This window comes from Peromyscus leucopus, chromosome 20 (assembly GCF_004664715.2).
Source record: "Peromyscus leucopus breed LL Stock chromosome 20, UCI_PerLeu_2.1, whole genome shotgun sequence".
NCBI lineage: Eukaryota > Metazoa > Chordata > Mammalia > Rodentia > Cricetidae > Peromyscus > Peromyscus leucopus.
Genome location: NC_051080.1, coordinates 35,699,871 through 35,759,231, shown reverse-complemented (window position 1 = coordinate 35,759,231; position 59,361 = coordinate 35,699,871). Strand labels below are relative to the sequence as shown.

Sequence of the window (59,361 nt, the reverse complement as noted above, 5' to 3'; positions counted from 1 at the left end):
GTGTCGCCTAGGTGCCTTTAAGTCCAGTCAGGTGGACAACCCAATTCTCGTCAACCTGATACTCAAAGGCTTCACTTTAATACACAACACTTCACCTCTGGCCCCAAAGTCTCAGATTTATCTCTTATCACAAAAGACATTTAGTCCATCTCTAGAAGTCCAAACAGTTCTAACACTGTTCGAAAGCCCAAAGTCCAAAAACTCTCCTGAGACTCAAGACAACCTTAGCCATGAACTCTTAGAACAACTAAAAAGCAAGTTGCTTCCAGTATACAGTGGTAAACATTCCCATCCCCACAGGGAAGCATGGGATCAGATGCAAACAAGCCTGAAATCCATCAGAGAAAATACCGACCCAGAAGCTTCCTGCCAGGTGTCTGGCATCCCCTGGGCTCTAACATCCTCCAGTAGCCCCACCCACTCCAATTCTGCGGCCTGAAGCTTCTCTCAGCCTACAGCGCTGGTTAACTCAAGCCTCACTTTCATAGCTTCAAGTGATAATGGCCTCTTAGGGCCAAACTTACTACACATTGCCTAGCTTGGCAGTTTCCTGGAACCTCCATGACCTGGAGACTTGCAGTTTGTGCTTGAAAAACTAGCACCTTGTGAGATGGATACGCTGCCTAGTTCTGTTGACAGCTTGATGCATGGCCTGGGCCCCTTGGCCACAGGCGTATTGTGTTCTGTGTGCCCTGGGGGGTGGACCTAGAAACCCCTCCCTAGTGGTGGTGTTTGAGCAGGGAATCCCTCCAGTAGTCTCAGCTAGACCGCTTTCAAGACTGCATTTTCTTTTTCTTTTTTTTTTTTTGAGACAGAGTCTCTGTGTAGCCCTGGTTGTCCTGAAACTCCCTCTGTAGACCAGGTTGGCCTCGAACTCAGAAATCTGCCTGTCTCTGTCTCCTGAGTGTTGGGACTGAAAGTGTGGGCCGCCACCACCTGGTTCAAGACTGCATTTTCCCAAGGTGAGTCTCCTTTAGAGGCTGCAGTCTCGCTCCCAAGGGATCTTTCCTCTTGTCTCAGGCACAGTACTGTCTCTCTGTCATGGCACTAATTTCTTGAACCATTCATTATAACTGTTTCCTTTCTACCCAGCTTCTTCTCTGCAACCTTCTGCTCTTACTCACTTGAGATCTAAGAACGGTGAGCCACAACCATGCCACAGTTTGGATGGTGTGCAGCCTTGATAATTCTGAACAAACTACTCCATCGCTTTCAAGTACAGCCTCATACACCTTTTCAGGACATGTGGCTAGGTTCTTGGCTAGAAGAGAACACGCACGGCCTTTAGCCCAGTTCCTGATGGAGTCCACATCCCACTCTGAAACCTTGTGAGTGAGCACGGTATTTACTAATCACCTTTCTCTCTGTATTCTGGTCTTCAAAGGACCAGAATGGCCCGTTAAGAGCTGCTTAGAGCATCTGAGCTTTTCTAGTCAGCAGCTCCGGGCTCTTCCACATTCCTCCCATAAACCAGCTCAGGTCCATGAACCACATGCACAGGCTTCTCACAACGGTAGCCCCACTTCCAACAGCAGTTTCCTGTGCTAACTCTAGTTGCTGTGAGTACAGAGTAAGGAACAAAGGGAGAGGAAGGGTGATGTTTGAGGGGAAACGGCCCGTCCTGGTGAGGAAGACATGGCGGTAGGTGTGAGGCAGCTGGCTATACACTGTGTTGGCCGTCATCAGACAGAGGTGAATGCTGGGCCCCGCTTTTCCTTTCTCCTTCGTGAGTCTGGGTCCCCAACCTGTGGAATGATGTTGCCCACATTCAGGGTTGGTTTTCCTTTAGTGAAACCTCAGCATAGACAGACATCGAGATCCTCCAAGGTGTGTCTTCTTCCCAGGACCCACATGGTGGCTCACGGCTGCCTGTAACTCCAGTTCCAGAGAGTCAAGTATCTTTTTCCCACCTCCATGGGTACCAGGCATACACATCACACACACACACATGCAAGCAAAATGCTTACAAACTTAAACTTTTTTTTGAGACAAAGTTTCTCCGTGTAGTCCTGGAACTCCCTCTGTAGGCCTTGAACTCACAGATCCCCCTGCCTCTGCCTCTCAAGTACTGGGATTAAAGGGATGTGCCACCACTGCCCAGTACTTAAGTCATTTTAAAAAAGCAAAATTACTGCAATGAGAAATTAATGTTTACTGTATTCAAACTCAATAGAATATTAGCTGGACTCCAGCCTTCCATTACTTTTGAAAATGACAATGTAGGCTGGGCTTTTCTTCCTCTGAATTTCCAAGTATTCCTAGGGGTGAGTCAGCCCAGTGGCTCCTGAGGGCCAAGCAGTATCTTTTCTTTCTCCCCTGAACAGTATGTAAACAAAAGTATAGAGGAGTTCTTATTTCCCTCACATGCTGGGCCTTCATGTCTTTTAAACCACTCTCCTGTTGGGGCTTCCAAGATGTTATTATTGTTTTTTTCTTTTTAATGTGCATGTGTATCTGTCAGAGGCCAGAACGGAGTGTCAGATCCGGTGCAGCTGGAGTTACAGGTGTTTTGAGCTGTCCAAGAAGAGCATTCTTAACTGGGCTCTCTCCAGCTGTAGTTTCCTTGTGTTTTTGAGACAAGGTCCTGCACTTTGCATGAAGGTTGAAGCTCTAAATCACTGCAGTGTCCTGAGGAATGCTGGTGTCATGTGCGGCGTGTGAAATGCATTATCCATGGGAGATGGAGAAGCAAATGGATTGTGGATTCATAGTATCTGTTCTGATAAACTGCAGAACAAGGACAGGGAGTCAGGAATGAGTCATCCTTCAAAGAAATTGCAGTCTTGACAGATTTTTAAGGAGTACATAATGCTCTATCATCTAAAAGTTAAGGCGGGGGTTGGCAAGATGGCCTGAGGGTAGGGACCTCATCCACTGCCCTCCTGTTCCTATCCTCTCCGGAGGGGGCTACCGCCTTCTGGGCAAATGTCTATCTCTAGTTCAAAGCAAAGATCAGCTGTTCGCCCTGGTCTGAGTCCACATCACATTTCTTCTTTCTTTATGGTGCTGGTACCCGAGGCACAGGAGGCTCCTGATCTACCTGAGCCCCCTTCCCAGCCCAGCCCAGCCCTCAGCGTCACATACCTGCTATTTCCTAAGAGCAGTGCAGGCACCTGGCTATGTGTCTACATGGCCCTGTGGGTCACGTGTGTGGCGGCCAGAGACCTTCAAGTGTTTACTCCTCCAGCAACATCCACTTAGTTTTTGAGACAGGCTCTCTCACTAGCCATAGTCTATACGGTTGGCCAGTGAGTCCCAGGATCCACCAGTCTCCACCTCCCCTGACATTTTCATGTGGGTTCTGGGGCTCAAACTCTGGCCCTTGTGCTTATAAAGTAAGCATTTTACCAACTGCACTAACTCCCCTGCCCCGACACTGGCTTTTCAAAGGACTGAAACAAACCGACACCCAAGGTCTCAGAGTTGCTAGAAGCTCAGGCGTCAAAGCGCATCTGTGCTGAGAACACAGAAGGGGAGGCATCATTTCTTGCGGGGGTGGGAGGGGGTGTGGGTACTTCAGGGAGGCAGGCTCAGGCAGGACTCCCCACTGCAGACTGGGGCGCGGACAATCCCACTCACATTTTATTAAGTTCAAGGACTGGTTACAACAGGGGTGGAGGTGGCGGGGAGGTCCCGCCCTGCCCCCACCCTCACTGGCACACGACAGATAAATAAATAAATAAACAAACAAATAAATAGCTGGGGACGGGCAGCTGGAGAGGGTACAGCCAACACTGACTTCAAGGGTGGCAACCATCAATACTGGACGGTACTACGGTGGGGGCCTCTCCATTCTACCCAGGGCCAGGGGGGCCCACTGGTCAGTCCCTGGAGGCGGCTGACGTTGAACTTGGTGCTTTTGAGATGAGGTCTCACTCTGCAACGCAGGTCGCCAAACTCAGAGTAATCCTCCTGCCTCGGCCTCCCAAGTGCTGTAAGTACAGGCAAATGTCCTATGTACCCTGCCCTGCTAAAACCTGGACCCTTGGCTAACCCAGTCAGGCTGGGATTGTCAAAAAGCCACTGTGCCTTGGACTTGTAGCTTGTTCAATTTGGGAAGTAAGAGGCCAGTGGATCGTTACTGTCCTCATGGACACCCAGAGGTCAAGGTCACCTAGCCTTAGACTGGCGCTCTGGGGCTCCAGGATATGCAAGGTGTTCTTTAAGCTCCTCCTTGGTCCACTAAGGGCCCCCTGTAAGACTCTATCATACCAGTCACTACGGTCAGTTTGCCTTGCATAGGCCTGTTAAGGCCAGGAATGGCTGAAGCCCCCTAGACTTCTGATTGGTCAACAGGGACCCAAAAACAGAGCACTAGAGGGCCCAGGGAAGGGGAGGAGCTTAAGTACTCAGGATGGAGAAAATTCTCATTTGGCTTCAGGGCCCCTCTAGAGTTCAAAAGGGGAGCTGACAGGACAGGAAGGCCGGCTACCTGGTGGTGTCAGGCCAGGGTGAACCTTCAAGACATAGGGGGACAGCTTCTGAAGAGCAGAGTGTCCAGTCACTGCCGGGAGGGGTATGAGGGCCCACAAGCCTTCCTGGATCCCAGCTTCCCTTCACCGGGGTTCAGACACCACCCGTGCCAGGGAGCTCCTGGTGCTGGACGTGACTCACGGCTTGCAGCCTCCGTCTACGGGGTCAGGGAACGGGGGAGGTGGGCTCAGTCCTCCAGCCCCTCCATCAAGTCCGCAATGCTCTCCACATAGTAGTGAGGCACGAGGTCGTGCTGACCAGCCGCCAGGTAAGCCTGGGCTTCTTCGAGGCGGGAGACCCCTGTGAGTGTGAGTACGGTGGTCATGCCACAGCGGTGGCCGAAGAGGATGTCGGTCTCCAGACGGTCACCCACCATCAGGGTGCGGGTGGGGTCCACGCTGAAGTCTTCGGTGATGCACTGGAACATGTAGGGGCTGGGTTTGCCCACCACCAGGGCCTGGCGTCCTGAGGCTGTCTCCACTGCGGCAGCCAGGCTTCCAGTGCCTGTGGGGAGGGAACACTTGGTCAGCAGGAGGGTGGCGGCTGGGCCCCGGCCTAAAGGTCGCCAGGCACCTGAATGCAGAACCCATCACCACTGCTCTGGGCACACTGAGTGTGCAGTTTCTCCATCTAACAGGAAGGCAGCAACCGTGGTCCCTCCTGTGTGTGTGAACAGGCCTCTGCCTGTCCTGCCTGGCAGCTGTGTGTTTGGGGCAAGCCTTGCAGCCTCTCTGACCTTCTCTGAACTGTGGTAAGATGGGGATCAAGTAACACTTCCCCTGAAGGGATGCCGTGGGCCTCACGGGGAGGCACTCTGCAAACGGAAGAGCAGTTAGGCAGTGGTGGTTCCTGCTCTTAGGAAGCCACGCTCCTGGCATGGAAAGTTGGCATATGCCGCCTGGAATGCACCAACACACAGAAAGGTCCGCACCTCTGACCCAGTCAGCCTTGCAGGGAAAAACGATCCCCTAGAGAAAATTCCAGCTGGAGACAAAAAGCAGCACGCTCCAAGATGTCTGGGACCACAGTGACCATGGGAAGTCACCAGAGCTGGGGAGGGAGCCCAGGAGCCCGACAACGGGAGGTCTGTTTAGAAAAGGGTAGTCCTGCCCCCGAGCCAGCACCATTCTGCTGGCACAGTGAGCCTGCTATTCCTGCCCACAGGCATGTCCTTGTGCCAGAACATCCTGCCTTTACACCAACATCCATAACTAACGAAGAGGAGCACCACCATTTACTCAGTGTACTCCTGAAAGCCCATTTCACGGACGAGAAAGTTGCCTAGAGAGCTGGGGGGGGGGGGTGGTGGCACACACCTTTAATCCCAGCATGCGGGAGGCAGAGGCAGGTGGATTTCTGAGTTTGAGGCCAGTCTGGTCTACAAAGTGAGTTCCAGGATAGCCAGGGCTACACAGAGAAACCCTGTCTCAAATCCTAACCCCCCCCCAAAAAAAGGGGCGGGGGGAACCCACCAGGGCTGAGATTCCTCAGTGTGGTGGTCCGAACAACTTAAGAGATGTGGCTGGAGGATGAGCATCACTGAGGGCAGGCTTTGAAGTCTCCCACCGTCTCCAGTATACGTGTTCAGCTTCCTGCTTGCAGTTCAAGATGTGAGCTTTCAACTTGCTGTCCTGGTCACCAAGCCTGTCTGTCACCTCTGTTCTGCCACCACTGACTACTTTTATCTCTGGAACTACAAACCCAAGTAAACCCTTTCTGCTCTAGGTTGCCTTGGCCATGGTGTCTTACAGCAACAGAAAAGGAATTAACAGACTTGCATTAGGAGGCAGGAGGCTCCGAGAGAGGCTACACTGGGCTACATACACAGTCTCAAAAACAAGGGCTGGAGAGATGGCTCAGAGGTTAAGAGCACCGACTGCTCTTCCAGAGGTCCTGAGTTCAATTCCCAGCAACCACATGGTGGCTCACAACCATCTGTAATGGGATCTGGTGCCCTCTTCTGGCCTGCAGGCATACGTGCAGACAGAACACTGTATTCTGATAATAAATAAATCTTAAAAAACAACAACAAAGGCCGGGCGTTGGTGGCGCACGCCTTTAATCCCAGCACTCGGGAGGCAGAGGCAGGCGGATCTCTGTGAGTTCGAGGCCAGCCTGGGCTACCAAGTGAGCTCCAGGAAAGGCGCAAAGCTACACAGAGAAACCCTGTCTCGAAAAACCAAAAAAAAAAAAAAACAACAAAATCAGAGTCAATTATTTACAATAAAGTATGTTCTGAAAGCCTGCCACCTCCACTGTGTTCCTGAGGTGATTGTGGCAATCTGCACACCAGCCAAAAGGGAGAGTTTCTACCAGATGTCAGTCTGGGGACATCAATCAAAGCCCTCCTCCCTGTGATGAAATATTTCTTACTTTACCTCAGTGTGACCCCAAACCCGCAGGGCCCCCTCTCTCCACGCTCATAGCTGCATCACTGTACTCCACCAGCCCCAGAGAGTGGGTAGGGACATCGACAACCACAGCCCGAGCCCTTAAGATAAGGAGGAGTTGCCCAGCCACCAGATCAGGGCACAGATAGAGGAGAGTGCTGAGGAGGGAACCCAGGATCAGGCACCCCCTTTACGCCTGCTCCACCACCACCCCAGCCCTGTTTGCCCACAAGAGGGAAGAACCAACCATGTCCCTGGTTAGAGGTTCCTTCTAGGTCAGGAGACTCCACCGAGTCACCCTCCAATGTTTTTGTTCTCAGTGCAAGAATGGGCCCAAGCTGGCCATGGCAGCACAAACTTACATTCCCAGCACTCAGGAGACTGAGGCAAGAAGATCAGGAGTTCAAAGCCAGTATGGGCAACGTTAAGATCCAGTCTTGTTCAGGGTGGTGGTTCATACCTTTAATCCCAGCAACTGGCAGGCAGGCCAAGGCTGAGACCCTGTCTCAAAAACACCGAAGTAAACAAAAAGATTGTTCCCAGCTCTGAGTCTGTTCTTTTCCCAGCGCCCAGGACAGAGCGGGTTCCTGCTGGCCCCCATATCTCCTGTCAGTCATTCGGCTAAGCTTTCCTGAGGCTCCCAACAGTCACCATGATGGCTGGGCAAGCAGCCCAGTAGGGGAAGCCCGTGGCTGTAACACCTAACCCCGGGCTGCTGTGTGTGTGTGTGTGTGTGTGTGTGTGTGTGTGTGTCTGTGTGTGAGGGCATATTCCTGTACTCGTGGCCAATCCTACTTGCCAGCTCAAGCAAACACGCGATTTGATAGGCCTGTGAGGAGGGAGGGAACTGGGGCGTGGTTTCACATTATTTCAGAATCCGATGCATAATGGGGACATAGGTTAATTTTCGTGTGTTTGCCTAAGATCCTCCTGCTCCTGGGTTACTAGCACACCACCAGCAGGGTTTTTTGTTTGTTTGTTTGTTTTGTTTTTTGAGACAGGGTTTCTCTGTGTAGCTCTGGCTGTCCTGGAACTCGCTCTGTAGCCCAGGCTGGCCTGGCCTCGAACTCACAGAGATCCGCCTGCCTCTGCCTCCTGAGTGCTGGGATTAAAGGCGTGCGTCTCGGGGCTCACCGTGTGTGTGTGTGTGTGTGTGTGTGTGTGTGTGTGTGTGTGTGTGTGTGTGTAGTTTGGCAGCCACATCACTCACAAGTGCGGCTTGAGTCTGTGTTTGTTAGTGCTCTGTCTCCCCCTCCAGGCAGTAGAAGTCACCAGCAGGATGGGTGAATACAGCTAGGTGGGTATGGAGACAGAAATCAGGAGGGGTCCTGCAGAGGCCTGGGGTTAGGTCCGATCTCTCCCAAGCTCCTCACACCACTTTCTGGGACCCTGGGGAGGCCTTCTTCGTCCCACAGCCTCACCCCAAGCTCTGAGGGAAACCTGACTTAAGAGCAGCATGATGGGGCAGGGGATGCTGCAGCTGTGACCTCTCCCTTAAGACTTACGGGGAGAAGGCTCATGTAATGGGCGGCAAGTAGGCCTCAGGCAGAGCCAGGAGCCAGGAAAGGCCTAGACCATAGCTTCCTTTTCGGCTGCACCATCCTAACAGTATGCCATTCTCTCCCTGTTCACTGTCAGCCTGCCCTGCAGCCTGCCTCCTCCAGGAAGGCTCCCAGATCCTCTCTACACACACACCGGCCTTACTGCTGCCCCCATCACAAAGCTGTGACTACCTCACTTCCTGCGACACCACCCTGCAGAGCCCCACTCCCTCCCAGGATTTGGTTCTAAGGATGATTTGGGCCAAGGGCCAGCAGAGTGGAGTGGCAGAGATACAGCTGTGCCACATCCTGGGGTACCCAATCTGTCCTTATCCACTCACCACTGACAGTTGCCACTGCCTCCACCTGACTCACTCCGACCCACACTGCTCCTGCCTAGGCGCAGGACTGAGAACCCCGGCCCCCCAACAACAGCCAGGAGTGCCCTTGGATGGATGGATGGATGGATGGGGGGAGGGGTGTTTCCAGGGCCAAGTTCAGGTTCCCCGACTCTCTGCTCAATGTCTGTTCTCTGGCAGCTCACTTCCCCCGAGCCTCGATTTCTCTAACTGAGACATGGGCTAACAACACTCTTATTTTAGGAGTGAAATCTGGAAAGGAAGTAAAAACAGCATTAGGAGGCTTCCGAAAGCTATCACAAGGCTGGCGGGCTGGCTACATGAACCTCCAGGCAGGCGCCTTGGGATGACTGGCATGGTGAGGGAGCCCCACTCACACCCAGGCAGGGATGCTCCGAGATTATGTAACTGCACAGGGTTAACCAAGTGAGGCCAGAACTGCAACTGAGGTCAAGCTCCACGACCCTCCAGCCTCCACCTCGGCCTCCATCCTGCTTTGCACGTGCGGATCCAGCTCTCCCCTGGGATCATCCTTCCAGGCGGCTTCTACAAACCCACCTGCAGAGCGGGTGGGGCCAATGACAAAAAAAGCCCAGGAGGCCCCGTTCCAGACCCGGACCCCACCTGCAATTCCCTAAGCCACAGTGAGCCGCGGCTGGCTCGTCTGTCAAACGGGTCCTCGGCCACCACCTCTCACGGGCGGCAGTTTGCAGGAATTCACGAGACGCGCGTCGGGACCCCTGCACGTGTCCCCGCGCCCAGTCCCACGCTCACCGGGGGTCCGGCTTCCGTCGCTGAGCGGGTGCCAGGGGTCGCGATCGGTGGCTACGAGCAGGCAGTCGGGGTCGCGCAGGTGCGCGCACGCCTCGCTCAGCCGGGCGAAGGAGAAGTGCTCGTCGTAGCCCACGAGCACGGCGCGCACGCGCGAGTCCTCGCCGGGGTCCCCCGCCAGGCGCAGCCCCGCGGCGCGCAGCTCGGCGCGCAGCCCCTCGCCGCCCAGCACGAACACCGCGCCCGGGGCGTCGGGCGGCCCGGGCAGACGCTGGCGGAGCAGGCGCGCGGCACACAACGCAGAGCTGAAGAGCTGCTCGGCGCGCAGCCCCGCGAAGCCCAGGCGGGCGAATCGCAGCGCCAGCTCGGGCCGCGCGCGCCGGCTGTTGTTGCTCACGAACAGCGTGGCCTTGCCCGCCCGCGCCAGCCGCTGCAGCAACTCGGGGCGCCCGGCACGGTGCGCTCGCCGTTCCACAGCACCCCGTCGCAGTCGAACAGGACGCCCTGCGCCTGGCCCAGCACGTCGCGCAGGGCCGCGCCGCGCAGCCGCTCGCAGCGCGCCATGCAGCCGGCTGGCCGCTCGCACGCGCGCGCGCCCTGCTCCCTCCGCGGCCGCGGGCCGGCCCTAGCCAATGGGCGCGCGGGAAGGGCCTGGGGGGCGGGGCCACGACCGCACGCCTCGGCCAATTGCGGCGCGAGTCTGGTCGAGGGCCCGAGCCGATTCCCGGAGGGGCTCGGAGAAAGGGGCGGGACGTGAAGAGCCAGCCGGGGCTGGAGCGAATCGCCGCGTGCTTCGCAGCCAATGAGAAGCGTAGGCCAACTGGTTGCTAGGAGGAAAACAGGCTGAGAGATGTCGTCTTCGGGCCAGAGCTTGTTGCCCTCGGAACCACTGATGCTCCGGTCCTAAGCTGTCCTGGGAAACGTGTGGACGGGGTGCGGCGAGGCCACATGTCCCGTGTCTTCTTAGGATCTGGGCTCTTGGACCACGCCAGGGCTCCTTGAGGTCCTCGGGCTGTGGAGTCCCCTGGGCAACTTGGTTTTCGTTGTTGTTGTATCATTTACATTTAGTAAGGTGTGTGATCCTTAGTGCACGGTTCGATGGCTTTAGATGAATGCTTTTAAAAACACGGATGCAGGGTCAGCGAGATGGTTCAACAGATGACAGCCCCTCTCGGTGGAGAGAACATACTCCTGCAAGCTGTTTACTGATCTCCACACAGGCATCCACACTAGACACACTCAATAAATAAATGCTAAAAAATTCTAATGCCCGGATATAAGAAAGGAGCCCAGAGATCTGATTTTATTGGTTTTTTTGTTTGGTTTTGTGGGGCCTCTCCTGGGCATTATTTTGGTTGCCAGGGCCATTATTTGATTAGCTGCCCTTCTAATCTGGTGAGCCTTTGAATTACCAGAGTAATTCAAAGTGTGGGACCAGGAATGTCATAAATCTGTGGTTCTAAGCAGAGCTGTGGCTGTCCAGAGAAATTGAAGTTGAGACCAGGGGAAAACCATGCCTTTGAGGCCCAACTGGCTTGTGTTCCCTGTGCCTTATGTAAGCAATTTCCTCCGCCCGGAAGGTTCCTACCTTCTCCTTCATCATTTTCACGGGGCCAGTGTTAGGATGGCTTCACCTGTCACTTCCAGGAGACCCCACCTCTAATGAGTCTACTAAATTGGGCTTCCAGGTCCATCCATTGTCATTCCTGCCTGTCCATCATTCCCAGGACACCTGAACAGGGTGTTACCCAGAGTCCTGGGAAGATCCATCCCTGCTCCTGGGAATGGTGTGTGTGTATATGTGTGTGCCCACGGGTGCTTTGCTCTTCAGAACACATAGGGTGGAATTTCCAGACTGTCTCAGAGGAACCCACGAACTTATGACGTTGAGTAAACTGTCCTGGTGGACAGAAGGCGCCCAGGCTTCGGAGCTAACCTCACATATTTCATCTCAGGCCCAGGCTTTGCTGGCTGTGACCTCGGTCCCTGCTGACTGGCCTCGATACCTGCAGGTGGCGCTATTACCTTGATGGGAAACTTTTTTTTTTTTATAACTTGAATGCTGTGTCTTCATGTACACCTGCAGGCCAGAAGAGGGCGCCAGATCTCATTACAGATGGTTGTGAGCCTCCAAGGGGTTGCTGGGAATTGAACTCAGGTCCTCTGGAAGAACAGCCAGTGCTCTGAACTGCCGAGCCAGCCAATGAGAAACTTTTAGACGGGAGCCATATTCAGATCAGCAGCTTTGAGAAAGTGCCAAGCACATGGTTCTTATACCCCAGACCAGGAGAAAGGAAGGAGGCAGAAACTATGTCCCCATCCCTCCTTAGGGCAGCAGATTCTGTCTCTCCAGGGGAGGACACTATCGTTTGGCCAGCCGCTCCAGTTTTGCTAAAAATAATTTATTTATGAGCCTTACAAAAATACATTGGCAAGAGAAAAATAAAAGGGCTGTGGGTATGGGCAAGTCCATCCTTCCTTCTGGTAGCTCCCTTGAGACCCTGCCAGAGAGTGGGGAGTCAGGTGGGAGCCCCCCAAGCTCAAGTGGAAGAGGCAAAGGTCAGAAAGTAGAGGGCTGGCCTGAGCCCTGCTAGCCATGGGGGCCGACCCAGCAGGCACCTAGGCACAGGGCAAGGGCTGTCCCGGGAGGACAAGAAGGGGAGGGAGGGGACACTGAGAACTGGACAGGCAGGAGGGCCTGCTCAATCCGTCTCTGAGGTGAGGCCCCTGGGCCGGGGCTGGGGTGGCAGCATTGGAGGAGTGGCGTGCCCACCTACAGCCTCAGGGCCGCCTCTGTCCTCTGCCCCGACTCCCTGGTCCACCTGCGCAGGCGCGCTGGAAGTGACGGGGCCAGGGGAAGCCGGGCTCGGGGAGGCTGGTAAACGCCGGCTCTGGCGCCGGGCAGGCTGCGGAGGAACGGGGGGTAACGGGGGAGGCACCGTGGGGGCCCGGAGGCTGGTGCCCACCAGACGGCGTGGCAGAGCTTGGGGAGTGCCAGGGCTGCCAGAGCCGGGGGGCAGGGATGGAGCTGGAGGGGACGAGCGTGCCCCGGAGGGCTGGGGAGGCGGCATGGTAGGTCGGGCTGGTGCCGGGCGCTTGGCTGTGGAAGGAAGCGAAACAGAGGCAAGTTAGGGGTTCGTGGGTCTGGGTGCATTCCTCCTGTGTGGTGGGGTGGGGTCACTTTCCACAGGGGGTCCTCATCACAGTGTCTTTTCACTCTGTGGGGTCCTCAACATCTCAGCTTATGATAGCGCCCCTGGACCCCACCCCCGGACTCCACCCCAGTAACAGTCACCTTTCCTGGTTTTATTGGCCTTAGAGGACTTGTCATCTGAGACTACCTTGTCCTTTTTTTTTTTTTTTTTTTTTTTTTTTTTTTGGTTTTTTGAGACAGGGTTTCTCTGTGTAGCTTTGCGCCTTTCCTGGAACTCGCTCTGTAGCCCAGGCTGGCCTCGAACTCACAGAGATCCGCCTGCCTCCCGAGTGCTGGGATTAAAGGCCTGCGCCGCCACCGCCCAGCTACCTTGTCCATTTTTATCTAACTTGGTCCTTACTTGTGCCTCTCCCTAGAACATAAACCCAACATGGCCACTGGTTATCACAGGCAAGCATCTGTTCAGGCACACATCTGTTGACTACATAAATGCCACCGGTCCCGGCTGACACATGGGTCCTGCTTGCCTCTCAGAAGTCCCAGGTCCTCAGGCAAGCTTGGACCTTGTGAGACAGCTGGGGGACTAAGTGGAGCTGAGGTGAAAACTCTCCCTGGCTCTCTGGACTGGGCCGTCTGGAGTGGCTCCTTTGCTTGGGGGGGGGGGCGGGATTTCCTCGCTGGTAAGATGGGGTGAGAGCCCCAATCTCCCACAGCAGCTAGTGCCAGGTCAGGTGACTAGCAGTGCCGTCTTCTAGGTCCCTGTGTGGGTTTGCACAATCCTCCTGCTGCTCTCCTAGCTCTGCATGATGCACCCAGCTCGAAACCCCTTGTCCTCAGGGCCTACGAGTGGAGGCTCCCTAGTGATCCAGTCCCCACATGGATCCTTGGCTCTTACCTGTCCATTCTGGGCCAGGCTGACATAGGAGTGTGCTAGAAGAGTTCAGGAGCCTCCTGGGCTCCTTCCAAGCCTCTCTCTTCCCTCTACCCTTAAACACAGTTTGGGCCCCGTGCTTTGTAGTCCTCGGGCTTCTGGAGGGCTGGAACACCCACCGCGCTCACACTGGCTACCTTTCCTTAGCACTTTTCTGTGTGCCAGAGCCCTGCCCACTCCCTGAGGTCTCAGCTCACGCAGTTCTTCAAGGTCAGGGCAATTATAGTTTCTAATGCACAAAGCAGGGTGTGGAGGCCGGCAGCATCACCTGCCCAAGGGATACGAGCTGGAATCTGGGGCCAGAGTGCCAGGCAGGAAACCCTGAGCATCTCGATCCGTCTATTGCTGGCCTTTGTGGTGAGCTGAAGTCATGGGGGGACTGGGATTTCTGGCTCTCTGGCTCTTCTCTCCCACACCCAGCTTACTTCTCCGAGTCATGTCCTCTGCTGAAGCAGCCATCTCTGTGGGGCTCCTGCTGACCTTGGGAGAAGCTGGTTTGGGCAATTCCGACTCTGTCCTGTCAAGAAGACGGCGATGGTCAGGCCTGGCCATCTCCTGGCGATCTCCCAGAATCCCGCATGACTCCAAACTGTCGGGTGGAAGGACCTGCTCCCCACTGCCTGCAGCTGTGCGGAGACTCTGTCCTCCCTCTCCGTCCCTCGGTAGATACTTCAGGTACTGGTGGGGTTTGTGGCCATTAAGCCTGTCCTAATTAACTTACTGTCAACTCGACACAATCAAGAATCACATGGAAAGAGGGAGTTTCTACTGAGGGACTGCCCGAATCAGACTGGTCTGTGGCCATGTCTGTGGGGAACTGTCTCTTTTTAAAGATTTATTCATTTATTATGTGTACAGTGTTCTGTCTGCATGTGTCCCTGCAGGCCAGAAGAGGGCACCAGGTCTCATTACAGATGGTTGTGAGCCACCATGTGGTTGCTGGGAATTGAACTCAGGACCTCTCTGGAAGAGCAGCTTGTGATCTTAACCACTGAGCCATCTCTCCAGCCCGGGGAACTGTCTTGATTGCTGATTGACGTGGAAGGGCCCAGCTCACAGTGGGCCGTGCAGTCCCTGGACGATGGTTCTGAGTTGTATAAGAGAGCTGGCTGACGGGAGGTGCTGGCGCACGCCTTTAATCCCAGCATTCAGGAGGCAGAGGCAGGCGGGTCTCTAAGTTCCAGGCCAGCTTGGTCTATAGAGAAAGTTCTAGGACAGCCAGGGCTACACAGAGAAACCATGCCTTCCCCCCCACCTCCCCACCCCCGCCAAAAACAAACAAACAAACAAACAAAAAACTAGTCTCCGAAGAGCAGGAAACTTTGCTTTGGGGGCTGGAGAGATGGCTCAGCAGTTAAGAGCACTGATTGTTCTTCCAAAGGTCCTGAGTTCAATTCCCAGCAACCACATGGTGGCTCACAACCATCTGTAATGAGATCTGGTGCCCTCTTCTGGCCTGCAGGTGTATATGCAGGCAGAACACTATATACATCATAAATAAATAAATCTTGTTTGTTTGTTTGTTTTTGAGACAGGGTTTCTCTGTGTAACAGTTCTAGCTGTCCTGGAACTCACTTTGTAGACCAGGCTGGCCTCGAACTCACAGAGATCCGCCTGCCTCTGCCTCTCAAGTGCTGGGATTAAAGGTGTGCGCCACCACTGCCCGGCTAAATAAATAAATCTTAAAAAAAGAAAGAAAGAAAGATGGCTGAGCACCCGTCAGGGCAAGCAAGGCAGTGAGCAGCATTCTCCTGCCTCTGCCTCTGCTCCTGCTCGACATCCCTGACAGACTGCTACCAGGAAGTGAAAGCCAGATAAGTCCTTTCCCTGCCAAGCCGTTCTGGTCACAATGTTTATCATAGCAACAAGGAGCAGCCTAGGACAAAACCCATGACTGAGATGTAATCTAGGGGACAATCCACCGGGACTTAGTGGGAGGTGGAATGCAAGGTGACCTCTCTGCCTTGGCTTTCCAGGTACTTTCTTTTTCCTTTTTGAGACTGTCTCGTGCAGCCCAGGCTGGCCTTGAACTTTCAGTGTAGGGGGAGATGATCCTGAACTTCTGCCTGCACCCCTCCAGGGCGGAGATTACAGGTAAGCACCACCACGCCCATTCTACGCAGTGCTGAAGGCTTGAACCGGGCAAGTACTCTACCAGTTAAGGTGCACCCCCTAGACCTCCCTGTGATCTTTAGGGGACGTTCTGTCAACAGAGGGCAGAGAGAGGATGTGAGCGGCAGTAAAACGCCCACATCAAGCCGGGCGGTGGTGGCACGTGCCTTTAATCCCAGCACTTGGGAGGCAGGCAGAGGCAGACAGATCTCTGAGTTCAAGGCTAGCCTGGTCTACAGAGCCAGTTCCAGAGCCTGGATTCCAGGGAGGCCTCCCTGGCCTACCCAACTGCTGCAGCTCTGCACCCGCCCACATACTGCCCCACCCCGAAGCAGAGCATGCATCCAGCCTGATATCACAGGGATGAAGACGGACATGTCCCTTCTCCCTGCCCCACCCAAGGCAAGGGCTGGGGGTGGCATATGTTTGCCTCCTCTGAGGGAGCCCATGGCCGTGGTGTGGGCCACTGAGGACACCTGCCTGTGCCACAAAACCCTTCTAGATTTACAGAATTGGCTACAGGACAGTTATAAATCCCAATCACCCCTCCCAATTCCCTGAAGTCTCAGGGCGTGAACAACACCTGACACGTAGTAGGTGCTACAGAAATAGCCATGCGATGACGAAGCGAACACGTTTAAGGCTACGAGCGGGCTCCTCCCACCCACTCTAACCAGTGGGACCAGATCTGCAGGACAAATACTGCCTGTACATTCCTAAGTCCTCAGAGACAGCGCCCCAGGCGCATGTCTGTGTGGCCAGGAAGAGGCTATTCATTCATGCTGCTTCGCCCTTACCTTTCTTTCGAAGGTGTCGGGGCGGGAGCTGGGGTGGCAGCTGGCGCAGGCGCAGCAGCAGGTGGCAATTCCTCTGCAGTTCGTTGGCTACTGACCTTCTCCTGGGGGGCCAGGGCTGAGAAGATGCCTGATACACTGAAGTTGATGTCTAGAGGCAGAATGGACAGGTGTCAAGGTCACCACCCCCCCCCAGGCTGGCCTGGAACTCAGAGATCCACCTGCCCCTGCCTCTCGAGTGTTGGGATTAAAGGCGTGCGCCACTGCTGCCCGCCCCAGCTCAAGGTCGTAACTTTTGCCAGCCTGAGCCAGGGCGACTCCCTTTCCCTGAAATGATGGGACGGCCCTTGGCTTTTCCACTCCCACGGGTCAGGCAGGACTATTCCCATTTCACAGATGAAACACTGAGGCCCAGCGTGAAAAAGCAGCTTCTTCTAAGCCACAAGGAGAGTTTGTGGGGGCAACCAGGGACTGAGACTGGGCTGGAGTCCAGGGTGGTAGAGGACTAGAGATGACATGAAAGAAGGACGTCACCTCCAGGGAAGAGGGTGTCTGCATTCTGTATCAGCGCCTCGACCACACCCACCACCTGAATTGAGGACACAGAGGCTGCATCCAGTTGGGCCTGATCCCTGGCACAAAAGAGAAGAATTTTAGTGACCCCCAACATGGTGCGACTCTGCTGGACATGGTTGATAGCACATGTATAGCTCACATACCCCATCTCCCACGCCTTCACCTATGACAGACATCACTAATCAATTCTGGGCTCCTTCTCCACAGTTCTTGGATTGATTGCCCCCACTAAGCAGCTATAATTCAGCACATGGGAAGCCACCTTGCCATCTGTCTGTAGCCTGGAAAGTAATGACGATTCTCACGTATCACTGCACCTTACAGTTTGTAAAGCATTTCCCATCTAATTCCCAGAGCAACTCCCCTTAGAGTGTACATAATCTCTCCAGGGCTCACGTCTGGAAGGTTGGGAGTCAGGCTTAACTCAAACCTCGTGCTTTCCAGCACCCACACCAGATCACCACAGAGGTACCCACCCCATCACTACCCTAATCCCTCAGGCTGCTCTTCACAGCAGCTTCAGGATGAAGAACTGCTCAACCCACTGCAGAGATAGGGAAGTGGGGCCTGGGGAAATCAGAGGCCGGCGACTAGCTGGGGATCGGCTCCTCCTGTGCTCAGTCCCGGCTCTCACCCTTCTTTCTCAGCAGGCCACAGCAGGTTGGGCCCCAGGACAATGGCGATGTTGCTGGGTGTCATCTTGTTCACCTCTTGCTCCTCTGCCAGTAGTGCCAGGAACTTCATCAGGTACCTGGGTGGGTAGGAGAGGGTCATAAATGTGCACCCAGGATGCCCTTAGAGGCCTGAGAACGTCCTACCCTAGGGTTTCCAGAGGGGAACAGATACCGCGCGGCATGGTTAAGTTTTTACTAGCTAAGTTCCCTGATCTATTTTCTGAGTGCCAACTGTATGTGAGAGGAGGACTAAGCTGAGAACCTCCTGGCTGCCACAGGCAGTGAGGACCGTCTCAAGTGCTGACACGGAGCTGAGTGCCCAGGGTCAGGGGTGGCGGGGGTGGGCTCTGCAGCCAGGCAACGTGACCTCACCAGTTCAAGAGAGTTGTTCGTTTGCCTTTTGACACAAGGTCTCATAGACCAGCTTGGCCTTGAACTCTCTACAGCCAAGGATGACCCTTGAGGTTCTGATCTTCACGCCTTCTGTAAGTAACTGCAGGCACGCATCAACACCTCCAGTTCACAGCGAGCTGAGGAGCAAATCCACGGCTTCGTGCACACTAGGTGTGTGAGGTAAGTACTCTACCCACAGCTACATCTCCAGCCTGATTATCTTTGCTTAAGGTGGGTCTCACTCTGTAGCCCAGGCTGGCCTCACACCCGGCCTCCCGTCTCAGCCTCCCTCGTGCTGGCATTATAGGCATGAGCTGGCTACGTTTGTGTGTCCCGGGATACAGTCTAATATAAAAGACAGGACATCTCGGGTGAGGTTCTGTGCTCAGGCGCAACCCAGGGCTGGAGTCAAAAGCAAAGCTTTGTGGGACTGGGTGGGTAGGGGTGGGCCAGGGCTCACCTGAGGTTGTTGAAATTCTCTTGCGGCAGGCGGCTGCAAACATCACCGAGGGCCTCCAGGCGAGCCCCAGACTCCTTCAGGCTGAAAAGGGAGACTCACCGATGAGCCAGCCCCGGGGCCACATTGTTAACGCTTTCACCTCCCCACTCCCCTCGCCCCCCCACCTCCTCACCTGGCTGCCCTCATCCAGTCGTCATAGAGGTCAGAGGTCATCAGGGGCTCTGGCAGTTCCCGGAGATAGGACTTGAGGGCACCTGAAACAAGGCCAGGAGAAGGTGTAAGGCAGCCCCCCAAAACCCCACTTCTTTTTGTTTGTTTGTTTTTTTTTCGAGACAGGTTTTCTCTGTGTAATTTTGGTGCCTGTCCTGGATCTCGCTCTGTAGACCAGGCTGGCCTCGAACTCACAGAGATCCGCCTGCCTCTGCCTCCCGCGGGCTGAGATTAAAGGCATGCGCGGCCACTGCCCGGCTCCAACTCCCACTTCTATATGCCCAAGGACCCAGCTCTCTCCACTTGAAAGGAACCTCCAGCTTGTAGTCTTACTAACATGTCTAAATCTTGATAGTTTCTTTGGGTCACAGGCCCTTTTAACATAATACTTAGCAAGCATGTTCCCACACCCCCAAAAAAATGCACAGACACTTCAGAGGGTTCGTCACAGACCTGCACCCCAAGGTGTCTCCTTGGTAGCATATCAGGCCTAAAGCCAAACTCTGAGAGTGTCCCCCCAGGCAGCTCTGCCCATTCCCATTCTGCCTCCAGCTCCCAGCGGATCAGGTACCTGCCACAGCATGGGGGTCTGAGCAGAACTCCTCTAGGCTGTGGGGATCTGAGGCCATTGTCTGCTTGAGACGCTTCAGCACAGAGGCCCCGGCAGCCAGACGGAAGAGGCCCTGGGGTGCAAGAAGAGACACTCTGTGTGTCACAGAGGGCGGGGCGGGAGCAGGCTGCTGGCCCTCCGTGTCCCCACTGGGCTGGTGGTGGTCAGAGGAGGCATCATGGTGTCTATGGACCCCCTCAACTATCAAGGTCTGGAATTCTGAGCACAGGGCAGGCCTGGGAAATGGCAGGGTGTGTGTGAGGGGGCTGGGAGAACGGGAGGGAACAGAAGTCTCCTTAGGGGTGGAAGGGAAAGGGGGGTCTCATTATGACTAGTGGGGAGCCTGCAATCCGCCCATTGGGTGATTTTTCACCCAGGGGTCCATCTTCAGGAAAGGGCCAGCATGTGACAAGGACTGGACTGAGGACCCCTGGTTCCTCATGTGACTCATTGCCTCTGGCCAGACAGAGCCATGGAGAACCGCCCCCCGCAACCCACACACCCAGGGCCACTGGGAGTAGTAACTGGAGCGGGGACCACTCAGTTACCCGTGGCACAGTGTACCAGGCCCCTGACATGCCATTCAGTGAGTCAGGGTCAGCTCAGCAATGGGAGGTTATGCCTCCCCCTGAGAGGGGAACTGTGTGTGGATACCAGCAGAGGAGCATCATGCCCCCCCCCCCCATGCCTGGGCTCTCACCTCCTCCTGCATGCCCTCTGACAGCAGCATTAGGACACAGGCCTCGATGGGCAGGGCGATGTCACGACCCAGCTCTTGCAGGTGGGTTCTCAGGGACACCCCATAGACCCTGGAGACGGGGGCAGCCGTCATCAAGGGGGAGAGATCTGTGGAAATGAGACCCATCAGCGGCCTGCTTCTTCCTGCCCCAGGCAGTAGGGCCAGGGCAGACAGGCCACCTCCAGGAATCGACCTTCCACCCTGCCTCAGTGGCACACACAACCATCTAGCCTACCTCCTGCATCTGCCCATCTCCGCCGGCCTGCCCCGTCCAGAAGCCAACCTTCCAGACGGTCTCCTGGCTCCTGTCCTGTTCCCTCTCCACAGCAGAGAAAACCCATCCACAAAGCCCCAATCCAGCCCTCTCTCAGCTCCCAGCTCACCCATGGCTCCCTCCTGCCTTTCTGGATAAGGAACAAACGTTTTGGGTTTGTTTCTCCAGGCAGGATGCCCTGGCTGTCCAGGGACTCTCTGAAAACTAGGCCGGCTTTGAACACAGAGAGCCACCGCGCCTGGCTAAGGGGCAAGCGTTTACAGAGCCCTAAGTTCATGAGGCTCAGAGGCGTGAGGCCGGCTCACTCACGTCCCCACCTGTTTGGCTGTGGTTGTCTCTCAGCTCAGCTAGGGCCGTGTCGAGCGAGGTCAGTGACCTGCGATGGTAATCAGCCTGGATCTCCAGGAGCTGTGGGGACAAAGGACATGCCCCGGAGACATGAGGGAAGCAGGGGGGTGGAGGACTCCCTGGGGTCTCCAGAACAGACACCTGCCATCCCTTGGGGGGCCCAGAAGTCCTTCCCTGTGGCATGCCCCCCGAGTTCCAGGTGGCTGGAGCTGGGCCATGGACTCACATGAATGAAGTAGTTGGCGTAGGAGTCCTCCTTGGTGGAGAAGTGGTACAGGTCGGCCAAGTACTCGTCCTTGGGGACAGAGGGGAGAGGGCAGCTGAGGCTGGGGGTCTGGCAGGGAGGCTGACCACTGGAGAGTCAGTAACCTGCCGCAGGGGAGGTCCCAGTCAGCTTTCTCTCTCGGCCAGGGTCTACACTTGGGCCCTGCCCACCCGACCGACCGACCGACTCATATTCTTGAGGCTTTATGGCTTCCAGTTGTTTACACTGGGTTCTCAGATCCTTAGTACATTGTGTTCTCATTCACCATGCACTCACTCTTCCATCCACCCTTCATTCACTCGCTTCATGAACACCATTCATTCATTCATTCGTTCGTTCATTCAGCAACCACTCACCCATTCATTCACCCACCCAGCAAACGCTACTCATTCTCTCAAACCCCCATTTGTCAAACAAATGCTATTCATTCATTCATTCATTCATTCATTCATTCATCCATTCATTCATTCATTCAGCAAACACCATTCATTCACTCACTCAGGAGACACTGAGAGCCCCAGTGGTGACGTCCCAGCCGTTAATGCACGGGACAAGGATGGCAGAGCCTCTGGGTGGCGCTCCACCACGTAGATTCTGACCCCTGACTGCCTGGATTCAAAACCCAGGGCTGCCGTGGCCAGTCTCGGCCCCTGCTCTGAGCTTCAGGTTTCCCCTCTGTAAAAGGGACAGGACACCCGCAGCTGTCACCTGCGTGGAGACCCCACGTGACTTGCCTCACCTTGCACTGCTCCACCTTCTTCTTTAGCTCCTCCTCTTCCTCCTTCAGCGTCTCCACCTTGTTGGCGGTGGTGAGGTGGCTGTGACTGCTTGGGCCGCCACCCAGGCCCTGGCTGCTCCCCGAGTTCTTGGCTGCCTGGCTGAGCCTGGGGAGGGTCCCAAGGTGGGTGGTCACTGGCCCCATTGCATGGCCAGAGCTAAGTGTCCCCTCCATACACGTAATCACACAGGACTCTAGGGTTTATAGAGGCAAAACAGAAACTCCTTGGGCCTCTGCCCAGACTAGGCCAAAGTGCTGTAGGGCTCCCTCTTGTGGTGTTCCTGGTGATCACAGCTACCCAGCTCCAGAATGCAGAAGAAGAGCCCTACAACCATATAAGGATCTTGGGAACTAGTAGTTTTCTAGTTTTGGGGTCACCCGTGGCACAAGGGAGCACATGCACACCCTCACATATATATGTCTTTACCACATGTGTTCCTGAGGACCAGCATGGCCACAAGTACCCAATGGGGCCTGCAGAGCCCTCCTATGGTTTGACCTAGGTGCCCACCTGCTCTTGAGGGTGTTCCAATCAGACACCAGCTTCTGCAGGCTCTTCTTGTGTTTGAGGATGGCAGGCAGCTCCTCCTGAGGGTAGACACAAGGAGGGTTCAGGGGCCTGGGTGGGCGGGACATGGGGAGCAGGAGGCCAGGGGGGCTGGGGCTGGGGCACAGGGTCACCTCGCTCAGCCTGCTGAGCGGCTGCAGGACATCTCTCTCCAGGGTCATCTCAAACTCAGCCAAGATTCGGGCCAGCTGGTTCTGGATGGCACAGCTCATCTCCAAGGCCTTCCTGTGGACAGACAGCACAATGGGCCAAGGGTCCCCTGGCTCCTCACCTCCACCTAGAAATACTTGAAGGTCCCTGCCTCTCCATTCCCTGCTTTCCCGGGTCTTGGTGACCTGGACATTGCTCCCAGCTTGGGCATCCTTTCGAGGTAGACACTCTGGCTGATCTGACCCCCTCCTCGCTTCCTGGCATCCTCTCTAGTGACGAGCCAGGCCCCTGTCCATGCTCACCCCATGCTGGAATCGGGGTCCAGTTCTTTGAAGCTCTCAGCCATCGTGGTGGAAAGAGCCATGAGAGGAAGCTTCTTCTGCAGGGGGGACAGGGTGAGGGAGGGTGAGTTTACCAGCCTCCTCCTCCACCCAACAGATGCCCGGAGCATCTGGCCACACCCACACCCCAGCAGAGGGAGGAGCCAACCAATCAAGTACACAGTCACAGGTAAAAGTGGAAACTGGATGTGCGTGCGTGCGTGCGTGCGTGTCTGCGTCTCATGCACAAGATCTCCCACCTACCCCGGGTTGACTAGGCAAGAAGGGATGATGAATCCCACAAAGACTAGGGGAAGGGCATGCAGAGGGAGGGAGCAGGAAGCTGCCCCAAGGTCACACCATTGCAAAGAGAAGAGAGCTGGCCTTGTAGCTGGGGGTGAGATGGCCCTCACTCCTTTCCCTCCTGCCTGAGGGCATAGGTTGTTAATCAGGTCACCGCCTAGCTCAAGCTCTCCAAGCCAGCCTATTGCCTCACACCCAGGCCCTTCTAGGGAAGGGCAGGCATGCCTGACGCCTTCAGAGCATTGGAGAGGGTGTCAGAGTCCCAGGGAATGGGACTGGAGAGTTGTGAACCCTGTGGGCGGTGGGAACCCAACCCAGGTCTCTGCAAGAACAAATGCCTTTGCTGAGCCAAGGCTCCAGCTCCAGCCACATGAATTTTTAACCATCCCCATACTTCCCCCCAGAGTTATGGAGAACACTACACAGTACATTTTACAATCAGAGGGACCGCAGGGTCACTTTGCCACTTGCTGGCTGTGTGATCGTGGGTTAGTACATTTAGGCCTTGGTTTCCCATTATACACAAGCGACTTGTACAAGAGACTTTTGCCAGGGCTGTTGGGGAGACAAAGCATCAGCGTCTTAGCAACAGTCTGGCGGGAGTCAATAAATGCTGCCTGTTGGGTAACAGGCAGCATCCTCCATCCAGCTCATATGGTGCTCCGCCCACCTAGGACGCCTGGAGGGTGTGCTGATTGGGAGCAAACTTCAGAAGCCGGCTGCTCACCGACCAGAGGGCCTCATTCCCACCCTACCCCTCCCCGCTCAGGACCCTCCTCCTGGGGACCCCCCACTTACCACCCGCTTGTCCATGTCGGCCCCGCTCTGGCCCTGTAGACAGGCCTGCAGCCGCTTGTGAACATTGTGAGCGGCTCGCTTAGCAGGCTCCAAGCGCTGCTCCACCTGGGAGGTACACGTAGGGACTGTGGATTGTCTCCCTCAGAGCAAGAATCACTTTTCTCTTCCCTCCCGGGGCTCCCCTGGCCATCAGGGAATGACTCAACCCGGCCCTCCACTGCTGTCCCCGCCTGTCAGCCTCTCTCTATACGGACAGCCTGCACGGACCTGCCTCCCAGCCCAGCCCAGCCCGCCCAGGCACGTACCTGCAGCAGGTCCTCACCCAAGAACTCGGCAGTCTCTGGGGTGCTGTGGGGGGAGAGGGGGGGCTTCTGCTGAGTCAGTCTGGGTTAGGAAACCCACTGCCTCCCTCTTGCCCTGCATCTGGCACCTGGACCCCCAGTTGCCTCCAGGACCCACCAAGCCTGGGTGGCCTGTCTCCACCGCAGTTGGAGCACATTCCATGGGTTTTAGAGGATGCATGCCTGCTTCCTCCTCCACCCAGGGCTGTGCCCTGGGAGAGGGTGGACCCAGGACACCGGCAGGGCAAGAGTGAGCTACCCAGGGCTCAGTTTTGGGACACAGAGGAAAAGTTTCTCTTCTCCCCAGCCCCCAATTTGTTTGCCTGCCCCGGAAAGAGGAGGCCTCTGCTGGCCCCCAGAACGGGAAGTGTGGAAGCGGGCCTCCGGGGTGGTCAGGCCCACAGGCACACGACACTGGGCTGCAGCTGTGGGCAGGTCCCGGGACTCTGCCCAGGGACACATAGGGACAAGGGTTCAGAGCAACGTGGCCCGGCTTCGTAGGTGCACGCAGGTGTCCATGCTATCTATCGTGGGACTGGATCAAGTTTCTGGATACTCCCTCCCTGGGCCCAAAGAATGGGGAACTCCCAGGCTGGGGAAGAGGAGCCGAGAGAAAAGCTCCGAGAAACTCCCCAAACTTCCGCTCCCCTAGTTCTGGAGCTGGGGACCGAGGAGACCAGGGGGTGCCTCTACCTGAGCGGGCGAAAAGCAGAAGCAGGAGGCCCCTGGGCTGGGGGAGGGGACGGACACCCAGCACAGCGCAGAGCAGGCCCCTCCTCCCCAGGCCAGAACACTGCTAGTCCCTTCCCCCAGGGTCTGGGGGCCCCCGATCAGCTCTGTTCCTCCCCAGCCCTGCAGTTAAGAGATAGTTAACTGTTCCCATTGACCAGAGGGGACAAATGAGGCTCCGGGCAGCATCCGGGCTTAGGGCGCATTCTGCTCCCTGCAGCCTTTCCAACCAGGAATGGAGGTGCCTTCCCCCCGCGCAAAGGCCAGCTGTGCCTGTGCGACCACAGGGGCTTCAGACGCCAGGAAGCGAGGTCAGGGCTCTGGCATGCCAGAGGGCCGCTGCCCTGATGTCCCCGACCTCCGTGACGGGTTCCCCACTCTCCTGCGCCCGCTCAGGTCCTGCGGGGCGACAGCGGGGCTAGAAGAGGGTGACACTCACCGTCCCAGGCTGCCCGTATGGGCCAGCTGCCGCATGCGGTGCAACTGCCTCTTCATCATCTTGGGTCCGGGCTGGGGGGGGGTCGAGGGGTCACCGTGGGGGGTTGAGGCTGGCAGCCCCCGGCCCAGCCTGCTTCCCCGCGCGCTTCGCCCCGGATGGGTGGGCGGCGCTCTGGCTTCCTGGGCCGCCGTGCTCCTCTGGCTGGCGCTGGCGCTGGCGCTCTCCTCCCCCGCTCACGACTCCGCCCCCGGCCCCCAGGTCACTCCTCTCTCCAAGTTTGGAGTCTCGCTCGGTCGCGGCTTCCGGGCCCCGACGACCCCCCGGCCGGTCGCCTGGCGAGTGTCTGTCGGTCTGTCTCTCTACGGTACCGCAGATCGAGTGCGGGATCCTCCTTCCTGCACCCTGCCCGGCTGCGGCGGCGGGTGGCGGGAAGCAGGTAAGCCGCTCCAGCCACCGCTGCCCTGGATATAAACAACCTTTGCTCTCTTAAAGAGGAAAGAAGGCTCCGTGCTTTGAAGGGACAGGCCCGGAGCAGGCTTTTGGGACCTGTGCAGGCCAGTCACCAGGGCATGCTCCTTGGAGACTTCTTCCCCCATACCATTCCCTGGCCATCCCCTCATGCCTGCTGGACCAGTGGCTGGGAACCTGGGCTACCTGGGACCACCAGAGACGACTGTCCTTGGACCGGGTCCTAAAGTTCCTCATTCACTGTGTATAGTGGTTGGATGAGGACACATGTCCTGGACTAGCCCATGCCACAGGGTAAACAAGATACCCGGCCGGGTCTGCTCCTCAGCCTTAGAGTTCCTCCACTTTAAGGGTCCTCAGCTTGGACGGCTTCCTCCATTTGTAAAGCTCTTTCTGATCCCTCCTGGCAAAAAACGGTCCCTGGTCCCTGCCCATCCTTCTTGTTAGGCACTAATATGGATGCTGCTCTGAACCCCCAAACCCAGTAGAAGTTTTCTCTTTAGAACGTGCCGCTGCCGGGCGGTGGTGGCGCACGCCAGCACTCGGGAGGCAGAGCCAGGCGGATCTCTGTGAGTTCGAGGCCAGCCTGGGCTACCAAGTGAGCTCCAGGAAAGGCGCAAAGCTACACAGAGAAACCCTGTCTCAAAAAACCAAAAAAAAAAAAAAAGAACGTGCCGCTGAAGTCCAGCCTGGGAATACAGGAGGTGTTCACAACCGGTAGTCACTGCAGGGCAAGAGAGCCCCGTGGGCAACAGCCAGCTGGCTCCCCGTGCACCCTTCAGGCTTGGGGAGGGCGGGGGGAAGGGAGGCCACAGGAAGCCCTGAGCCCCACATCGGCACCTTTTACTCTTAGTTTCAGTTCAGAGCCATACCACTTGAGCACCTACTGTGTGGGGGTACACAGCCGCGGCGTGCTTCTCAAAGGCGTCCCCTTTGCTCCAGACATCTCTGCAAACCCTACCCTCAACACAGGCCTGGCACCTGGGGGTCACTCACTGGAAGCAGGCAGCCCCGTTACTCATTCATGAAGTCCTTTGAGGCTGGCAGGAGCCCAGAGGGGTCCCAGCAGCTGCTGCTGCAAAGGACCAGAACATCCTGGCTAGGAACAGCCCCCCCCCCATCACCGGAATCCTGGCTCTGTGGGTGGGGATATGAGATGGCAGGCCAGGTTCCTTCCCTCCCTCTCTTTTCCCAATGGGAAGGCTGCTGACCAGTGTTTGGAAAAGAGGTGGTAGAAGACCCCCTGAGAGGGGTCCAGCTTTGGGGTACACTCATGGAGACACCAGAGCGGTGTAGACCTGGCCTCCTGACGTCAGACTTGCGATGCCTTGCTTCTGGTCCTGGCCCTTTTCTTTCCCACCATCTAGGTCCTACCCAGAACATTCTTGCGGTTCAGTTTTCCCTGACTTGGCAATGGGCGCGCTCCGCCGGGTGAGCGAGCGGTTCCCAAGTCAGCGGCTTGGCTCCAGATGTCATCTTCTTGCCTCTAGGGAGGTCTCTGAACTCCATGATGCTTCTGCCTGCAAGTTCAGGGCTTGTCAGGCTATCAGGTTGCTTGGCTGGGCTGGAAGTTCCGGAGGGCAGGTCTGGCTTATACCCTATGCCTCCCAGGCTTGTCCAGGCCTAGTCCTGACTCTAGCCTGGGGAGGAGACAGCTCCCTGGGCTGAAAAGCAGAGTTTTTTGTTGTTGTTGTTTTGTTTTGTTTTCAGAAATGACCAGAGTATATTATCAAGCCACCCAAGCTCTGCCCAGCCCCCAGTCCCCAGCTCTAGCTTTCCCTGAAGCTGGACCCAGGGCCCTTCTGTGTCTGCCCAGATGTGCTGCTGTGTTTCTGGGCTGGGTGACCTTGTAAGGAAGGCCTCTTTTGTCACATTGGTTGAATCATAGAAGGTTGGAAGCCGCAAAGGTTGGATCACAGGCTATTCCTTCAAAGGATGTTGTAATCAGAAAGTTTTGATTAGTAAATGCTGGGATCATGGCTGGGTTGGGCTGTCTTTTGTGGGGCTGGGTGGATATTTTGGTTTTGTACTAGGGATCAAACCCAAGGCTTTGTGCTGCTTGGCAAGTGCTCCACCACTGAGTCCCAGCCTCAGATCTCTCTAAAAAAAATTTAAATTAAATTTTTGTTGTTTTTGTTTTGATTTTGAGACAGGGTTTCTCTGTGTAGTTTTGGAGCCTGTCCTGGAACTCACTCTGTAGACCAGGCTGGCCTCGAACTCACAGAGATCCACCTGCCTCTGCCTCCCAAGTGCTGGGATTAAAGGCGTGAGCCACCAACGCCCAGCATTTTTTTTTTTTGTTTGTTTGTTTGGTTTTTTTGTTTTTCAAGACAGGGTTTCTCTGTATAGCTCTGGTAGCCTGGAACTCCCTCTGTAGACCAGGCTGGCCTCAAAGTCACAGAGATCCACCTGCCTCTACCTCCAAGTACGAGTGCTGGGATTAAAGGCATGCGCTACCACCACCCAGCAAATTAATTTTTTTTTTTTTTTTTTTGGTTTTTCGAGACAGGGTTTCTCTGTGTAGCTTTGCGCCTTTCCTGGAGCTCACTTGGTAGCCCAGGCTGGCCTCGAACTCACAGAGATCCGCCTGGCTCTGCCTCCCGAGTGCTGGGATTAAAGGCGTGCGCCACCAACGCCCGGCGCAAATTAAGTTTTTAAGTTTAATTTCATTTTATGTATATGGGTGTTTTGCCTGCATGTATGTCCATGTATCATGAGTGTGCAGTGCCTGTGGAGGCCAGAAAAGGGTGTTGAGTCCCCTGGAACTGGAATTATAGATCACGGTAAGCTACCATGTGGATGCTGGGAATTGAACCCGGTTCTTTGAGCCAGCTCTCCAGCTCCCTTAATCACATTTTTTTATTCATTGTGTGCATGTGTGCACATGTGTAAACATTACTCTCATGGGGTGTCAGAGGACAGCTTATGGAAGTCTGTTCTTTCCTTCCACCATGTTGGGCCCAGGGGTCGAACTCCAGTCCCCATGCTTGATGGCCGGTACCGCTACCCATTGGGCCACCCCACCATTTTTTTTTTTTTTTTTATTTTGGGAGAAAGTCTCATTAAGTTGCCCAATTGGTCTTGAACTTGCAATGCTCTTGCCTCCTCAGTAGCAGATATTACAGATATATGCTGCTAGGAACCACCCAAAAAAAAACGATGACGGACTTCAGAACTGTACCACAGAAGAGCCTCAGAGTTCTCCCCCTAACCCCTCCTTGGACCGACCCTCCCCCAAACTTCGGGCCTGTTGACGTGGGTGGAGTGTCAGCCAGCCTGGTCTGGTCTAGCTCATGGCTGAGCCCTTTGGAGCTCAGTAGCTCAGCAGTATGGTGTCAGGGCTGATCTGGATGCTGTCAGATGAGTGATTATTTGCATCCCCAAAGAAGAGCCTGGGACTTGGGGGACTGTCTCTTGCCAGCACACTAACTGAATGACCTTGGATAAGACAGCTCACCCCTCAGCCACAAACACCACAAGCTTAATGGGATTACAGGAATTAAGCATGTAGAATTCTCAGAAGAGTGCCTGGTACTACCTGCTGTTCCATCATTATTCAACCACCAAAAGTCAGGAATGACGAGAACCTTGATCACCCCTGCCTCAGTTGCCCGTGAAGTATGTCCAGCTGCCTTAGGACAGTAGAATTGACTGGCATGTCCCTTAGCTCATCCTCCCCTGAGGTTGGTATCTTTGCCTCCATTTGGCAGATGTACAGACCCAGGCCAGACCAGACAGATGTACAGACCAGATGTGCACACTAGCTGGCTATGTAGAAGACAGACCTAAGGCCCAGGAGCCATTGCTGCTGTGCACATGGTATTGCCTGGAAACTCCCTCGAGGCTGGCCTCTGCTCCTGCCCTCACTGTGACCACAGAGGGACTGACCAGCCTTCACACAGATTTGCCTGCCATCCCTGACAGTCTGGCTGGCATCTGCGAGTGAGACTTGAGCGGATGTGGTCAGGGCAGCCAGTGGGCGGCCTGGGGTGGAGGCTGTTGGCTTTATCATACCGCCTGAGACACTTTGCCACATGGCTGGATTGTGGCAATACTAGAAAGCCTCCAAGCAGAGGAGGCTCCTGCCCACGGCAGCCAGCGCAGGTGTGTTTCCTGGGGCTATGGTAACTCCCTTGCCCACCCTCACTTCCACAAGTCGAAAGGCCTTTCCAGGAACCCTGGGGTGGGGCTGAGGCGGAACTCCTCCTGATACTGCCAGCCCTGGGGCAATGTGTGCTCTTGACCCCAGCTGGGAGCAAAGGAGGCCAGGTGTCAGAGCTGGAAGGCAGGCCCGGGTGGCTGCGACAATCTACCCTCTAGACCCCCTCCTCCAGATTGCTGGGACAGTCTCCCACTCACAGGGCGGTTCTGAGGACTCAAAGTCAGGGGGATGGGGGGTTGCAGCCAGCAGGCTCAGCAGCATGCCAAGGTGGGTGGCTCCTCTCTGCTGCCCTGGGGGTAGAGGCCACAGAGGGTGGCCCAGGGTAGCAGAGGCTCTCTATCACTCTTGGATTCTGCTAAAAGATGAGCAGCCTGTGGTTACTAAAGAATTAACTGCTGGGCCTGGCCAGTGTCCCAGAAGTGGAAGTGTGGCTGTGAGGTCTGGGAAGTCCCGCTGCCCTGGTGTGGTGATGGGGTTCATCTTTTCAAAGACAGAGAAGATACTTCCCAGGGTGCCCATGCTAAGACAGATGCACACCTCCAGGGATGTCCCTTGTCCCCCCACTTCCTGAGAGTGCCGTGCTAGGTTCCAGTCTCCTAAGTTCCTGCCGGGTTTTGAGATGGGTCATACCTGCATGGGAGTGCTCCAGAGATTTGTTCATAGACGGACCAGGACGAGGCCAGATGTAGGGGTGGTTATCTGTGCTTCAACCCCAGAAGCATCACCCCTAGCAGGCAGGCAGCAGGTGACAGCTAGATACCTGCCCCTGCCCGGGACCCGTTAGACCTGAAATGCTTAAATGCCTGCTCCCTCTTGGCTACCTCATGATCCCAGATGCTGGATGCTGGTACTGCAGACCAAATCAGAGTTCTCCAGAGAACCACGTTGAACCGGGCCTCACCTCTCCTGGATCCCGTAACCAACTCCCTTTGCTTGTTGTAAGTTAACTTAAAATAAACCCCTTTTGACTACTAGATAAACTATGTGGAATTGCCTCATTAATAGCCACTTTAGCCAGTGGTGGGGTTGGGCGGGGAAACTGAAGGGGTAACTCTTACATGGCAGCCTGGGCTCTCGGGCCTACAGATCCCTCAAAGGGGCCTTACTGGCTCTCTGGGTCCCCACCCTGTGACCCTTTTAAACAAGGAACCTAGAAAGGGAAAGCAAGTCCGTGAGCGACTTTGGAACCAGCACACCAATTCATGGAACTCCCAAATTCATGGTCCCACGACCTCATGACCTCATGCCTCCCCTCACCCATTCAGGGGCCATCTAACAAGATTACACTGGAGTCAAGTCTGAGGCCCCAGGTGGGAACTTTTCAGACCGATCAGGTGCTGGGACGGGACAGGCCATCAGCTCTGTCGGGTGTGAGTCACGCAGTGGAGTCTGGTTGGAGGGGGGCTGAGGGGTACCGGTGCCTACTGCCATCTGCTGTCCAGACCACCTGAGATGCCTTCACCCTGTGCAGTGTGGTCCCACCAGGAGTTCCTCGCCCGGGGGACTCACAGAGCTGTATCATATGCAGGAGGGCTTCACCGGATCTGCAGAAAGGGTTTAGTAGCCATCTGCAGATCAGGAACTGCCAGATGAGACAAAGTGAAAGTGTTTTCTCAGATGTGGGGCTTCCTGGAGCCAGTGACGGTACAGCTGCTCAGGACCGAGGCCGCCCCCCCCCCCCATGCAGGGACTCTCTTCCTGCAGTTTGTGGGGCTCGAAGCCAGCTCCTTCCTGCACCCCACTGGCAGACTTTCCTAGCTGTGTGGCTTTCGCACCTTGCTTAGGCACAGCCCTGTCACACCAGGGCGGTGAGGCTGGCTGGAGAGGGTGTGGGGCAGAGCTCCTGGGGTGGGCTGACGCATCTGCTGCAGGAGCCCCGCTTCCCAGAGCAGCACCTGGGCTGGGAGGAGCCCGTCGGAGAATCTGCAGGGTGCGCAGGAGGAAGTGAGGAGCCAGGCTGTCCTTCAGCTTCTGCAGCAGCGGAACCTCTCAGTGGCCGCCTCATCTCCACTGGGACTGCTGGGTCACCACAGACCAAGGCTTCTTGAGTGACTCAGTAGCAGCCACAGGTCCCCAGGAGGGCCTCTTCTGGTGCAGAACTGGGGTAGCACAGTCCTTAGGCCCCCAATTCCTGGATCTCCCCTGCCTCCCTCAATCTCACAAGAACGGCTGGCTGCTCCAGGAAAAGGTCATTTTATTTCATAAATACTCCCGCTGTCACCCACACAGACCCTACTTTTGACCACAGACGGGTGGGCAGATGTGAGGTGCTCACAGGAGGCCCCAGCAGAAGCTGATGAATGAAGCATGGAACTCTGGGAGTTCCATGGCCCTCCAGGAGGGCATGTCCTCTGGCTTTGCTTTCAAGTTCCCATGGCCCTGCAGGAGGCCTGAGAGCAGAGGGAGGCCTCCAGAGGGACAGGAGCTGAGTGGAGCTCCTTCAGCTCTGTGACCACAGGGCCATTCCAAAAGCAAAGCAAAGAGCCAAACCACACACCAAGTGCAAACAGCTAGGGCGTGGGCATTACCCCAGTCACTGGGTCCCACAGAGGAGGCCCGGGCTGGTCCCAGCTCCAGCATGGCCTCCAAGTTATGGCTGGGCCTTTCCGTAAGGCATAAAAGACAGGTGGGGAAGACCCCACCTCAGGCTGGGGTCAGAGCTGGGCCTAACAGCCATGCTTCTTCCCTCACTCCCGAGAGTCTTTCCAGGGCACACAGCCCCTCCCTGTTCCAGGCTCCCACTGGTGACGGGGATCCCAGCAGCTATGGCAAACCCAGGCCCAGCCTCCTGCCGGGTTTGGCTCAGCAGGAGAAGAGGCCTAGGGAGAGGGAAGTCACTGGGGGTCACAGGAAGGAGAGAAGCCCAGGCTGAGCAGGACTGGGTCCTGTTGCCCTCCTCTCTCCAGCCCCCCTGTCCTAGAGGCTCCCCCAGGTTTCTGGAGGGGGGAACTGATCCACATCTCCCATCTCGTTGTAGGTCTGGTCGCCCATGGTGAAGATGAGCTTGTAGCGAAGGCGAACCTTCTCCTGGGGCACAAATGGCAGAAACAAGGGTTAGAGCAGGAAAGAGGTCAGCACCATCCCGGGGCACTGCCCTGTCACAGCTGGGCCCTCACCTTCTGGGGGTTAGCAAGGAGCAGGACCTGGGTGATGGCTGAGGGGTGGACGATGGGGTTAAATGCCGGTAGCTCTGTGCCCGAAGGAGGCTGCAGCCTCACCTTCATGACCTGAGGGCAGGAGATGTACGGCTAGCTGGTCAGGCGGCCACCGGTGAGGACCCAGCTCCCTCCCAGGTCTTAGGGATCTCTCCTCTGGCTTCCCACTGCCCCTCCCCCAGCTCCCCAGTGAGGGAGATCCTGTCCCCTGACCATGGCCAGCCAGCTAGCTGCCCATCGAGTCTCAGGGAGGAAGACCCGTCTGGTCTGCCCTGTCACCTTAGGGACAGCCGACTGGAAAACAATGTTGCGGATGGGCTGGGGGGCAGTGCTCAGCATGGAGACCACCACCACCAGCACGTCAGAGCGCCCTGGCAGTGGGTCCCGAGCAAAGTGGAAGAGGACGCGGAAGCCATGCTGGTCATAAACTGTCACCGGCAGGATGCTGCCTGTGGGGAGAAGAGTTGAGGGTGACGAGTGGGTGGAGCCAGGACATACCTACCCGCCTCTCACCCAGGGTCTGGCCTCCACGGCCCGAAGGCGCAGTGGGATCAGATGGTGGAGGCCGGACACCCACCCTAGAGCCAGGTCACAGCCAGGTTCTCTCCCAGGCTGGAGTCAAGGGCTCAGGGTCAGTTCTCCTGGAAAGGAGGATGGGGAAGGGGTGCTGCCCTGGGTCACAGCTCCTGAGAACGTCAGTGCAGCCTGGCTAGTCGTCGTTGGCTCAGGCCGAGTCGGGCAGCGCTACCAACTAACTGCTCAGTGAGAAACGCCCAGGGCCCAGGTCTGGATCTTTCTTTGAGGCTTGGTTTTATAATCTTACAGAACCTTCTAGTTCTGGCCCCTGCCTTCTCTATGAAGGAGGGGGTCAGAGTCCATTGGGGAGGCAGAGCCAGGTGGATCTCTGTGAGTTTGAGGCCAGCCTGGACTACAAAGTGAGTTCCAGGACAGGCTCCAAAGCTACACAGAGAAACCCTGTCTTGAAAAAACAAAAAACAAAAAAAGTCCCCTCGGGTGTGACTCAGAGATCAGAGAGCAGCCTTGCATCACTGTAGGATGGGGAGCCCTTGTGCAGGGTTGCGTTGGGAGTCAGCAGTGGCAGGCCCTGGGGACAAGAGCTGACCTGGCTTGGCCCTCCCACCCCACCTCTCCCACTCACTGGGTTTGATGGACTCCAGGGGCACAGTGATGTTGGCTAAGGAGAGCTCGGTGGGTGCTGGCTGTGGTGGAGGCCCAGGGGGCTCTGGGGACGTGTTGTGGAGGAGGCTGGTGGCTCCTGGACTGGGCGAGCTGCAGCTGCCCTTACTCTGCAGGTCACGGAGAGTGAGCCGGGGGGCTGGCTGCTGCTTCTCCCTTAATGGGAACAGTGCATTAGCAAATCATTTCCGGGTGCTCTTGTCAGGACCCGGGAAGGACTGGGCTCCCAGCTAGCTCTGTGCCTGCAGGTCAGTGGCTCTAGCCTTGGGCATCCTCCCGTGCTGACCCCCCCCAGGGGGCATGTTGGTGGGCACCACCGTGCCCCATTCTCATCAACTGTGTGGTGTGAAGCCCTTGTCACAGTGGGCGAGCCAACATGCTGGGCTCCCAGGAGCTGCAGTGATGGACGATCCCCTGCTGGCTGGTGGGGACGGGGCCCTGGCAATAGCAGCCCTCACCACCGCACTTGCTGGGCTTCCGGGGGCAGTGCCTGTTGCAGGAGGGTCTTCCCCAAGAGGTCCAGGTCGTCCAGGCCGCTGCTGGTTGGTGGGGGTGCCTGTGCTGGGGGTCGGCAGTCCACGCTGGGGGCCTGGGCTGGAGGGGGGACCGAGGGTTCAGCGCCATCTGAGGACTGTGGGCGAAGGAGACGGGGTGAGACTACAGTGCTCTGGTCACACCGGCCCGCGGCCCTCCCCTCCCCGCAGGGGACAGCGGAGACGGCTGAAGCAGAGAGGACAACAGACCACTTGGTCGTGAGGCGGAACACTGGGCCTGGCTGGAGCTGCATGCTCAGGGGACCCCCAAGTCACCTTGAAGGGAAGAAGAGCCCCCTGAGCTTAACCTTGAAGGCATGGCTGTGGTCCTATTGGGGGACCACAGGCTGAGGCCCAGGCACCTCTGTGAGGTTAGAAGAGACTGTGGGGCTCTCCCCGAGGGTGGAATTGCCCTGCTCCGAGAGCCTCGCCCACACCCTGGCCCTCACCTCTCAGGCTCCTGGCCCCAGCCGCCCCACCCCTGGGTCTGTCGTAGGCTGAACCAGCTTCAGCATCTTAACCAGCTTCTTACCTGGAAGCTGTTCCATCCCACACTGTCGGAGCTGGGGCAAGGTGGTGTGGGGTCACTTAGGCCTGTGGAGAAAGCAAGACAGGGTTGGCCAGGTAAGCTAAAAGCTAGCCATGCACTGGCTTGGGGATCCCTGGATTCTTCCCTTTCTCAGAGGCTCACGAATAAAACCCACACTTCTCAGAGGGAACCAGTGGCAGAGCAAAAATAGAAACCATTGTCCCAACAGCCATTCTGCAGCCCACACTTGCTTCCTCTCTTCCCGGCAAGGCCCCACAGAAGCCAACTTATGGGCAGAAGTTGGAACTTTCACCTCTGCCCCTCAGCAGCTAAGAGTGGGAGCTGAGGTCGTGAGGAGGAGAGGAGAGCCTGAGCTCACAGGTCCAGGTGAGCATCTCTGGGCAAGTGCTATCCTGGGTGAACCTGTGTCCATGTGGACCACGGCAAGGTGGATCAGGTAGACTGAAGACTGGCATTAGCCAATAAGGCCAACTGATTGGCGCTGGAGGGCCCTGAGGAGTGGCCCTGGCTGGCAGGAAACCAGCATGAGCCCTGTCTGTCCTGAACACCTCAGCCAAGCTTCCCCTGTATTTGACTTAGAGAAGATGAGAGACCCGTTTTCAGCAGGTGCTCTCCAGCAGGGAGGGAACCAGCAACTGTCAGCTCTCCCTATGGTGGTCCTTTAAGACCCCAGAGGGAGGGGCTCGGTGCTGTTATGGCTTCTAGTGGGGTGACGGTGAGCGCCTCCGGCTCGGCCAGCGAGGCCCCCGGGGTTCTGGACAACGTAGGAGGCTGGCTCCTCAATTTGGGACTCTTTGCCGCTAGAGTTGGGCTGGCCAGGACTTGAGTGACATCGATTGGATGGCACCTCAGCCAGGGGTGTAGCCAGATAATGGAATTCCCGTGTACTCAGACTTCCCAAAGACAGCCTACTGTCTAGGACCACGAGATACTACCCCGGTGGCAGCTGAAGTTGACGCCCTCTCCTTGCCTGAACCTGCACCCCACCCCTCCACCCCAGGGCAGCCCCCAGCTGCAGCTGAGACGTTGCCTCTGCACAGTTGTGTGTGCAGTTCCCAAGGTTCTGCAGAGGGTGATCCTTGCCCTTGTCCTGAGGAGTAGTGATGGTTCTTGAAAAAAATATTTCAAATAAAGCCTGCACACAAAGAAAAAAAAAAAAAAAGACCACAGAGAAGGCTGTGTGTGTGGTGGTGCACGCCTTTAGTTCCAGCACTGGGAGGCAGAGGCGGGTGGATCTCTGAGTTGGAGGCCAGCCTGGTCTACAGAGTGAGTTCCAGGACAGCCAGGGCTGTTACACAGAGTAACCCTGTCTTTAAAAAACAAAAACAAAAGAACCCACCCACCCACCCACCAAGCCTAAGGAAAACAGTGTTCACTGCTTACACTTTCAGTGTTCCTCACTCCAGTGATCTTACTAAAGCCTGTCCTTCCTGTTGGGAGAAGCTGCCGATCCTCCCCAGCACAGCCACACTCCAGCAATCCCCCGCCTCCGCCAGGCCGACCTGGAGTCGCCAGGAGCCCCGGCTTCACCCAGGACAGGGAAGGCAGAGCTGGTGCCCGCAGGCTGCCCCTGCCCCATCCTCTCCCTTACCCAGAGACATGAGCTCGTCATCCAGCAGGGACACCGAGGCACTGGGCTGCTCTGGACTGCTCTGGTTGCCAGGGTGGGTGGGCGTGGCTGGGTATGTGGTGCCCGAGGGAGGGAGGTCCAGGCCTGAGAGGTCCAGCAGGGCTGAGGTACTCCCTGAGTGGAAAGGAGAGTTGGGCAAGTCCTGGGGGCCACTCCGAACCTCAGGGGTTCTCCCTCCTCCACTCCGCACCCCAGGCCTCCTGGCCCTTTCTTTAGCAGACAGATGGACGGACGGTACTTGTGTTTAGAATGCAATCAGCTTTAGGGTGAGGGACATGTCAGGAATGTGGCGTCAGTGTGACTGAACAGTGATACCAACTACGACAGCCGAGGTGTCCCCTGGGACAGCCCTAGGAGATCACTTCTGCTCTCACACCTCTCAGAGGTCCTCCACTCTCCCACTCACCACGCCTCTCCTGTGCCCCAGCCCACATACCACGCTGCCGTTTTCCCTGAGTGGTCTGCAGGTCTGTGTCTAAAGCCCTTTCCCTGTCTCTGGTAGTCCAATCAGGCCTAGGCTAGGATCCAGCTCCGCACATCTGGAGTCAGATACACCAGATCAAAGAAAAACCTCCTTCCTTCTGCTCCGGGACAAACTTGGGCTTCCTTCCCCAACAGCTTTAGGCTTCCCACAGGATGCCTCACTCCGTCCTCGGGACCTTCATGGTCTTAAGGGGCCAAGGTCACGCTGAAGGTCACGCCATGCCGCCCTGCACTCCGGGCCCCCCACAGCACTCCTGCTCTTCTCACCAGGAATGGAGCTGGCTGTGGCGTCGCCATTGACCTCCTCACCCCGGACCAGCTGCTTGTACAGGTTGATCACCTGGGTGAGATTGTCGTTAGCCTGCAGGATCTCAGCTGGAACAGGAAGGAGGGGAGAGGCCAGTTAAAGGATGGGGCCTCTGGATAGGGGAGAAGAGCCTCCCACATCCACCCCAAAGCCCCGCCCCCCCCCAAACTGAGGACCGAACCCAGGAGTGCTCTACCACTGAGCTAAATCCCCAACCCCAAATGTCATTCACGCAGGATTTTTTTTTTTTTTTTTTTTTTTTTAAGACAGTTGTTTCTCTGTGCAACAGTCTTGGCTGCCCTGGAACTCGATTTGTAAACCAGGCTGACCTCAACTGACTGAGATCCGCCTGCCTCTGCCTCCCAAGCGCTGGATTAAAGGTGTGCACCACCACCGCCCGGCTCCAAAGAGTATATGAAGGGGAAGGGCCCCCACCCTACTGCATCTGTGGGGTGCAGACAGCCGAGCAGGCATAGAAACTTGGAGGTGGAAATGTACTCAGAACATCCAGGGGACGGCCAGGCAGGGAGGAGAGTGAGACAGGGAGGGGACAGAGGGCCTGAGTGGATGAGATGGGATGATCTGCCACCCTGGTGCTCTGAGACCTGAGCCAGGCATTCGCTTGTTGAACCCCCGCTGGGAAATGGGGCGAGCTCCTCCTCCTGGGCAGGAGATGCCTGCTCAGGACCTTGTGCATGGAGTCCGCCATAGCGGTCTCTGAAGCCTTCTCAGGTCAAGGCTGGGGACAGGGGGCCCCCTCCTGGTGGCTCCTTCCAACTGCGGCCGGTGTCTATCAGGGCCTGAGGGAGGAGGTGGCGGGACAGGGCTGGGCCTGATCCCAGCAGCCGGGGACTCACCTAAAGCCTCGTCATTGTCTTCTGTGTCACTGGCCAATCGGAAGAGTGTGGGCCGCATGCGCTCACAGCGCTGGTACAGTTCCTAGGGGGACAGGGTGAGTGGACAAGGGTCCTCTGGGGGTTTGGGGCCAGGCTGGGAGCGGCCAGGAGCAGGCCCACCTTCATGAGGTCCTCACTGCTGCTGGCGGTGGCTCCCTGGCTGTGGCTCATCACCATCTCTGTCAGCAGCTTCACGCTGTTGTTCACCTCCCCGATGGCATTCACCCGCTTTGAGATCTTCTCCATCCGCTTCTGGTCCTGTGGGCAGCAAACGGCAGAGGCTGTCTCAGGCCTGCCACTGGCCCGGAGCTGGGATGAGGCGGGAAGAGAGCTGGATGGGCATGACTTCAGCTCTGTGTGGCCAAGTCCTGCTGAGAGCTTGCCACTCAGGGACAGGTCCTCTGTCCAAGAAGCAGTCTACCACCATGTGTCCCCCTTCTTACTCTCCTGCCAGAGTCTCGGACCCAGGGGTGGCCCGAGATCACCCCAAGAGTTTCTAGACTCATGGCTATGGTCCTGTGCCGTTCTTGCCCTCCCTGTGTCTGTCTCTTGAAGACGACGTCCCCACACTTGACAGTGAGAGGGAAGCGTTCTTGGTCAGCACTCACAACCTAGAAACAAGGTACGCTGTCCCTCCTTGTATCTGTAGGTGCCCGGCAAGTGTGGGGGCTGCTGGCCTTTAAAGGTAGCTGAAGGAGGTAATCCACTCTGCAGCCCATTCTGTTTCCTAGTGTCTCTCCACTGCAGGAGGTGGGCATGCTCAGGGCCGTCTCACAAGGCCTGGCCCTCTAACACAGTCCTGAACAGAAGCCATCCAGGCCTGTGACACGCCCTCTCCTGCAGCAGGGAACTGAAGAGTAGCCCCTGCCAGGCCATCTGGGACCCAGGCTTAGCTTGACCAACCTGCATGACTAGATCTTGCCACTGAGGAAGAATGAACTAGCAGTTTCTGTGAGGCACACACTTTTAAAACATCTGGAAAATTCTATGCTGCTATCATTAGTGAGTTGGGAGATTTCATGTAGAAGTCTACATTTTCGTTCTGTTTTCAAAGACAGAGTTTCTCTGTGTAACCCTGGCTATCGTGGAACTACTCTGTAGACCACGCTGGCCTCAAACTCACAGAGATCCGCCTGGCTCTGCCTCCCAAGTGCTGGGATTAAAGGCGTGCGCCACTACCGCCTGGCTTGAAGTCTATATTTTCAAAGAAAAAAAAAATCACTTGATGATCTAGATACACAGGGCTGCAGGGGGCAGTCACCTGGGGTACAGGCAGGGCTGTCTCCTGCTTCAGAGGCATCTGCCTTGTGGCCTTGACCCTTGATTTCCCTACTGCCAATCCTGAGCCTAGAGAGTGTGTAGTCCAGCCTCTTCTGTTTGTGCTATTAAGTGCCTTGGTTTGTGGCAAAGTTTTATTGTGTAGCTCAGGCTGGCCTGGAAGTCAAGTCAAGGCCATCTTCCTGTCCTGGCCTCTCCAGTGTTGAGATTAGAGGTGTGAGCCACCTTGCCACATCCTGAATACTTCTTAAAAAATTTTGGTTTGAGTCTCTCTCTCTACATAGCCCAGACTGTCTTGGAACTATGTAGACCTTGAACTCACAGAGATCCACCTGCCTCTGCTTCCCAAGTGCTAAGATTAAAGGCGTGCACTAGCACACACCAGTCCTGAATGTGGTTTTTTTTTTTTTTTTTTTTTTTTGGTTTTTTGAGACAGGGTTTCTCTGTGTAGCTTTGCACCTTTCCTGGAACTCACTTGGTAGCCCAGGCTGGCCTTGAACAAACAGAGATCCGCCTGGCTCTGCCTCCCGAGTGCTGAGATTAAAGGCGTGCACCACCACCGCCCAGCCTGAATGTGTTTTTTTTTTTTGTTTTGTTTTTTTTTTTTTTGTTTTTTTGTTTTTCGAGACAGGTTTCTCTGTGTAGCTTTGCGCCTTTCCTGGAGCTCACTTGGTAGCCCAGGCTGGCCTCGAACTCATAGAGATCCGCCTGCCTCTGCCTCCCGAGTGCTGGGATTAAAGGCGTGCGCCACCACCGCCCGGCCTGAATGTGTTTTTTGATGATTTGCCTTATTAAACGTCCGTCTAACTTCCAACGTATATTAACTTACACACTAATCATACATTAACACCTGTGTTTTGCTGTGTGTGTGCACAGCTATATACATACACACATACTTACATACATATTTAAAAAATACTTTAGGGTTCAATTTGTTTTGGGGGGTGCTGAGGATGGATATCACGAGATCACGCATGTTGGAAAAGTGTTCTACCACTAAGCTGTTGCCTCAATATAGTCCCAAAGTACTTCTTCAGAGTGTTTGTATTTACTGACGTGTGTGTGTGTGTGTGTGTGTGTGTGTGCACATGTGCCCTAGTGTGCACGTGGAAGTAAGGACAACTGGTCAGAGTTGATTCTTTCCTTCTGCCATGTGGGTCCTCAGGGACCTAGCTCAGGGTGGCAGCACCCATCTATAACTATTGAGTCATCTTGCTGGCTCCCACATTTCTTTCTTTCTTCTTTCCTTTCCTCTTTCCCTTTCCCCCTTCTTTCTTTTCTTTTCTTTTTCAAGACAGGGTTTTGGGCCTGGAGAGATGGCTCAGAGGTTAAGAGCACTGACTGTTCTTCCAGAGGTCCTGAGTTCAATTCCCAGCAACCACATGGTTGGTGGCTCTCAACCATCTGTAAATGAGATCTGGTGCCCTCTTCTGGCCTGCAGGGATACATGCAGAACACTGTATACATAATAAATAAATAAATCTTAAAAAAAAAAAAAAAAAGACAGGGTTTCTCTATGTAGCCCTGGCTGTCCTGGAACTCTCTCTGTAGACCAGGCTGGCCTCGAACTCACAGAGATCCACCTGCTTCTGCCTCTCAAGTGCTGGGATTAAAGGTGTGCGCCACCACCGCCTGGTTCCAATTTTTTTTTTTTTTTTTTGTCTGAGACAGGGTCTTGATAGCCTCAACCCCACAATTCTCCTGCCCCAGCCTCCAGAGTTTCAGTATTACAGGTATATGCCACCAATTCTTGGCCTCATCACTAACAAATACTAGCCCCTCAAGAATTCATGAATAGCAGGTTCACTCAGACACTGGGCAGTTCTTCCTGATAAACAGCCTCCTAGCACCTGTTGGTTCTTTGCTGTGGCAATACACACATGCACACATGCACGCACGCACGCACGCACGCACGCACACATGCTCCCGCTTGGTGTCCTAGCTTCACATCCATCCCTTCTACCCTGTAACCCAGGCCAGCCATCACCTCCTGCACCATCTCCTTGATGAGCTTGTTGGCAGCCCGGAGGTCCTCTGGGTGTGAGCTTTTCAGCAGGCGGGCCAGCATCTGCAGAGACAAGGAAGTGACGGAGGGCTGAGGGCAGCACCACGCCCAAATCTCTAATCCTGACCCTCTGACTGTGTGGGGGGCCTGGGCAGAACACTAAAGCTCTAGGCAAAGTGGTGAAAACTGACTGACATCTGATGGGTGTCCGTTCAGATAAGCGAGACAGCGTACACACTCCTCACAGAGCACAGCAGGAGGATGTCCTCAGCACACAGCCCTCCCTCCCCAGAGCACTGTGGCTTTTGGAACTTCCAGGCGGACACACCAGAAACCACAGTGGTAGCCTTGGAAATGCTTCTACAACCAAAAGCAAGTCAACTAATATACAAAGACATAAAGCTGTGCGGCTCCTCACGCAACCCTGGGTCGTGAATTGTGCTTACTGAATACGGACGCTGGCATGGGGTCAGTGTATTCAGCAGGAGCTAAGTACTGCTTCCTCCCACAGCCAGCTCCACAGGGATCACACTGGGCATGATCTGCTCTTACCTTGGACTTCTCCTCATCTTCAAAGATCACATTCTTGGGCCGTGGAGGCGGGAGGGAGAAGATGGCATCTTCTGGAAGCTTGGGGTCAGACTTCACAATCCCTGGGAAGACAGGGTTAAGAAGACTGTCAGGAGGTAGCAGGAGGGGCATATGAGAATAGGGTGGCAAGGTCAAGGGTGTAAGCATGGGTGTCTATCCAAGTCACAGTACCAATGTAAGTATAACAGCTCGGATGCAAAGGTTTCTTGGCAGCCAGGAGCCAAAGAATACCCCAAAGTCACACCACACAACAAACCTCACAAGAGATTTATTGAAGGGAAAACCAGGAGGGTGAATGCCTCTGCTCGGGCAGATATGAGCCCTGTGTCCTGTTCAGTCTGCTCTGCTCCAGTAGACACAGAGCTCATAAAGTTTCTTGGGGAGTGGGTAGAACTCTTCAGGATGGAGCTTTCCAGGATGGAGATTGGTGGGATTTCATGTCCAGAGATTGGGTTTTTTACTCTGTAGGGTAGGGGCAGGGTCCAGCACTTAGGGCAGTTAGCGTTCTGTGTGTGGAACCTGGCAGTTAGAGGTCCTTGGGGGAGGGGCCTGGCCATTCGTGTGGCTGGAAAGGCTTTACAAAAGGGAGGTCAGCTCACCAGCTTTGGACTTTGATGGATGGGACTACATTTTTGTTTGTTTTGGTTCTAGAGACAGGGTTTCTCTGTGTAGCCCTGTAACTCACTCTGTAGACCAGGCTGGCCTGGAACTCCCAGAGATACGCCTGCCTCTGCCTCCTGAGTACTGGGATTAAACTACTTCTGACCTGCACAGTGAACTCCATCAGAGATGGTTTGAATCCAATATATATTAATATATACATACTATATTAATATAAATAATAGGTTTTTTATTTTTGAAAATTTTTTATGTGTGGTGGCTGTGTCTCCATGTGGGTATACACATGTGGAGGTCAAAAGCATCAAATCCCCTAGAGCTGGAGTTACCAGTGTTGTGAGCCACTTCAGGAGTACAGGAAACCAAACCTGGGCCCTTCAGAAGAGCAGCAAGGGTTCTGAACTGCTGAACGCTCTCTCCGGCTTCCATACATATTTGTTGAGAAAGGCTACCATGTAATCCTTTTGAACTCACTCTGTAGCCAAGGGTGGCCCTTCAACTCCAGATCCCCTAGCCCTCTTCCTCAGTGCTGGGGTTCTAGGTGTCACCACCGTACCTGGAGTCCTCGCTCTTCGGGACGGAACCCGGAGCTCATGCATGTTAGGCAAGCATTCTGCCAACTGAGCCCTGGGAGGGCATCTGCGTTTTGTCGCCACCCTCTGAAGGTAAGCTTGACCCCATACCATCTTTTTTTTTTTTTTTTTTTTATACCCAAGCTAGCCTTAGACACAGCCACAGAGAGGCCCCACTGGCTGTGTGTTCTTGAGACACTAAGGAGAGACCCGTGGCCTTGCTGGCAGAGAACCCTGAGACTGCTGGAGCCTGAGCTGCAGGCCGGGCATGTTACTGGTCCCTGCCACCCCACGGGTGGAGGCTCACCCTGCTTCTTCAGCATCTGGTAGGCTTCTGAAATCTTCACCTCCTCAGGCAGGCCGACCGTCCAGCTGTACAGCAGCTCCAAGATCTTATTCTTCACCTTCTCTGACGTCCGGGAGCCCAAGTACTTCAGAGACATACAGAAAGGGAGTTCAAATCGGAGGCTGCTCAGCCCCGCTCACTCGAGTCCTAAGCCTCCAAAGTCCAAGATGCCCTGCAGCCTGGTGTAAACTGAGCTCAGTTCTTAGCTGGACTACCCAATGGCTGTGCCCATTGTCTGTGACTCAGTTTCCTCATTGTGGGCAGGCGGACCTTGGAGGCCCCGAGCTCAGAGCACACAGAACTTAACCTTGTGACCCCAGCAAGGAACCTAGGGCTCCAGGTGAGGAGGAAGGGCTGGTGTGCATCAGACCCCACACATCATTTCCAGCATCCAACTAGGCCAAGAGACTTCCACTGCACAGTTCTCTCCTGGGAGACATGGAGCTGCACAGCCCACTCAGAGTTCTGCTCAGAGGAAGGGCAGGGGGCTGGGCATCGAATATGTACCCAATCTGGGAGGACTTCTCAGGCCAAAGGTCGGTAGCCAGGGTGTGGCCCATCTGCTAACATAACTGACTCAGGTTTGTGGCTTTGGATGCTGAGGCTCACAGAAACCACATCTAGGTGATGGAGACAGGGAGGAATGTCAGACACCTAGGCAACCTAGGCCGGGCACACCCAATGAAAGCATGTGTGTGACCTGGGATCAGCTCTCCCGGCATACTAGATGGTTCCTCTGCTACCATGCTTTCCTGACTCAGCCGGGCCCTGGAGAAGGATCTGTGCTAAATTTCCAACAGGGAGGGCCTAGGGATCCTTTATCTACAACCCATCAGACCCAGCCTTCTGGGCCTTGGCCAGGACGCACCTTGGGAGACACGACCTTGATGAGCTCGTTCAGGAAGCGGAACTTGCCCACCTCATCGTGGAACCGCTTGCCGCAGCTCTTCATGCATGCTTCCAGAACCTGGGGAAGGAAGCAGTCAGGGAGCTCCTGACCTTGCCAGGGCCCAGAGGAAGGCAATGACCCTTGAGGGCACAAGGTGCAGAGACTCAAAGGTCTCTGGGATTGCTCATCACCCCCCAGAGCACTGAGTCAGGGGTCTTCCCCTGAGCAGCACTGTTCAAGCTGCAGTATGACTACAGGTTCCTCTCTGGCCTAGGCCATGTATCACGTGTACATGGCCTTTTTACTATTTTTCTTCTTCTTCTTTTCATATTTTTAAATTTTTTTAAAACATGGTTTCACTGTGTAGCCCTGGCTGTCCTGGAACTCACTCTGTAGACCAGGCTGGCCACGAACTCACAGAGATCTGCCTGCCTCTGCCTCCCGAGTGCTGGGATTAAAGGTGTGTATTACCACCACCTGGCTTATTTTTCTTCTTTTAAAAAACAATTTGGCGGGCTGGAGAGATGGCTCAGAGCTTAAGAGCACTGCCTGCTCTTCCAGAGGTCCTGAGTTCAATCCCCAGCCACCACATGGTGGCTCACAACCATCTATAGTGAGATCTGGTACCCTCTTCTGGCCTGCAGGCATACATGCAGGCAGAATACTGTATAAATACAATAAATAAATAATCTTAAGAAACAAAACTATTTGGCACTACTCTGGCCTTTCCCAAACTCGTGAGGTCACAAGACCTTGCATACTTGAGGAAGAAACCCCCGACCAAAACTGACGTGTTGGAACATGTATGGTTACTTAGAGCAATTTCCCCCTGACCTTGGACAATCTTGTCCCAAGGTCGCTAGTATGTGGGCTGTGCACAGAGGCACAGACAGCAACCCACCTCTTTTGCTCCTGGCATAGCCAAGAAACCTCAATCCTGAGCCTAGCTCTCACTGAAGAGGACGGTGCTGGCCAGGGTCTGCAGCTCCCGTGTGGCGTGTCTAGCCCTTGCAGAGAACCTGGGAGCTTTACAAACACAGACTCCAAACCATGTATGCTGAGGGCCCTGACTGTGTTTAACATGTATCCCGGGGAGGTGTCCATTGGGCAGCTGAAGTGGAGAATCCCTCCCACCACCATCAGAGGCCCAGCTGTGACAGAAGGCTAGTCCAGTGGCTGCTGTTGGGAACCTTCAAGGCTGGCCCAGACCTGTATACTGGATCACCTGGTCACTCACAGAACCCCAGGATCTTTTCTTACCGTCAAGGCCTGGATGGCCTCCCACTCCTGCGGGGACTGGATCTTGTGGGCCAGCAAGCGGGTGGCGAGTGAAGGCCTGGAGAGAAGGGACAGTCATGGCTGACATGGTCACTCAAAGAGACAGTCACTACCCCAGACTGCGGCACTTCAGCCCTCTATTGGCCCTGCGAAGCACATACAAAGGCCCACCTCTCTCCAGATCAAACAGGACCTGGGATGGTGACAGCCAGTGCCAGGCACCCAGTGCAGGCAGGGACCTTCAAGAGGTATACACTTAGCCCCCTTCGGCTTTGAGAACTACGACACAGGCCTGGAGATGTTGCTTACTGACAGAGCACCTGCCTAGCATGGGTGAGGGAGGCCTGAGTTCTAATTCCTCACCACCAGAAGCAAAAGCAGCTGTGTCTCTGGCTTGCACACGGGATGGTAAGGACTGGTGACTGCAGCCTGGGTGCTAAGGCCATGCAAGGTGACCCCCAGCAGCCCCGCTCCTTGCTCTCCTCAGTGGCAGGACACCCAGTAACCCCCACACGTGCAGCACTGGCAGAGCCAGGCTACCACTGAGGAGAGCGAGGGTCAGAGCGGCAAACGGCTTGCCCAAGGCTAATCTGAGGTGGGATTCGTTGGCCCCAGAGCCCGTGAACCCCAAACCAAGGGCTGCTGGAAGCACCTGTCCCGGGAAGGAGGGTGGAGGAGAAACACCCTGTGACTCGTCCCTGCGATCCAGCAGCACCAAGGAGCCTGGGAGTCCAAGCCCTCGGGGAGTCACTTCTAGGGACGGCCCACATGTGCATTTGGGACAAGCATTCCAGGTACACGAAGGACCTTTGGGGAGGGTGTAGTCTGCCCTCTAGGAGGCCCCAATAAACCATCAGCCACATAGTAGGGTGAGATCTGACCGAGCTCAGGACTGCAGTGTCCTGGTGAGCTTCAGAGAGGGTGGCCTATGTGTAGCCTCCAGCAAAAAGTGCCACTGTCTTTGTTAACTGTGGGTGCACTGAGAATGGAAACCGGGTCTCTAGCCCGCCCAGGACCAGGTTCTGGAGCGTGTGTGACGGGACACCATGTTCCGCTGCGTGTGTCAGCCAAGTGGAGCCACCTACCCCTCAAAGTCTTCGTTGAGCTGTTCGCAGAAAGCGTTGATGCTGGCCCAGTTCAGCTCCTTGTTCAGGGGATTTGTGGCTCTGTCTGCAGGAGCAGAGGGAGTCAGTATGGGCTAGTGGCGTTTCTGCCTCTCCTTACTCTTCCCTGCACCTGGCGAAGTCAGGAGGGACTGCACACATGGGAGAGGCTTCCCTCCACTTCTGGCCGGACAGCCCCAGGCCTGAGCCCCGGCATTCCAGCCCAGTCAATGGGCAGAAGCACACATGGCTGCTGCTTACCCTGCCTGTCCACCCGAGGGCCCCACCTCCAGAGACGACAGCCAGGGACCACCTTCCATGGTTGTACCCACCATGCTGACTTTACCATCTCTGAGTCTGTTCTCGAGAACAGCATCCCCATTCTCCTGGAATCTGTACTCAGGAGATTTAGGGGTAAGGGAAAGGTCAGGGTCCTGGTCCTTGAAGAACTACAAGCTGGGCAGTGGGCCAAGAAAAGCAGGCTCTCAAGAAAGGGTGAGTGGCCAAGAAACCATAGGAACCTAGAGCAGCAGACTTGGGTCAGCCTGGGGCCAGGGCAGCTGCCCAGAGGAGGTAACATTCCAGCTAAGTCTGGAAGGAGTTAACCAGGCTGAGGGCTCATCTGCCCAGCTGAGGACATGAGCCTGGGAAATTTTGTACCCTGGACCTCAGGCCTAGTCATGCCGACCTTGTCCCCGGGGAGTGGCTCAGGAATACCTCTTCTGAGGTCCTCTCTGGTCCCTCGCTTCTGCCCAGGGTGGCAGTGGCTGTGCCCCTGACTGTTCTTTGCTGTGGGCCCGAGCGGACTATTACATAGTGCTACTGTGACCTCTGCCATCGTGAACACAGCGATCTCCCCTCAGTGTGTGAGAGGATGGATGGATGGATGAGGGAGCAGTGGAAGGCAGGATGAGGCCGGGGAAGTTGGAATGCAGGAATGAGTAATAGCAAAGAGGACGTGGTCGATAATACCAGACAATCCCCTTCTCGAGCCCCCAACACTGGCCAAGTGGAGATCTAGTATGCAATACAGCCTCCCTGAACCCCCATTTCCCCACTTGTAGAGTGAACCAATCACAGGTCGGATGACAAATGCTTCGTGCGTGGTGAGGCTGCAATGTCCCCATGGTGCCCAACACTTCTGCCCATGCTGGGGGTGCAGAGGGCCACAGCCCAAGAGGTGGGGCTGTGAAAGATCTGTAGACCGGAGGAGGCTAGGGCCCAGTACGTGGCACCTGCCCAGCTGGGGATCTATGCTTTTCCTGGGGGCCTAGACACCCTAGTGCCTGGCAGCCATCCACACGATCCATATTTATTTTTAAAAAATACAGTGGTGGACAAAAGCCCTGCTCTCCTGAAGCTCACTGGCCTAAACAAAGCAGCGCTGACGACTCAGATTAGCGATCCCAGAAGGGCTGGCTGCAAAGAAGGGCAGAGCGGGCAGAAAGAATGGGAGGTCCTGGGTTAGGCTGCTCTCTCCTAGGGGCTCAGAGGCAATATGGCTGGGCAGAGGGCTGAAGAAGCATTATCTTGGTACAAATCTATCCCACAAGTCTTGCGGGGACCCTCCAGTCCTTGAGAGGAACAGAAGTCACCAGTGAGCCCCCAGCAACACCAGGGACATCTCCTGCTTCCTTGGGGAAGGCTGCACATTTACTGTCCCCCACAATGGCCAAGGACTGAACACTGGAAAGGGGACAGCTGGGGAAAGGGCTAAAACAGGAAGTCCTTCGAAGTGTCAAAAGCATGTGAGCTCCAGTGAGGGTGGAGGCAGTCAATGTGGAGTCAGAAGCCAGGGAAAAGGAAACTCTGACTGCCCAGACCAGCTTCTCCCCAGCATTCGGCAAACTAAGGATCTTAGAGCTGGAGGAGACAGGCCCCCTCCCTTTTCCCCAGCCTCCACCTGGGGGAGCATCTCCCCTGGCAGGTGGCAGGGGAGAGTACGTGAAGAGGGGTGTTTCACAACGGGGTGTGACTCTTCTGATGGTGAAAGCATCTATGGTCCTCCCTAGAAGCTACCCTTTACCTCTAACCTCCTGAGACCTGTGAAGCTGTGGTATCAAAAGTCCACAGCCAGTGTCTTCTCCCACCCTCCCCTCCCCCACTGCCAGGCTGACTCTCCTACATTCCCCCAGATGATGTGTGGTTTGGAATCAGTCTCCTGGTTCAACTCTGTTCCAGACCGGCTTCCAAGGTGCTGGTCATGACTTCCCACATCACCCCGCACAGGGTCCTTGGTGTACCTGAGGCCAAGAGGTTCAGCTGATAGCCCCATCCAGAAAGGCCTTGGGAGAGACCTGTCCCTAGATGGACCAGAAGAGGCAGCCTGCGGCTCCCAGGGGGCAGAGTCTAAAGAATGGGGTTGGCAAAGCCAAGGATCTTCAGCAGGGTGGGACAGGGAGAGCTGAGGGAGGGGCTGGGGGCTTGGAAGCCAGAGCTGTAGGAAGCTGTTTCTAAGGAGACAGGAAGCAAGGGCAGAGGCCTTGGGAGGAAGCTCAGGAGGGGCTGGGAAAGCCATCTGGGATGTGGAGGGAGGCTGGGCTGGGTGTAGTGACAGCGAACTTGGGTCTCTTTTATGGAGTCTGAGACGGGACCCTTCCGAGCTTAAGCACTGGGAGTTTCTCCCAGCCTGGCCAGAGCAGGGGGAGAGGGGCCAGGAGTCCGCTCGTCCCTGGACCCGGGGACTAGCTGCGAGCACAGGGTGAAAAGTCTCAGGCCTTGAGCTAGTGGGGGGTCCCTCAGAGGCAGGACTCGAGGGGCTGCTCTTGGGTGCAGCAGTCGGGGCCCTCGGGGTTTGGGGGTCGCTCTCGGCGGCCCGGTCCCCGGGTGGGTGGGCGGCGCCCGCCCCCAGCCCGGCTGCGCAGCTGCCAGGGTCCGAGCGGCGAACTGGGGCGCCGCCCCTCCTGGGCCCGGGGGCCGGGGCGTGAGGAGGGGGCGCGCGGACCCCGCCCCGCGGGGGAAAGGGGCCAACCTCGCGCCCCCGGTTCCGGTTCCGGTCCGGCCCGCGCCCCTCCCGGACACTCACTGATTCGCGCCTCCAGCGTCTCCGGCTCCATCGCGGGCTCCATCCGCCACGGGCCCCCCGGCCTCGGCGCCGCCCCCCGGCCCCCCACCGCTCTCGCGGGAACTCCTCGGCCCCGCCCACGGCCGGTTAAAGGGGCCGCGTCCGCCCGGAGGAGTCGGGACGGGGCGCTGGAGCGCCGGGCACCATCGAGACGCGGGCGGGGCCGCCCAGAGCGCCACCTCCTGGCCAAACCCTTTCCCCCCGGGCGCCCGGCCGCTTCGCGGGTGGGGTCCGCCGGCGGCCTCGCAGCTCCCGGCGTTCAGGCGGGAAAGGAAGCGGAGAGCCTGGGGGTTGCGGGCGGCACCATAGAAACACCGCGGGACGCTCTCACTCGGTCAGCGTCACGCAGAGACCCGTGACCGCTTCCGGGACAACGCTCCGGGGCCATGTTTCTGAAGGGCTCTGAAGTCACTTCCGGAGCCCTCGGGGGTACTTCCGCCCAAGTGGGGGAAGTGGCCGTGTCCCTTAAAAGGGCGACTGGGCCCCGTGGCCAAAGCGAAAGTGACGAGGTTAAGCTAGCGTTTGTTGAGTGCTTTAGTGCCCCAGGCATGGGTCTTAGCGTTGTTTCCCCCTGTGGGACGAGTTTCACGATGCTGCCCTGGAAATCGCTCTGTAGACCAGGCCGGCCCGGAACTCGAGATCCCTTGATCTCTGCCTTCCAAGTGCCGAGATTAAAGCAGTGCGTCACTGCGCCCAGCCAGGGGCTACGTATTTTTCCCCCATGAATCCATTCCTCAAACCCGGAAGCCAGGTAGTGAGTATGCCTGTAATCACCCAAGGGTCAGAGAGCTTGCACCCGGTGCTTCCTCCTGCCGTCAGCTTGCAAACCCGCGAAGCAAGAGCTCATTGCATTTCGATGGTTGTGTGACCAGCACTGGAGAGAAAGGCCAGCTGTCTAGCCCACATGGTGATGAGGAGCTGGGCGTGCTCTCCGCGTCATAACGCCGGCACTTGTCAGGCCGAGGCAGGAGATCAGCAGTGGAAGGCCGATGGGGAATATCCTATCTCAAAGCACACAACCCGCACCGGGGAAGCCCGAAGGGTGGTAACAAAGTGAGAGGGTCTCATTCCCCAAACTGGGGTTGTGACGGAGTCTGGCTCTTTTGGGGCGGGGGTTCAGGGATCAGCAACGCGAAATACTCCGTTCTTTCACCCGCGTCTTTTCATCCTCTGCGGGTCGCCTTGGGTAGGTCCCAGGAATGCCCAGCCAGTTGCCCTCAGTCGTCCCTGGCGGCCAGCCTGGGAAGTGACTACTGGTGCCCTCTCTGGCGAGCCCGCGCCCGGGAGAGTTAAAGATCATCTGAGACGGAGGAACCGGCGAATCCAGTTCCGCGAGCCTGTGGCCTTGGGGAGGGATCTAGATTCACCTTGGAGAACCACAGTGACCTCATTTCAGTCGGTTTTTCTCCTGAACCCAGCGTTCACTGCGACGTGTCATTCTCTGCGGCAACCCATAAGCCACAGGAGGGGATATGTGTGTATAGTGCCAAAACAAAATCTGGCACGAGATGCGCCTGGCCCTCTTTCTTTCTTTTATTATTAAAATTGTTAATGAAATAAAACCCAAACTGCGTTTGCCCAATTGATTTAGAGTCAGATCGCCATTCACAGGCACTTTTGGGAGTTGGGGGGAGGCGCTGGAGGCAGGGTCTTATGAAGCCTAGGCAGGACTTGAACTTCTCTGATGTTTTTGCCATCTCAGAGTGTACCACCACATCTGCAAGGGATTAGGGCTTTCTGAGCTAAGCAAATACTCCACCTACAGAGCAACATCTCTAGTCACCTCAGTTTCCATTTCTCTTCAGACGAAGCCTTTTTTTTTTTTTTTAAGATTTATTTTATGTGCATAGGTGTTTTGCCTGCATACTTATCTGTGTGGGGGGTGCCAGATCCCTGGAACTGTTGTTACAAAGACAATTGTGAGCTGCCATGTGGGTGCTGGGAATTGAGCCTGAGTCCCCTGGAAGAGCAGCCAGTGCTCTTAACCGCTGAGCCATCTCTGCAGCCCCCAGACAAAGTCTTTATAGCCCAGGCTGATGATTTATATGGTGCTGGGGATTGAACCTAAGACATTTCATACATACATGATAGGCAGACACTTTACCAACTGGGCTCTACCCACAATCCCCTGCTATGTATTTCTGTGCATGCTTATGGTGTGTGTGTCTCCCCATCCAGAACCTTAGCTGTCTAGGAAACTTCATCCCCGGGGAAGTGCATCTGGTGAATCTCTGTCTGAGTTTCTTTTCCCATTGCTGTGATGAAATACTCTGACGAAAGCAATTTAAAGGGGACAGGGTTTGTGCTGGCCCTCAGTTCAAGGGTGCAGTCCATCTTGGTGGAATGAAGTTGGCAGGAACCGGAAGGAACTGGCCACATCACATCCGCACCTGGGAAACAGAGCGCTGAACCCAAGCTGCTGCTCAGCTCCCTTTTTCCACGTACACAGTCCAGGGTCCTAACAGGGGATGGTGCCACCCACAGTGGGCAGATCTTCCTGCCTCCATATACTCAGTCAAGATAATCCTCCCAAGGCATGCCCAGCAGCTCATCACCCAGGTGATTTAGATCTGTTGAGTTGACAGTACTAATCACCACAATCTCCTGAGTTGCTGGTGTCCAGAAGGTGCTGGGTCTCAGAGCATGGTGCTGCAAATCGTGGCACCTGCCCACGTTGAAGGAGTCTCAGAGTTGGCACAGAACGTCCAGACATCAAATTCTCAGCACAGAGGAGGTTTTATTTGTCTGGGAGGGGACAAGCAGGGGAGCTGCCTCTGGATCAGGCAAAGACAGCAGCAAATGTCTCTGCAGGAGTGGTTTTTAAGGAGAAAAGGATGTCTGTTAGGATGAGTTGGTAAGTCCTGACTGGACATGTTAGTATAACCAAATAATGAACTTTGGTGCTGGACCTTGGCGTTTTGATAGTTGGACCTTGGTGATCAGCCTCAGGAATGGATTAGACATAAGGAAGTGGCCAAATAAGAGAACAGGCCTGGGTGGTCAGCTCTAGGAATGCAATCTAACGGTTTAGCAAGTGGAGAGGGCAAGACCTGCTGGCGCCATGTTTGCCGTGCCCGGGCCTTCAGAAGGCCCTCCACGCATTGCCTGTGGATCTGAAGAAAACCGGAAAGAGGCCTACTCATCTCCTGCTGTCCTTACTCCCTTCCTTCCCTTTCCCTCCAGGCAGACCACAGAAACTAGAATTCCTCACACCCAGAGTGAGTCATAGAAACTAGCACCCCCCATCTAAAGTCTGTTCACAAATCTGACCCTCCGCAAACTCCCCAACTTTTTTGGGGAAGAAACCAGCCAGAAAGGGGTGCTCTCATCTACCTTCATCCCTCTAACAGTAGGCTACAAGACCTTCATCTCAGAGGGGGCCTGCCTCACACCCCGGAGGAAGAAGGGAGCTGGGCCTCCCCATCACACCCTGGAGGAAGAAGGGAGCTGGGCCTCGCTGGGCCTCCCTGTCACCCTCTCCATCAGACCACACTCTTGCCCAGTTGCATTCTGCATGGCTGTTTCTGCTTCATCAAACGGGAGCATGAACATGGAGAGCTCACTCAGGGTCTTCAGGCCTTCCTTCTAAAGTGACCTGTCATAGAACACTGATTAAATAAATTCGTTACGCTTCCATCATGTGGATCTGTCTTGGTCAGCTTTATTTCAGACCTAGTCAGGAACTCCAGGAAGGCTGAGGAAGCTTCTCCTCCCCTGCCATGTTCGATAAATATGCACTGAATAAATGAATGCCAGCGTCCAGCTCTCTGCGGTGAGCTTCGGCGGGTCGGAGGCGTTGGATCCTCTGGAACTGGAGTTACAGATGGCTGTGAGCTCTGCTCTCGCAGGGGACCCAAGTACGGTTCCTGGCACTCACACTGGTTGACTCCAGTTACTCCAGCCCCAGGAGGATATGACACCTCTAGCCTTCTGCACTCATGTACACACACACACACACACACACACACACACACACACACACACACACTCTTAAAATCTTTATAGTGGCGCATGCCTTTAATCCCAGCACTTGGGAGTCAGATCTCCGTGAGTTAGAGGCCAGCCTGGTCTATAAAGCAAGTTCCAGGATAACCAAGGCTACATAGACACTGTCTCAAACAAAACAAATCTTTTGAAAATCATTGCATGTTCATTTACACATGTATGTATACAACATGGCCCATGTGTGGAGGACAGCAGACAACTTTCAGGAGTGGATCCTTCCACCTTACCGGGGATCCAGACTCAGGTAATCTGCTTGGTGGCTGGTGCCTGTATTCACGGAGTCATCCAGCTGGCTCCACACCAGGCTTTAGGTGGCGCTGGCCACTAAACCTAGTGCTTTGTTGCGTGCTAGACAAGCCCTCTATCCATGAGCCTCATCCCCAGTCTGACATTTAATCATCCCAGGGAGGGACAGCTGCAAACAGCAGCAAGCGCAGGGTTTGACCCAGCCCTTGCTCTTCCCTTCCCGGAGCACGGAGGTAACTGCAGAGCACCTGCCTTCACCCCCCTCGCTCACCAGATCTGCACACTGGCCCTTTGTCTCCTGCCACCTTGCAGGACAAGGAGTCCAAGGACAGCAGGAAACACTTGGAGAAGCTCCGAGAAAGGACTTCCTTGTCTTTCTGTCATACTCACAGCTGCCGGGGGCTGGAACAGTTGCCACAGATGTAGAGAATCTTAGAACTGGCAGACATCTTTGGCCTCGTCTCTGTATCCAGAGAGTTTGGATCTTTTTAAAAAACCGATGTTCAGGGTGAGAAATTCGTTAATAAGATGAGGTGAAGTTCAAGTTTTTTCGGAGCTTGAAGTTTCATCAACAATTTAGGGACATCTTAAAAAAAAAGACATTGAGGCCAGTCTGGTCTACATTAGAGAGTTTCAGGTCAGCCAAGACTCCTCTGGGAGTGCTCCTGTCCCTCTCCCCACCCCCACAAAGACGCCCCCAAGCTCAGCATTCTGGAGGCAGAGGCAGCCGGATCTCTGTGAGTTCCAGGCCAGCCTGGTCTTCAAAGCAAGTTCCAGGACAGCTGGGGTTACACAGAGAAATCTTGTCTTAATAATAATAATAATAGTAATAATCTTTAAAAATAAAATTGTAAACAAAAATAATTTTTGAGTGCAAACATATACTTGTTTAGAATGAGAAACAATTTCTATAGATAAGATCTTTGGAGCTGCACATGGTGGTTTTAGCACTTTGGAGGCTGAGACAGGAGGATCACTGTGGGTTTGAGGGTAGCCTGAGCTACATAGTGAATTCCAGGACAGCTTGAGCTACAGAATCTTGTAGATGAAATTCTAAACGGTCTTATTAAATAAGAAACACAAAGCCAAATACCGAGTTAAAAGCCCAAGAGGTCAGAGCACTAGCCTTTGGCTTACCACCTGCTGCCGTCTCTTCCCCTCAGAGAGAGAGAGAGACCTTCTCCTGTGTGACCTGTCTTTTTATTGCTTTTCTGTTCTACCTTCTCATTGGCTCTAAACCCAACTAAACCCAACCACAAGATTTCCTCGTCACTGCCTGTCTATACAGACCTCCAGGTCTCTATGGTTGGTATTGGGATTAAAGGTTAGGGTCACCGCTTGACTGTGTCCTTGACTACACAGAGACTCTGCCTGCCATGTGATGGGATTAAGGGCATGTGCCACCACTGCTGGACTTCTGCTAAATGGCTTGCTTTTAGCTCTGATCTCCGGGCAACGTTATTTATTAACATACAAATAAAATTGCATTTCAGCACAAATAAAATATCACCATAGAATCTTATCTAAAATCTCATCTCAAATCAGCAAACAGGACAAGAAAATAGAACCCAAGGCCAAACCCAGGCTAACCTACAAACGTGTGGGTTTTTGTTGTTGTTTCTTTGGGTTTTTTGTTTGTTTGGTTTTGTTTTTAGGAGACATGTGGCTAGTCTCTAATTTTCTTTCTTTTTTTTTTTGATTTTTCAAGACAGGGTTTCTCTGTGTAGCTTTGTGCCTTTCCTGGAACTCACTTGGTAGACCAGGCTGACCTTGAACTCACAGAGATCCGCCTGCCTCTGCCTCCCAAGTGCTGGGATTAAAGGCGTGCGCCACCACCGCCCAGCTTAGTCTCTAATTTTCTAACTTGGTCTTTCTACCTTAGTCTCCCAAATTCTGGGGTTACGGCTTGTGTAGCCTCGTTTATGATAATCAGAACAAGTCTATTACAATCAGAACATTTAGTCAGAACACGATTTTTTTTTCTCTACCTCCCTGACATGCTATGCATTCTTTTGTGCATTTTTTTTTTGTGTGGCATGCTTGCCATCTAGCAAGGATTTTATTGTATTTCCCACAAAGAGAAAGATCAACCAGCCTTCCTGGACAGTTGATAAAAATGTTTTGGGCTGGTGGCTGAGCTGTGAGGGCACTCACAGTCAAGGCTGACAGCCTGGTGGCCAGGCCCAGGTCCCACACGGTGGAAGGAGAGAAGTGACTTCTTCAAGTTGTCCTCTGACCTCCACACAGGACACTCGAGCACCCCCACCCCATCATAATAATAAATAAGTTATAAATGGCCACCCTAGAATTGCTGTGCTCCTTCCCTCTGTCCCATGGGACACTTGAAGCTGCCTGTCCCGGCAGGGCTGGAATCTGGGTTATGTGAGAGCCCTGTCTGTCTGCCTCCCACATCGCTCCCAGGCCCGGCTCCCAGCAGAGGCTGCAAAGAATGGAAGCAAATAACTGGTCCAAATCTGATTCACACCCGTGACTTTCTCCTCAGTCTCCTAGATCTGAACTCATAACCCTCTTAGGCCTAGGAACTGCATACAGCCTTGATGAAGGATCAGGCAAACCGGGCACTCTTCAGATCAACCAAGCCCAGAAATTCAGCCCATTTTGATCTGGCAAAGTCCTCCCCCCAGTGCGGCTCATGTCTTTGTCTAATTTACACGGAGGGGCTGGTGACCTAGCATAAGTCATGCCTGGATCTGCCTGGGTAAGGGAGCTAGTCTCTTTGAGTGTCTGTTTGTTCGTCTGTAGAATGGAGACAGAAACACGTACTTCAGGAAATGTTGTGAGTAGCCAGGCCTGATGACACAGGTCTGTCATTCCAGGGACTCAGGACATCCTCCCTGGACTAGAGTGGGTTCAAGGCCAGCCTGGTGATATAGTTAGATCTTGTCTCTAAATAAAAACATAGAAAAAAAATGCTGGGGGTATAACTGAGTGGTAGGGCCCTTGCCTAGCAAGTGTGAGGCCCTAGGTTTGATCTCCAGTATTGGTAGATGCTCTTGCCAGAAATCATCGCCCAAAGTGCTGAGTTCAAGGATCACCATGCAGCTTCACTTACAAAAGCCGGGCATTGGAAACAACCTAAGTGGGCTGGTAAGCTGGCTCAGTGGGCCAAGGTGCTTGCTGCCAAGCCCAGGGGTCTGAGTCTGATCTCTAGAACCATATAATGGAGAGAACAGACTCCAGGAAGTAGTCCTCTGAACTCCACAACTGGGGTGGGATACAAGTACATGCACACACACACACACACACACACACACACACACACACACACACTAATGAAAGAAAGAAAAAAACAATCCGGGCATCCACTGCTGGAGCCTGGCTCCACACAGCCCAGGGTAGGGGCTGGAGAGATGACTCTGTAGTTAAGAGCATTGGCTGGGGTCAATTCCCAGCATTTAATGTCAGCTCACAACAGTTTTGACCTCCACAAGCACCAGGCATATACACGTGGTCTACACATACATATGCAAGCACAATACTCATACACATACCATAAGATTAAAAAACAAGCTGGGCGGTGGTGGCGCACGCCTTTAATCCCAGCAGGGGCAGGTGGATCTCTGTGAGTTCGAGGCCAGCCTGGTCTACAGAGTGAGTTCTAGGAAAGGCGCAAAGCTACACAGAGAAACCCTGTCTCGAAACCACCACCCCCCCCCAAAAAAAAAAGATTAAAAAACAAAATGAAATGGTCCAGGGTAGATATGGAACAGTCTTCAGGATATATTGTTCTTATGCATTTGTGTACTGTTTGGGTCTCAGGCAGCCCAGGCTAGCCCAGGCTAGAACCTGTTATGTACCTAAGACTGATCTGACTGTTCTGTGTCTACCTCCCGAGTTCTGGGATTCTAGGCGTGCATCACCACATCAGATTAAAAAAGGAAAAGAACCCAGATACAGCATAGCATGTGTACTTGTGCTTTACTGTGTAGCTGTTAAATGTTCCTGGAAGGAAGCATGAGATGGTGTGGGATCTGGGGACCTGGAGGCTGAGGTAAAACTTGTTTGTGTTTTTAAGCTGAGTGTGGTGGTTTGAATGAGAATGGCCCCCACAGGCTCACATATTTGAATGCTTAGTCACCAGCTAGTGGAACTGTTTTAGAAGGATTAGGAGGTGTGGCCTTGTTGGAGGAGGTGTGTCCCAGGGCACTGGGTGGGCTTTGAGGTTTCAAAAGCCTAGGCCAGGCTCGGTGTCTCTTTCTCTCCCTTCCTGCAGACCAGAATACAGAGGTCTCAGCTACTGCTCCAGTGCCATGCCTGTCTGCTTCCTGCCATGATATCAGGGACTAACCCTCTAAAACTGTAAGCAAGTCTCCAATTAAATGCTTTTCTTTTATAAGGGTGATGGTGTCCCTTCACAGAACAAGACAAACTGTGTGAGGCATTTTTTCCCTTTGTAAAAACGAGTTGTTTTATTATCTTTTTATGTATATCTGCATGCATGTGCGGGTGCTCTTGGAGGCCAGA

General features: G+C 55.1%; 3 protein-coding genes and 1 pseudogene across 5 annotated transcripts; 1 reads left to right on the top strand and 3 right to left on the bottom strand.

Moving 5' to 3' along the window:
- Window positions 1–3,530: 3,530 nt before the first annotated feature.
- On the bottom strand, window positions 3,531–10,110 carry LOC114694241 (pyridoxal phosphatase). Its single transcript, XM_028871107.2, is given in 3 exon segments — window positions 3,531–4,977; window positions 9,538–9,981; window positions 9,984–10,110. Coding segments are annotated over 3 exon segments (876 nt in total). The 5' UTR covers window positions 10,099–10,110; the 3' UTR covers window positions 3,531–4,660.
- Window positions 10,111–11,915: 1,805 nt separating this feature from the next.
- On the bottom strand, window positions 11,916–25,714 carry Sh3bp1 (SH3 domain binding protein 1). Of its 2 annotated transcripts, none has more exons than XM_028871106.2 (18): window positions 25,501–25,714; window positions 24,297–24,339; window positions 23,992–24,096; window positions 22,873–22,949; window positions 22,534–22,645; window positions 22,364–22,440; window positions 21,814–21,958; window positions 21,036–21,104; window positions 20,779–20,869; window positions 20,149–20,294; window positions 19,410–19,521; window positions 18,801–18,882; window positions 18,629–18,709; window positions 17,736–17,852; window positions 17,060–17,157; window positions 16,529–16,676; window positions 14,045–14,136; window positions 11,916–12,035 (listed from the first exon to the last, which is right to left on the bottom strand). In XM_028871106.2, the coding sequence occupies exons 1-18, from the start codon at window positions 25,557–25,559 to the stop codon at window positions 11,950–11,952; spliced, it is 1,740 nt and encodes a 579-aa protein (XP_028726939.1). In that variant the 5' UTR covers window positions 25,560–25,714; the 3' UTR covers window positions 11,916–11,949. The 2 variants fall into 2 exon arrangements, with proteins under 2 accessions (XP_028726939.1, XP_028726938.1); XM_028871105.2 differs by having other exon boundaries at window positions 11,916–12,634; window positions 25,501–25,559.
- Window positions 25,715–32,304: 6,590 nt separating this feature from the next.
- Gga1 (golgi associated, gamma adaptin ear containing, ARF binding protein 1) lies at window positions 32,305–51,035 on the bottom strand. 2 transcript variants are annotated; one of them, XM_037197657.1, is made up of 18 exons: window positions 50,587–51,035; window positions 47,544–47,628; window positions 46,441–46,516; window positions 45,160–45,258; window positions 44,253–44,376; window positions 42,717–42,817; window positions 42,147–42,227; window positions 39,002–39,139; window positions 38,843–38,924; window positions 37,946–38,053; window positions 37,157–37,309; window positions 35,548–35,609; window positions 35,226–35,291; window positions 34,941–35,113; window positions 34,445–34,638; window positions 33,565–33,734; window positions 33,247–33,357; window positions 32,305–33,157 (listed from the first exon to the last, which is right to left on the bottom strand). In XM_037197657.1, the coding sequence occupies exons 1-18, from the start codon at window positions 50,627–50,629 to the stop codon at window positions 33,047–33,049; spliced, it is 1,977 nt and encodes a 658-aa protein (XP_037053552.1). In that variant the 5' UTR covers window positions 50,630–51,035; the 3' UTR covers window positions 32,305–33,046. The 2 variants fall into 2 exon arrangements, with proteins under 2 accessions (XP_037053552.1, XP_028726937.1); XM_028871104.2 differs by lacking the exon at window positions 35,226–35,291 and having other exon boundaries at window positions 50,587–51,034.
- LOC114694239 lies at window positions 35,962–36,712 on the top strand (annotated as a pseudogene).
- Window positions 51,036–59,361: the final 8,326 nt, after the last annotated feature.

Bases quoted from the DNA above. Each gene is read 5' to 3' on its own strand.
- Sh3bp1 (XM_028871105.2), bottom strand. From the start codon at position 25,559: ATGATGAAGAGGCAGTTGCACCGCATGCGGCAGCTGGCCCATACGGGC. The intron at 24,097-24,296 runs GTACGTGCCTGG...TGTACCTCCCAG, and splicing joins TGGGTGAGGACCTGCTGCAG to GTGGAGCAGCGCTTGGAGCC. The intron at 22,441-22,533 runs GTGACCCTGTGC...GTCTACCCTCAG, and splicing joins CGCTCAGCAGGCTGAGCGAG to GAGGAGCTGCCTGCCATCCT.
- Gga1 (XM_037197657.1), bottom strand. From the start codon at position 50,629: ATGGAGCCCGCGATGGAGCCGGAGACGCTGGAGGCGCGAATCA. The intron at 42,228-42,716 runs GTAAGAGCAGAT...TTGTCTCTGCAG, and splicing joins AAGATGAGGAGAAGTCCAAG to ATGCTGGCCCGCCTGCTGAA. The intron at 37,310-37,945 runs GTGAGAAGAGCA...CTTTCCACTCAG, and splicing joins CACAGCCAGCTCCATTCCTG to GGAGTACCTCAGCCCTGCTG.